The 70,894-nt window shown below is 52.4% G+C and overlaps 2 protein-coding genes across 2 annotated transcripts; one reads left to right on the top strand and one right to left on the bottom strand.

Annotated features, from left to right (window-relative positions):
- Positions 1 to 33,782: 33,782 nt before the first annotated feature.
- LOC136996009 (olfactory receptor 5AP2-like) lies at positions 33,783 to 34,739 on the top strand. Its single transcript, XM_067317004.1, has one exon. It carries the CDS (start codon positions 33,783 to 33,785, stop codon positions 34,737 to 34,739), a length of 957 nt encoding a protein of 318 aa, XP_067173105.1.
- Positions 34,740 to 69,938: 35,199 nt separating this feature from the next.
- LOC136996073 (olfactory receptor 14A16-like) lies at positions 69,939 to 70,853 on the bottom strand. The gene has a single exon (XM_067317068.1). The coding sequence runs from the start codon at positions 70,851 to 70,853 to the stop codon at positions 69,939 to 69,941; it is 915 nt and encodes a 304-aa protein (XP_067173169.1).
- Positions 70,854 to 70,894: the final 41 nt, after the last annotated feature.

Below are 70,894 nucleotides of genomic sequence, written 5' to 3'. Positions count from 1 at the left end.
ACCTTCCCAGGGACTGAGATGAAGAGGACCAGCCTGTCATTCCCCAGATCCTACCTCTTGCCCTTCTGGAAAATGGGTGCAATGTCTGCCTTTTCCCAGTCATCAGGAACCTCCCTGATTTCCCTGACCTTTAAAAGATGATCAACAGCGGCGTTGCAATGACTCCAGCCACCTCTCCCTGCACCTTGGGGTGCTTCCCTTTTGGTCCCATGGACTTGTGTGTGCTCACTGGGCAAAAGTCCTCCCCAGCTGCATCTTCCTCTGCCATGGGTGAGGCTTTGCTAACACAGATGCTGCTGAAAGACTTGTGGGCCAGGGAGGCCTGGCAGTAGACAAGACCAGTAAAAGATAAGGTGAAAGAGGCAATGAGCCACTCAGCCTTTCGCCTGTCTTTGTCACTACGTCCCCTGCCCCACTGAGCAGGGAGACCACACTTTCCTTCTCTGCCTGCCTTGTGCTGCCCATGTGCTTACAGAAGCCCTTATGGTTACCCTCCCCATCTCTTCCAGCCCTCTGTGCACTTCCTTCTGCCTTTTCAAGTCCTAAAACACAAAGTTCCTGCTCATCTGTGGCAGCCTCAGGCCAGGCCTGATGGACTTTCCTGCAGATTTTCCTGTCTTCCTGTGCTTTGTGGACGTTGTCCCTGATGATCCAAGAGGGCTTCATGGCTCCTCTGCCCTCCAGGGCAGTCACCTGTGGGATCCTGACAAGCAGATCCTGAACAAGATGAAATCCTCTCTGCTGCAGCCCAGGGTGCTGATTCTCTTATTCCTCCTACCTCTCCACCATCTCACGGTCACTGCAGTGACAGCCAACCTCCACATTCACATCCCCATCCAGGCTGAGCTTCAGGCAAGAAAGAAAGGGCAGGATGCCACCATCTACTGAGAGGCGCAAACTACATAGAGATAGAACTCACCCTGCAGAAAAGCCTGCATTTCTGCCCTCACCACTGAGGGGATCCAGGCAATGGCCTTCTATGTGGTTAAAGGTGGATGCAAAGAACTTCAGGGGTAATGTAGATATGCCTGAGGCAGTGCCTCCCAGGCTGCTCTTACAGTCAACAAGGAAGAAGGAGGAGGTGTTCACCTGCCTTCTTTTAGATGGTCACATAAAGCCCAAATGACTCCTGTCCCAGAAACATTTGTTCTGTGCTTTCAATGGGGCCTGAGGTCATAGGCTTTCAGGATAATTCAGGTTGAAGGGAGCACGGGTGGCCTGTAGACCAAACTGCTGCTCAAAGCAGGGTCAGAAATCAAAAAATGCCCCAGCCAAAGGGTTTCTGCGGTGATAGAGCAGGAGAAGACAGCAGAGGGTTGACAGGGTGGTATAAGTCCCATGGACAAAAGGCTTTCTTTTTTCGCTTTCTCCAGAGAATTATATCCTCAGCTCCCCAGAGAGAACAATCTGGGACACAAACTTTGCCACTAACATGGAGGTGGAGAAGCTCCCAAGTCCCTTACAGACAGAGGCTGGTCCAAAGACCACCACACCAATGGCACCAGACCCACAGGCATGACTGCCTTCTTGCTGGGCACCCTCCAGCCCCATGCAGGAGGTGTGCAGGGAACAGAGTGGGGTCTGCAGCCTGCAGCCCTGGCCACCCAGCAGCTGTGGTGGGACCCTGCTCCTCTAGATGAGACTGGGCTCTCCTGCATTTCCCCAGGGTGAAGCCTGCATCCCCTGTGGCTGGGAATACAGCCTGGCAGGGAAGGCCAACATGGGAAACATGATATCTGTTCTGGGGTGTGAAGAGAGAGGGGAGGGCAGAGGGGGATCTGCTCATGCCCTGGGCAGTGATTCCCTCCCTGCAGCCAGTACAGCCCTGCTGATGCCCTGTAACACATGAGCCCGGGAGACGGGACTCCAACCTCCTCTGGCTCCAAAGATTTCTCAGCCCTTCAGACCCAGGATGCAAAGCACCGGTCTGGGGACACCTCAGCAGTCGAAGGGGCTGAATGCCTGGTGTGTTCCTGAGAAATTTTCTGCAGTATCCTGGCACTGGTTTGACTCCTGTTGCCCATGGAGCAGAGACTCCTTTGGAGGATGAACTCACTCACTGTGTAACTCTGGAGGACAGGGTTGACAGGTTTGACCAGGCAGTACAGATGCCAGCAAGGCCTCAACCCCACAACAGTGTCCCCTGCCCAGGACTCCACTTTCCAGCCCCTTCCTCCTAGAGGATTTGGGTTGGGAGGGACCACCAGAGATCTCCACAACCATGATCTGCTCTGAGCTGGGCTAACTTTACAGTTAGATCAGGTTGGTAAGTGCTTTCTCCAGGAGAGTTTTTAAAAATCTCCTGGCCCCTGTCCCAGTGCTGCTCAACTATCATGATTACTGTTTCTTTTTCCTTAAACTCATTTGAAATTTCCCTCACTGCATCTTCTCCTTGTTGTCTCTTGGCCTTTCCTTCCCTTGGCCCCCAGCCACACCATCCCATCTACGTTGACCGATGACAATCACAGACTCATCTCCAAGCTCAGCCTTGCTGGGATCTCCTGGGACCATTCAGGTGGGCCATGGTGGCCAGCTCTAAGTAGACATACATGCTGCAGGTCCCTACATGGTCTCAGAGGAGAGCGTATGGAGACACAGCATGACCCAGGGCAGAGCCTGTGGGCCAATGCCAGGGCAGAGTCAGCATTAGCAGGTGTGAGAAGAGAAGACCTCCAGCAGCTCCTTTCCACACCCAGGCAGGGAGTGACGCACCCAGCAGTGCTCCTGAGAGATGATGGTAACACAGGAGAGGTGGCACCATGAGCTGTGATGCTGGGCACCAACCAACTGTCCTGGGTGTGCAGTTCTGGCAAGCAGTGCCAATGGCTGCAGCCCCTAAGAGACCCCCGACCCTGCTAGGAACAGTGAGGCCCCTCCATGACTGTCGAGAGCTTCCTAGAGTGTCATGACTCCCATCTGTGCCCCATCTCTGCACCGGCCCAGCCCTGCTGCCCTGCATGTGGCCCCACGGCCCCACTGCCCCACTGTACAGACACTGCACAGGACAGGGTTTGTTCTGCGGTGGGGAAACATCCCCCCAGCATGGTCCCCATGACAGACCTCAGTGCCCTGTCCCGCAAGGCCCTCCTGCCCAGCAGCCTACCACCAGTCCCCAGACCCTGCCCAGGCCTGCTCCTGTCCCCCTGAGGTTAGCAGAAGGCCATGCTCTGGGGTCTGCTGGTGCCTGGGCCCAGGAGAGAGGCCAGGCCAGATGGCCATCCCCATACAGGTGCTGAGCCCAACAGGCAGACGGAGCTGGTCACATCCAACGATCACCCCTCACCAGCACCATGGGCAATGGCCAATGCTGGAAATGGCTGGTACGAGGGTCTGGGTCAGGGAGGAGTTTCCTGGGGCTGTTTCTCCTCTCTGCTCATGCAACAAGCTGGGCTGCATCTTTGTTCTGACAGACCCTGTATGAGGTCCCCCATGGGAAGAGGATGGTCCGCAGGCCCAGTAGATGGCCCCAGGACCTCCTCTGCATGCTCCCTGCCAGCCCTGCAGAGGACCCCGGAGAGGGCTCATCCTCCCTGGACTCACAGCTGGATGCACAGTCCTCTACCTGGGCATGGAGCCTTGTCTGGGGATGACTTTTGGGATATGGACCAGCACACAGGGTGTCTGAAGACACACAGATTGTCTGAAGGACATGTGCTGGGGACAGGGCCTGAGGGACAGCAGCAAACTCATATGGCTTCTGGGTGCTGCTTCCTTCAGTGCAAGCTCCCACAAGGGGTCCCAGCCTTCTTTTTGGTGCCACCCGTCAGGAGGGATGATGGCACTATGAGCTGGGAGGGTGGGGAGCATTAATCCTTCTTCAGGCACTTCCCAGGTCATGTGGAGGGCCAGCAGAGCAAGGACTTCTGGCTCTGCACTGGGAGCTCACTTCAGTGTGCCCACACTCTGAACATTGTCTTGGATTAAAAGTTGGCAATTTCAAGCCCAGTTCCCCTTCCTTCTCATCTCTCCCAATCCCTCCTCTGATCTCGTTGGCCATTTCCACACCCCTTCCCCTGTTCTGCTGCAGGGCCCTGAGCTAACGGTGCTGCTCTGCAGAGCAAACAGGCTGTGGGGCCACAGGGTTACAGGGTGACTCTGCACTGGCCATGCTGGTCAGGGTGGGAGGCAGATCCAACCAGATGAGGTTGACGGCTTCTAATCCCTCCAGGGACTGTGGATGTGGCAGGTGCTTGGAGGGACTATGGAGAATTTTCAAGGGTACTAGTTGTGTCCAGGGGCATCTCCAGATCCACACATGGTATTTTATTGACGATGACAAAAATCAGTCTCCAGTCTCCCTTTCCCATGCCAGATGTGTCCCCACTGCCTCTCCTGCGATTGCAGAGCCCTCTTTTGCCTACAGATCCCTAGGTCAAATGCTTTAAGTTTTAAGTGCCTCCACCTTGGAGGATTTCTCACTTTGTGATGTTCCACTCACCGTCCACACCAGCCATACGCTCTCCCAGGAGATGCCCTGTGCTCTCCTGGCACCTCCAAATTCCCCTCCAGAAGGATGGACACCTGACACTGGGCCTTAACATGTTGGACAGCTGTGGGTATGTAAATCCATGACCATTCATCCCCTCCACTGTCACTGGACACCAATGGGTGAGTCCTAAATCCGGCCCTTGGTCTCTAAAAGATCATAACATGATAATGAGCTTTTTGCTCCTGAACCCATGGAGAACCCTGGGCAACAGGCCATCCTGGATTGCAAATCCTTGGGGATATTCTTGACAGCAGCTTTGGAAGAAAAGCCCAGCCTTCAGGCACTGCACCAGGAAGAACCGACTTTATTACAGAGATACTGTGAGGGAGTCAGCTCTGACCCAGTGTTGGACACAATTTTATATGGGCACAAGGTGAGACAGAGAAGACCCAGTTAAAGTGCAATGAATCGAACCATTTGTGCAGCAACATGATAAGAAATACTACTATTAATAGTAATAATAGTCATAATAAAAATAAAGTGAACAAAGAAAGCTCAGTCCTGGTAGGGGACACAGTGAAAGTCATTTGTGGAGAGAAATGGCAATGCTACCACTGCTGAAAAACCTCCATGAAATCACTTTCCTCAGGGCATCTTTGAGCTCCTTGTTCCTCATGCTGTAGATGAGAGGGTTCAGTATTGGAGGCACCACTGCATACAGAACAGCCACCACCAGATCCAGGGCTGGTGAGGAGAGGGAGGGGGGCTTCAGGTAGGCAATGAAGACAGTGCTGATAAACAGGGAGACCACGGCCAGGTGAGGGAGGCACATGGAAAAGGCTTTGTGCCGGCCCTGCTCAGAGGGGATCCTCAGCACAGCCGTGAAGATCTCCACGTAGGACAGCACAATGAAAACAAAACACCCAAAGAATAAACAGGCACCAACCACGGTAAGCCCAACTTCCCTGAGGTAGGAGTCTGAGCAGGAGAGCTTGAGGATGTGGGGAACTTCACAGAAGAACTGGTCCACCACATTGCCTTGGCAGAGAGGTATTGAAATTGTGTTAGCAGTGTGCAGGAGAGCATTGAGGAAACCACTGCCCCAGGCAGCTGCTGCCATTTTGACACAAGCTCTGCTGCCCATGATCATCCCGTAGTGTAGGGGTTTGCAAATGGCAACGTAGCGGTCATAGGCCATGACTGTGAGAAGAGAATACTCTCCTCCTATCAAGAAGACAAATAGAAAGACTTGTGCAGCACATCCCGAGTAGGAAATGGCCCTGGTGTCCCTCAGAGAATTGGCCATGGATTTGGGGACTGTGGTGGAGATGAAGCTGAGGCCGAGGAGGGAGAGGTTGAGGAGAAAGAAATACATGGGGGTGTGGAGGCGGTGGTCGCAGGCTACGGCTGTGATGATGAGTCTGTTGCCCAGGAGGGCAGCCAGGTAGATGCCCAGGAAGAGCGCGAAGTGCAAGAGCTGCAGCTCCCATGTGTCTGCAAATGCCAGGAGGAGGAACTCATTGAAGGAGCTGCTGTTGGACATTTTCCTCTCTCTGGATATGGGGGACTGTCCAAGCAGGAAAAGACAGTGACAAGTCAGCAGGAAATTCTCTCTTCAAAGTTCTCCCCGCCCCAAAACACACATACTGCTTTACTCATGTCTGGACTTCCAATTTGTGCTGGCTGAGTGTGCCATGAGGAGCATGGGCCTCTGCCCACAGACTCCAGAGGGGTCAGTCCTGCTATAATGCACAAGGGTGGTTTAACATCTTCACCTCCAGTTCTGAGGCATTTTGACCACAAAAGCAACATCTTCACTTTTGGGGGCTTGTTTGTTTGTTTGTCTGCTCTGCAGGGTAGGAATATGCAACCTTTCCAGTGCTCTCCGTGCGAAGACTAGTGAGTCCTGAGAGGCAAAAGCTCTCCCTGTGCCCTAGGACAGAGCTGGCACACTGGTCTGCACATCAGTCCCACTCCCAGCTGCCTTGGGCATGCACCTTTCTCAGCTAGGGGACAGCCTTGACTGCAAGTTACCCTTAAAGGAAACTGGCCCATGAGGACAGTTGTGTCCACTTGCAAAGCGCAGATCTCCAAGCTCACCTCCCTTTCTCAACTCAGATGTTTCAAGAGTGATGGAGAGGGTGGCACATAGCACATGGCTCCGATGATCAGAATAAGGACTCCGATGTGGCTCTGACACTGAGGCAGCTCTCAACACTCATTTTGTAGCCAGAAACACACAGTGCTTATTTCAGCTGCCCCCATAGAGCCACCTGCAGCAGCACTTCCATTTCCTTAGCACCTCTGTGCCTTCTGCATGGCACATTCAGCTGTCATGAATGTCCAGTAGAAGAGCTGTGCCCTCCTCGAGGGCAGCACACAGCTCAGCAGCACACCCCAGGGAGGGTGAAGTGTCTGAAAGGTGGGGGCTCCTGAAGGACACTCAGCTCATTCCCCAGACCCACACACTGTGCTGCTTTGAGCCCCAAAGGCAAGAAGGGGTCCTCATCCTCTCACTCCATTGCAGACAACTCTGCGGCAGGAACCACAGGGTCTGGGTCAGACTCTGTAGCAGCAAATTTCATCCCCAGAAAGCCCAAGAGCAAGAGCAAAAGCAGCCTGGACACGGGGAGAAACAAGGAGCAACACCTTGGTGCTTGTCCAGGATGGCAAAGACAGAAGGAGAGAGGGACACTGAGGAAGGTCTTCCCCTAAACCAGCTGTGCACACCACCTCCCAGATGGAGACATCGCAGGGTGGTCGCTCTCAGCCCCTTTGTCATGTTTTAGGAAATGGGCAGGTGGCAGGAGAGCTGCTCCTCTCCTCTTCTGCGGCTCTGGCTGCCAAAAACACAATTCCTGCCTGATATCCCATGGCCTTGAGGGCAGAGGACTCTGCTGGGTGGCAGAGGAAAGATGAAGGGGGCTTGCTCAGGGGAAAGCACCTGCACTGCAGGGGCTGGCAGACAACCGCCTGCACCCCGACTTCACATGAGGTGTCTGGTAGCAGTTTCCTCTCACTCTCTGACCATCTCTCTGCTGCTTGGAGATGTCCTTGCTGGGAGCTCTTCCTTTGTCCCCACACAGGTCCCATCCCACCCACTGTGATCTCAGCTCTGCCCTACAGAAACCTCCAAGCAGCAGGAAACTGCCCAGCAGCATCTCTCTGTTTGCAGGTGTTAAAGAGCAGACCAGAAAATCCCCGATGAGACTGGCAAGGAGATGTTGGTGCTGTCTGTAGGCTGAGGAGTGGTGAAGGCACTTGCAAACCTATTCATCCTTCAGTGTGATGGTGAAGATCTTAGCCCCTTGTTTAAACCTGACTGGGGCATTTCCATTCCCACCATGCAGAGACAAGTCCTCTTGAGAACTCCACTCTCAAAATGTCCTGGTGAGCTGGAGCTGTGAGCAGCCCTGACCCACGCAGCACCCGCACTATGGGAGAATGAACCTGTCCTGCCGGGGGGTCACCCCTCTCACCCAGAGCTTCTCCCCTCAGCGCTATGGGGGCTCCCTGGGCAGGCTGAGTGCTGACCCTCACAGACAGCAGAGTCACTGCCCTGGGCACACAGCACCCTGGGGCACAGGGACACTGCTCTGAATCACAGCCCTGCACAGACCTGGGTGCATTCCATGGCTTCACAGCCCTGCAGCCATCCCTGGGAGAACGGAGCAGGATGTTCTGTCCCTGTAACACTGTGGCAGGGAAACCCTGCTCTGAAGCATCTCCTCCTCTATGCACTGGAGGAGCTGAGAGACCGATCCTTAAAAAACCTATCAGCCATGGAATGGATGGGGTTCAGAACACTCCTCCAGGAACCTCAGTAGCATTGCCCTGCAGCCAGAGACTTACCATGTCAAGGGCTGTGAAGATTTCTCCCACAGTGAACTCTCCTCTGGCCTCCCACTCCACACTGCCTTTCATGTCTCTCTGCCTTCTCTCATCTCATGGCAGCAGCAGCACGCAGTGCCTGGAGCCCTGCTGCACTAGGCAGAGGAGCTGCTGCTGGACACAGCTGTCTCTCAGCAGCACTGCTCGGTTGCCATGAGCTTCCTCTATCCCAGGAGCCTGACCCCACTCAGGAGCAGGGGCCCAGCTGAAGATGTGAATTTCTCTGTCCCTTGTGCTGCCTCCTCCTGGGAAAAGTTCACTGAAAGAGACTAAAATAATCACCTATTTTCCTTTTCTAAAGCATGCAGAGAAATGGATTCCAGCATTGCAGTTTATTTCATCAGAGGATGGCTTTCTATGAAAGGTGGAAATGTCCCACTCTGGAAGCCCCTTTTCCCATCTCTTAACCAGGCAGGACACCTAGACAGGGACAAGAAGGGAGCTCATTTACCCATGGTTCAGGTATTGATTCAGATGAGTCAGTCTGGGCATCTAATGCTGGTTTAGAAGCCCCTGGGATGCAGTGGCATTCAGATCCCTCCCATGAACCCCACAAACACACCGGAAGTGGGATTCCCCTTGCCAAAACTGAAGTGAGCACAACAGAGGTGTCCGCGTGGGAGCTCCTGGTCTAAGCTGCCATTGTAATCACTGGAGATGGAGGGTGGGAGTCAGTTGCTCACACACAAACACCTGGGGACAGATGAAGAGACAGAGGTGGTCCAAGGCATGTGCCAGTGTCTGCTTGCTCTGATGGAGCAAAAGGGAGACGCGCATCCTTATGGAGCGTCAGCTAGGGGCCAGGTGGAGAATTTCCTCGGCCATCTGAAGTGACACTAGATGCCTACCACAACTAGAGTCCCACTCACTAGGAAGCTGAGACAGATGAAGATCCCAGTATTAGAAACAGCTAATGTAATTCAGTGCAGACACTTGATTTAATGACATAAAATAGACTGGCAGGGCCATTTCAGATGCCTGGGGTGTCCAGCACAACCACATGTCTCTAGTAGATACAGCATGGGACCTACAGGAAAGCCATGCCCCTGTGGAGTGTTTGGTGGGCAAGTGTCCCCTGGCATCTCAGGTTTCCTGCCTGTGCACAAAAAAATGAATCCCACCACCGCCTTTAGGCAAAGTCTGTACTGTCTGTATCCAAGTGTGTTTAATAAATGGGAGAGGCACATCACACCAACGTCTCCACTCTAGTCTCTGCACTGTGAAACCCTTCTAGCTCTCTTCCTCCTGAACCTCTTCTCACCCCCCAATATGCTATGAACAGAGACTAGGCTAACGATGTCCTCAGGGTGGCTGGATCACAGGCTGCGCAGGCCCAGGGACTTCTTCACTGGCACCTTGTCCTGCCTGGAGATTGGTTCAAGAAGTCTGCCACAGGCACAACAGTGCTGCAGAGTCAGCTTGGGCAGCCAAACCTTCTCCTGCCATTACTGCATGGCCCAGCTCTGTTTCTGCCTGGCCTTGGGTTCTGCAGGGTTTGCTCTCTTAGTAGGAACCTCCTTTCACCATTACATTGACACCTACTGTCCATGCCAGCATGTCGCCATGTGCAATCAGGGCCTTTTCATACGTAAGGTCCTTGGTAACAGGCAGCTCTGAAGGGCAGAGGAGCTCAGGAAAGCCAGCAGGCCTTTAAGGACAGCACCCATCAAGCACAAGAATGCTCCATAACAAACAGTTTGTAAAACCAGTAGACATCTCTGGAGCCCAGCTTGGCTAAACAGGGAACTCCCTCGTGAGCTCCAGGGCAATCAGGCAGCATACGGAAAGGGGAAGAAGGGAGAGGCTGCAAAGGAGGAATTTAGAAATATTGTCCAGCAAAGTCGGGATGGTGTTAAGGAAGCCAAAGCTGCCCTGGGACAGAGACACTTACAGGGGATGTGAAGGACAGGAAGAAGAGCTGCTACTGCTTCAGTGACAGTAAAAGAATACAACAGTAAATGTGGTGGCACTGCTGACTGTGGCAGGGATTCTACCAAAAGTGGATGTAGCTAGGTCTGGGGAAGTCAAGTCCTTCCTGGCTTCCGTCTTCACCCACAAGGTCTCCTCAGCTGTCGTGCCTGGACTCCTGAGGAGAAAAGCAACCCGCAGTGTCTAAGTCTCTAGAACTCAACCCATAGAAGTCTATGGGCCTGGATGTCTGGCATCCATGGACATGCAGAGAGCTGAGTGCAATGACAACAAGGCTGCTCTGTGTCATCTTTGAATTGTTGTGGAGATCAGGGGAGGTCCCAATGAGCACAAGAAGGAATATGTTGTGCCCAACTTCAAAAAAGGCCACAAGGAAAACCTGGAGAGCTGCAGGCCATTCAGCCTCATATTGGTGAGGAGAGTGTCATTGAGTGAATCCTCTCAGATCACATTTCTGGGCACATGAAGAAGGTGCCTGAGAACAGTCAGCATGGAGTTACTGCAGGTAAATCATTCCTGACCCACCTGACTGCTTTCTGTGATAAAAGACCTGCACTTGTGGAGGAGCAGAAAGTGCTGGATGTCATTTACTCAGATTTTAGCAAGGTGTTGGACACTGTCTTTGTGAATATTCTTGAATACAATTAGGCATTACAATAAGATAGGTAAATGACTGGTTGGATGATCGAGCTCAGAGGGTTTTTTTGAATGGGTCATGCTTTACCAGAAAGCCACGTGAAGGAACTTCGTGTGAATAGAGTGTCGATCTCCATGTGAGCAGGAGGTTGGATTAGGAAACTCTCAAGGTGCCTTCTGAGCCACTGCAATTCTTGCAGGCAGCAATTCCTTTTCTGCACATGGCTTAGCACCTGACATGGTATTCCCAGAGCCAGGCCCTCCTAGTGGTGGGAGGTTGCCTCTTGGGCCTGAAAGGCTTTTATTTCAAGGGTTAATTATGAGTGACTGCTTGTCCAGAGTGGGCCCTCCTCACAGCCTACAACCCCTGTACATTACAACATGATACCAAATGAGTATGACACAAACAAAAAGTCATGGCATGAGGGTGATGGCACTCTAATGTGCCTGAGGTCTTTAGAGGGTGCAAAAAAATCCAGAAGGATTGGAAGAGCTTTAAACCTCCTAGGCACACATAGGTAACGTTAACTTTGTCACTATGGGAGGCTGAGGGAGCTGAGTTTGTTCAGCCTGGAGAAGGGAAGGCTTTGGGCAGACCTAATAACAGCCTCCCCACACCTACCAGGATGTCACCAAGAAGATGGAGCCTGCCTCTTCACCATTGTGCATGATGCGAGGGTGAAGGCCAATGGGTGTTAGCTGAAACAAGAGATGTCAGGCTGGGGATAAGAAAGAACTTTTCACCCATCCAGACAGCCAAGCACTGGGGCAGGTTGCCCAGAGAGGCTGTGCCATCTCCATCCTCAGAGGTTTTCAAGTCCTCATTGAGTAAAGCCCTGAGAAATCTGGACCTCATAGCTGACCCTGCTGTGGGAAGGAGGTCGGGCTAGGGATATCCTGAGGTCCTTCCCAGCCGGAATGATTCTGCATTTCCTTCCACACTGTGTCTTCTCTTTTTGACCTATTTTGAAAATATTCAGCTTCCATGAGACCATGGAAGTATGTCAGACACAAGTACGACCACAACAACTGCATGTTTCTTGTCCTGCTCCATTCAGAGTCATTCAGATTCAGGACTGCTTGGCAGGGACACCCAAATAGCCTTGATTTTTCTTTTACTTCACCTTTCATGGCATTTTTCCCTCTTTTCCACCTCCCAAGTTCTTCTCTTTTACCATCCTGATCCCCTCCCATGCAGTCAGCCTTTCCCCATTGACCCTTGTTTTGCTGCCACTGTACGTTCATTTGGCTTCTCTGAGATGTTTCCATGGTGATTCCTACCTTTGCCAGCAGTCCCTTTAAACTACTACCTCCTCTTATTATGCGCAGTGTCCTGCAGTTCCTCCTGCTGTTATCTTGTCAGAGGCACCGCAAGACAGGATGAGCCATCTGCACACACTCATTTACAGCTGATGCAAAGGAGCGTCAGTCTAGAGGGGCCTTGAGAAACTTGGGGATTTGGCCAACAGAAACCTTAAACTGTTGTACAGGGAGAAGTGGCAGGTCGTGCATTGGGGGACAGAACAGCCCATGCATCAGGAGAGGCTGGCACCTGACCATCAGAGGAGTGACCCTGAGGAGAAGGGCCTGGATGTTACGAGGGATGCCATATGAGCCAGTGGTGCATGCTCACTGCAAATGAGACCAGCTTCATATGAGGTTGCTTCAGGAAGAGTGTGGACACCCAGAGAAGTGGAATTATTATCCTCCTCGACTCAGCACTGGTGTGGTCATGTCTGGATTAGTGTGTCCCAGTGTGGGCTGCCCAGTACTGGAGGAATGGGGAGCAACTGGAGAGGGTCCAGAGGAGTCTTCCAAGATGGGGTTGGGAGCCTGAAGCACATGGCCTGTATGGAGAGGCTGAGGGACATGGGTTTCTTCAGCCTGGTGAAATGGCGGCGAAGGGCAGTAGTGGAAAATAGCATGAGAAGGGGAAACCAGGCTAAAACGGGAACTCACAACTCAGCTCCAGGGAAATAAGGCAGCATTCAAGAAGCAGAAGGAGAGAGATGCTGCAAAGGAAGAATTCAAAAATTGTGTCCACTGAAGTAGGGATGATGTTAGGGAAGCCAAAGCTCTCAGCGGGTAGACACTTGCAGGGGACATCAAAGGCATGAAGAAGAGCTGCTACAGCTTCAGTAGCAGTAAAGAATAAAAAGGAAAATGTTGGCTCTTTGCTGAACGGGGCAGTAACAGCAGAGGTAGGTAGATCTGAGGAGCTCAGTGCCTTTTTGGCTTCAGTCTTCACCAACAAGATCGCCCGGGCTGCTGTGCCTAGAGTCAGGACTCCAGAGAAGAAAAGCCACCAATGGTGCATGAGGGCTGAGTGAGGGAAGACTTGCCGGAATTCAACTCATACAAGTACATTGGAACAGCTGCATCCAAGGACACTGAGAGAACTTAACCAATCTGATAGCCTTCTCTGATGGAATGCCTGGCTGGGTAGATGAGAGGAGAGCAGTGCATGTTGTCTACCTTGAGTTCAGCAAGGCTTTTGGCACTGTCTCCCATAACGTCCTCATAGGGAAGCTCAGGAAGTGTGGGCTAGATGAGTGGACAGTGAGGTGGATTGAGAACTGGCTGAATGGCAGAGTTCAGAGGGTTGTGCTCTGTGGTGCAGAGTCTAGTTGGAGGCCTGCAGCTAGGGGTGTCCCCCAGGGGTCAGGACTGGGTCCAGTCTTGTTCAACTTCTTCATCAATGACCTGGATGAAGGCACAGAGTGCACCCTCAGCAAATTGGCTGATGATACAAAACGGGAGGAGTGGCCAATACACCAGAGGGCTGTGCTGCCATTCAGAGAGACCTGGACAGGCTGGAGAGGTGGGCAGAGAGGAACCTCCTGAAGTTCAAGAAAGGCAAGTGCAGGGTCCTGCACCTGGGGAGGAATAAGCCCCTGCACCAGTACAGGTTGGGGGCTGACCTGCTGGAAAGCAGCTCTGCCGAGAAGGACCTGGGAGTGCTGGTGGACACCAAGTTAAGCATGAGGCAGCAATGTGCCCTTGTGGCCAGGAAGGCCAATGGTATCCTGGGCTGCATCAGGAAGAGTGTTGCCAGCAAGTCGAGGGAGGTGATTCTCCCCCTCTCCTCAGCCCTGGTGAGGCCACATCTGGAGTACTGCGTCCAGTTCTGGGCTCCCCAGTCCAAGAGGGATGTGGCACTACTGGAGCAAGTCCAGCGAAGGGCTACAAAGATGAATAGAGGACTGGAGCATCTCTCATGTGAGGAAAGGCTGAGAGAGCTGGGCCTGTTTAGCCTGGAGAAGAGAAGGCTGAGGGGGGATCTTATCAATGTATGACAAATATGTAAAGGGAGAGTGTCGAGAGGATGGGGACAGACTCTTTTCAGTGGTGCCCAGCGAGAGGACGCGAGGCAACGGGCACAAACTGAAACACAGACGCTTCCATGTGAACATGAGGAAAAACTTCTTGACTGTGAGGGTGACAAAGCACTGGAACAGGTTGCCCAGAGAGGTTGTGGAATCTCCTTCTCTGGAGATATTCAAAACCTGCCTGGACACGATCCTGTGCAATGTGCTCTAGGTGACCCTGCTTGAGCAGGGGGGTTGGACTAGATGATCTCCAGAGGTCCCTTCCAACCTCAACCATTCTGTGATTCTGTGATTTTGTGGGAGCTGCCCTCTCCCAACCCAGCCTGGCAGTGCCAGCCCCACCTCAGCCCTCTCCTGAATGGCTCCAGCACAGCCCTCGAGGGAGCTGGAGCTGCCTCGGGCCTGGGGCAGTCTGGCGACGGGAGGGTTTGACATGGGCACCGTGGCAGCAGTGCTGGGAGCAAGGGGAGGAGCTGGGAAATTGGAGGGAAGACCCCTACCCTTGGCTGCACAGCCGGGGCACTGGACAGGTGATGCCTTTGTGGCCAGCCAGGCTCCAGGTTCGGGGTGGATGCCTGCTCGAGGGTAGGAGCACTGGGATTTTCATGGGCTTCAGTGCAGCCATGACTGTGGTGAAGGCAAGTGGGCAGACCCAGGCACACGCAACTTCGAAGGCTGTGGGTGGAAAAGGCAGTGTGGGGCTGGTGAAGGCCCTTCTTCTCCTCCCCATGGGGAAGAGAGTCCCCATGCAATGATGGCCACCGCTTTGTCTGATGGGAGGGGAGCACAGGGCAGGGTAGAAGAGGCAGACGGAGCATCTCGGGGTGCATGAGGGAGTTTTCCAAAGGCCAGGGCTGAGCCAGGGACCTTTGGATCTTCCCCCGATGCTCTCCCAACCAGACTCATTCTGCCCTGCCCTAGGTGCTCTCATCCCCCTGCCAGCCATGCCAGAGCAGAGGCTGAGGAGCAAGAATTCATGGAATCACAGAGGAGTTTTGGTGGGAAGGGACCTCTGGAGATCGCCAGTCCAACCTCCCACACAAAGCAGGGCTGGATGGAGCCCTCCAGTCTTATCTGGCCATTGCTGAACTGTGCCTGACCCCAGTTACCATCCCCAAATCTGTTCTGCTCTTCTTATCCAGGCAGTGTAAGATGGCACATCTCGTCAGTGGGTTCCTGTCCTGCCTGCCTTGCCAGCACCTTCAGCTCCCGGCTCTGCTTCCTGCACAGAGCAGCCCCGCTCTTGCTGCTCCCAAAAACATCCTCTTTGTAGCAGGAACCCAGTCACAAATGGTTCATAAACTGTCAAGCTGTGACACAGAAAGACCTGTTGTCATAACTGGGCATCATCAAATCAGATCCCAAGTGACTGCTTTCGCTTCTTCATGCAGCTAAGACTCCGCATGCAGTGTTCCCTGGGCAGAGGGTCCAAATCCGAAGCTCTCCTGACACCTTTGAATTGCCTGTCAGGCAAGAGTTGCTGCTATGGATATAGGGTCACCTTCTGCATTTACAGCCTTCTCTGGGCTCTCCTTGGATGCCAGCTTCCCTTGCCAAGGCTTTCTTGGCTGTAGTCAGAAGCAGGTCCAAGGTAGAGACGGGGAGTCACGACAGCAGGATGGGGACAGGGACAGGGCACAACCATGTCCACAGCATAACTCAGGCACGGCCCAAGGCCCCCAGCAGGGGAGAGAGGCCCCACAATGAAGCCGGTCACTCTCTGTCTCCCCTGCTCTTGTGTACAGCACATCCTCCTCCCTGTCTGCCTGCAGCCCCTCCATGCCCACCCTGCTGCCCAGCACAGCACGAGAGCCCTGGCCCTGCAGCCCCTCCTGCAGCTCCTGCTGCCCCGGGGACAGAGCCTCCTGCCCCCAGCTGGTGCACAGGTTGTCCTTCTCATTTCCTATCTCTGAACACTGCCTTGCTTCTCTCCTGGGTCAGCCCTGCTCCCCAGGGAGCCTCTGCCCAGGTTAGTGTGTCCGTGCTGGCCTAGCTGTTCCTGCACCCCTGCCCTGTGCTCCCCGCAGGGCCCCAGACTGGCAGTGCTGCTCTGCAGAGCGAGCAGCTGTGAGGCCATGGGGTGACTCCTGACTCGGCTCTGGCCATGCTGGCTGCGGCAGGAAGCAGACCCAGCTGGACAGGGATCAACACCACTGACACTGCTGGCACATGTCTGTGCTTGTGGGCAGTGCTCAGAGTGACCCCAGGGCGTTTGCAATGGCAGGAGATGTGTTTGGATGTGCACTAGCTCCAGCCTGTGCTGTTTCACTGAGGGTGAGGGAATCACTATCCGGTCCCTCTTCCCTGGGACTCCTGGGTCCCCACTGCCTCTCCTGGCATTGCAGAGTCCTTGTTTCCCCATGTGTACCTGCATTTAGTGCTCTACCTTCTGGTCACCCAACCGTGGACCATCCCTCACTTTGTGAGGCTCCACTCTCTGCCCACACCAGGCACAAGCTGTCCCTGGAGATCCCCTGAGCTTTCCTGGGGGCTCAGATTCCCCTCCAGAAGGATGGGCATCTCTCATCAGCACTGTCACCTGTGGGACAGCCCCAGGCAGGTAATTCAGATACCATTCCCCATCTCCACTGGTCACCAACAGATGAACCCTGGATCCAGCTTTCAGTCCCTAACAGATCACCCAGGGAATCTGAGCTCATCCCCCACATCCCATGGAGTTCACAAGCAGAAGAGCAGGCCCTTTTGTGATGCAATCCCTTTAACGTATTTTTGACTCCATCTTCTGAAGAAAGGCCAGACTTCAGGCACGTCACAAGAGAGATCCTCTTTTATTATGGAAATGTTATTCTGGAGGCCAGGTCTGGCATAAGGGTGCCCAGTGCCTGGTCCTGCCTGTACTTCCAGGACACATGCACATGGAAGCACAACTCTACCACCACCAGGTTATGAGAACTCCTGGGCCATATCCACAGAATGGAGCCCAGAAGGCCAGCATAGAAATGAGGAGAACAACTCTAAAAAGAGAAAGGCCTACTGCTGTGTGGGGACATGTCTCCAGGAAAGCTGCAGCCCCCACGGGAAGGCTGCAGTGAGGAAATGCCTGCTGTGGCAGTGAGGGGATGAGACTGTCAAGCACAGGGTCTGTCCCCACAAGCTGCTGCCTGACTCCCCTCCCCTCCACCCCCACCTCCACTTGTAGTGTTGGAGCACTGGAGAGGGAAAGGACCAGCCCACGGGGACACCTGGCTGCCACTCTCACAGGAGAGGGGTTTGAGATCATATCTGACTGTGGCCAGGAGAGGTGAGCTCTCCTAATGGACACGGGACCCATGGTCTCACCCTGCCTGTACTCGTCGGAGCCTGACTCTGTGCCCCTGAGCTCCCTTGGTGTCAGCACCAAAAGAGACACTGCAAAGGGAAACTCTCCTCATTGCACTGAAGGCATCCAAGGAGCTCAGACTAGCGGGCTCGGAGGTTCACCCATCTCTGCTGGTGAAGGCAGAAGCCTGGCTTCCTGCTTCAACATGGTCTCTGGGTCAAATTCAAATGAGAGATTCTGGAGTAGACATAACATGAACCTGATTTTTTTTTTTTTTAAGGAAAAAGAGGAAAATAAGAAAGAAAGAAATGTAAAACACACACCCTGATGCCAGATATCCTGAGGAGTGGATGCACCATGGACAGTTATTGGTGCTGACATTGTAATCATTGAACGAGTTTCCTCAGGGCACCTTTGAGCTCCTTGTTCCTCATGCTGTAGATGAGGGGGTTCACTGTTGGAGGAACCAAGGCATACAGAACAGCCACCACCAGATCCACAGCTGGGGAGGAGAGGGAGGGGGGCTTCAGGTAGGCAAAGAGGACAGTGCAGATAAACAGGGAGACCACGGCCAGGTGAGGGAGGCACATGGAAAAGGCTTTGTGCCGGCCCTGCTCAGAGGGCATCCTCAGCACAGCAGTGAAGATCTCCACGTAGGACAGCACAATGAAAACGAAACACCCAAATAATAAAAAAGCACTAACCACACTAAGCCCAACTTCTGTGAGGTAGGATTCTGAGCAGGAGAGCTTGAGGATGTGGGGAATCTCACAGAAGAACTGGTCCACAACATTGCCTTGGCAGAGAGGTATTGAAAATGTGTTAGCAGTGTGCAGGAGAGCATTGAGGAAACCACTGCCCCAGGCAGCTGCTGCCATTTTGACACAAGCTCTGCTGCCCATGATCATCCCGTAGTGTAGGGGTTTGCAAATGGCAACGTAGCGGTCATAGGCCATGACTGTGAGAAGAGAATACTCTCCTCCAAACAAGAAGAAAACCAGGAAGACTTGAGCAGCACATCCCAAGTAGGAAATGGCTCTGGTGTCCCACAGAGAATTGGCCATGGATTTGGGGACAGTGGTGGAAATGGTGCCAATGTCGAGGAGGGAGAGGTCGAGGAGGAAGAAGTACACGGGGGTGTGGAGGCGGTGGTCGCAGGCTACAGCTGTGATGATGAGGCTGTTGCCCAGGAGGGCAGCCAGGTAGATGTCGAGGAAGAGCGAGAAGTGCAAGAGCTGCAGCTCCCGTGTGTCTGCAAATGCCAGGAGGAGGAACTCGTTGAGGGAGCTGCTGTTGGACATTTTGCTATCTCCAGGCATGGGGGACTGTCCAAAGAAGAAAAGGCATTGAGAGGTTAGCAGAGACTTTTCAAGCAAAGAACTCCCCCCCCCCCGCCCAAATATTGCAGTTCTCATGGAATCCCCCACTTTGCCTCTCTCTTTATGGAGAGGATCTGTGCGCAGCTCCCTTGCTTGAGCTCCACTTCGCACTGACGGAGTGTTTTATGAGGAGCAGGGACTTCTGCCCACGAGCTCCACAGGAGTCAGTCCGGCTGTATAGTGGTGGGATACGTAGGAATGGGGGTGACTAGCTCGGACAGTCACAGTTCCTCTCAGGTGAAATCCACTGGACATGTGGAAAGGCTTTTCAGCATCTGCACCACCATATCTAAAGAATGAGGGTTGAGGAACAGAGTTTGGGGGATTTTTTAACAGTGTTTATTTTCTTTGAGATGCCCCTGTCACCCCTGCGGAGTGACCCTCAAAGGCAGCAATTCTCAGCATTTCTCCTCTGAATCCTGAGAAAAATGGATTCCCTGTCACTTGGTGCAGAGTGAGGACAGCTTGTCTGTCTATTAGCCTTGTTCCCAGCTGTCCTTTGCTCGCACCTCTTGGAGCTGGGGGATGATCACTCCCATATGTTGCCCTAAAAAGAAACCAGCCCCTGCTGAGAGCAGACGAGTCCAGTTTCAAAACTGCAGATCTCCAACCATCTCTCCCTTTCTCAGGGCACCAGAGGGAGGTCTCCGCACTCCCCTTCTAGCAAAGGACACACAGGGCTCTTTTCAGATGCCCATATACAGTTTCCCAACACCATCTCCATACTCTCAGCATCTCTGCAACTTCTTCATTTGTCTCTCAGACATCACAGAGGTGCTATGAGACAGCAGTGCCTTTCTGGAGGGCAGCTCGCATCCTGGCAGGACACCACTGGGAAACAGTCCAAGGACATTAAGGACTGAATATGGGCTCTCCTTAAGGGAGAGTCAGCTCAATTCCCAACCCCACAGACTGCATTTCCTGCAGCCACAGAGGCTAGAAGGGGGCTGCAGACACCTCACTCCCAAGCGGACCCCTCTCATGCACAACTCGCAGGGCAGGTGTCTGAACTGCAGCTGAAAACCCACCAACCCCAGGGAGCCTGAGAGAAGAACAGGAGCAGCATGGATGGAAGGGGAAACAGGGAGCAACCCCATGATCCTGCTGCCAAGGGAGGCAAGGAGAGAGAGGCAGATGGGCACTCAGGAAAGCCCTCACCTTACCCACCTGGGCAGGCTGCCTCACAGACGGTGACAACGCAGGACAGTCACTCTCAGCTCCATGGCTGTCAGGGCAGAGGCTCTGCTGGGTCAGAGAAGAGACATGGGGGGCTTGTTCGGAAGAAGCTGTCTGCATTGGAGGGACTGAGCAAGACTTGCTCAAATCCATTCTCCCAGGACGATTCTGTTTGCAGTTCCCCTCTCATTCCCTGCCCATCTCTGCTGCCTGGAGCTGCCCCTGCTGGCAGCTCTTACTCTGTCCCAGCATCTTTTCCTTGCCGCTGCTCACAGACCCCATCCCACCCTCTGTGGGCTCCATTCTGCCCTACAGAAACCACCCAGGACAGGGCACTGGGCACAGGTATCTCCGTTCTCACAGGTGCTAAAGAGCTGGTCAGAAAAACTCTTACAAAGCAGTCAAGGTGCGGCTGGTGCTGTCTGTAGGCTGAGGTGGGGTTGAAGGGGTTTCATGAAGATTCTCACAGACCAGAGGTCACTGAATTCATGACTGAATCTGTCAGTCATAGGATGGGATGGGTTTAGAAGATCCCTCCAGGAACCTCAGTAGCATTGCCCTGCAGACAGAGACTTACCGTGTCAGGAGCTGTGAAGATTCCTCCCACAATGAGCTCTCCTCTGGCCTCCCACTCCACACTGCCTTTCACTTCTCCCTGCCTTCTCTCATCTCATGGCAGCAGCAGCAGGCAGAGCCCCGAGACCTGCTGCTCTTTGCAGAGGAGCTGCCTCTGGACTCAGCTGTCTCTGGGCAGTGCTGCCAGGTTGCCATCAGCTCCTTCCTTTGCAGGAGCCTGGCCCTGCCCAGGAGCAGGGGCCCAGCTGAAGTCCTGACTTCCTCTGTCCCTTGTGCTCCCTCCTCCTGGGAAATGTTCCCTGAAGTAGACTAAAATCATCACCATTGGTCTCTTTCTCAACAGCAAAGGGAAACTGATGCCAGCATTACAATTTGTCTCATCACAGGATGGTTATCTGCAAGAGGTGGAAATGTCTCACTCCTAACTAGGCAGGACAGACTCGAGAACAAGAAGGGAGGTCATTTACCCATGGTTCAGGTTTGATTCAGATGAGTCAATTTGGGCATCACATGCCTATTTAGAAGCCCCTGGGATGGGTGGGATTCAGCTCTCTCCCACAAACAAGCAGGAGGTGGGATTCTCCTTGCCCAGGCTAAAGTATACACAAAACAGATGTCTGCATGTGAGATCCCTGTCTAAGCTCATGTTATAATCACCTGAGATGGAGGGTGGGAGGCAGTTTCTCCCACACAAACACCTGGTGACAGTGGAAGAGACAGAGGTGGTCCAAGGCATGTGCCAGTGTCTGCTCGCTCTGATGGAGTGACTGAGAGACCCACATCCTTCTGGAGCATGCGGTGGGGGCCAGGTGGGGAATTTCCTTGGCCATCTCAAATGACCCCAGATGCCTAATACTGATAGAGCCCCACTCACTATGAACATGTGACACAAGCAGATCCCTACAGTGCAAAATCCTAATGTAATCCAGTGCAGACACTACATGTAGTGACATTAAAAAAAGGCTGGCAGGGCCATGTCAGATGTCTGCGGTGTCCAGCACAAATGCGTGCTTCTAGCACATACAGTATGGCCCCTACAGGAAGCCCTGCCTGTTTGGAGTGGTGCTGGGCAAGTGCCCCCGAGCATCTTGCATTTCCTACCTGTGCCCAAACAAATGAATCCTACCTCTGCCTTCGGGCACAGTCTGTAATGCCCACATCCAAGCGTGCTGCATAGATGGGAGGCACATCACACCAAGGTCTCCACTCATGTCCCTGCACTCTTGAAACATTCTAGTTCTCTTCTCCCTCACCCTCTTTCCGCCCCCAGATGACATAAGCAGGGACTGTGCTAATGAGGTCCACAGGGTCACTGGATCACAGGCTGTCCAGGACAGGGACTTCTTCACTGGCACCTTATCGTGCATGGACATTGGTTCACCTCTGTCACAGGCCCCAAGGTGCTGCAGAGTCAGCTCAGGCAGCAAACCTCTTTCCTGCCATTTCTGCACAGCCCAGCTCTGTTTCTGCCTGGCCTTGGGCCCTACAGGCTTTGCTCTCTCAGTGGGAACCTCCTTTCACCATGACATTGCCACCTGCTTTGTTGCACCATGACCAGTCTGACTGAAACATTGCTAGAGTACTGAGATGTGGTGGGATCACTTGCACGATAGGGGAGCCTGATGGTAGGGTACAAACTGTTCAGGAGAGACCAACGGAGAAGATGAGGAAAGGGGATGCCCCTTGTGTGAAGGGACAGCTGAGACGTGTGGAGCTCCTAACACGTTAAGGCAAGGGTTTGGGTGCGAGCTTGTGGGTGACAAGGGTGACATCGCAATGGGAGTTACAGACCACCCAATCAGGTAGGGGAGGTGGACGCAGTCTCCTTTAAGCAGTGTGAGAAAGTCTGTGGATCAGAGACCCTGGTTCTTATTGGGGGGACTTTAATCCCCCTGACATGAACTGGAAGGCCAAACAGCAGAGTGCAAGCAGGCCAGGAGGTTTCTGGAGGGCATCAGGGACAGCTTCTTTGCTCAAATGCACTCAGTAGAACTAGTAGACACATTGGGAGATCGGCTTGGCTACACTGGGAACTCAGGACTGAGCTCCAGGGCAATAAGGAGCAGAAGGAAGGAGAGGCTGCAAGATGGTATTTAGAAATATTGTCCAGTGAGAAGGGATGGTGTTAGGGAAGCCAGAGCTCCCCTAGAATTGCCCATTGCAGGGAACATCAAGAGCAGGAAGAAGAGCTGCTACAGCTTCAGTTTCAGGAAAAGAGTAAAAAGGAAAATGTTGGCTCACTGCTGGATCCGGCAAGGAATCTATTAACAGCAGATGCAGATAGGTGTGAGGAGCTCAAGGCCTTCTTGGCTTCAGTCTTCACCAAGAAGGTCTCCTAGGCTGTTGTGCCTAGTCAGGAGTCCAGAGGGGGAAAAAAAAGCAACCAATGCTGGGTGATGACTGAGGGAGGGATGACTTGCAAGAACTCAACCCATACAAGTCTAAGGGACTGGATGGGCTGCACCTGAGGACATTGAGAGGGCTGGCTGCTCTCACAGCAAGGCTAGTCTCTGTCATCTTTGAAAGGTTGTGGAGATCAGGGGAGGCCCCAATGACCAGGAGAAGGAGTATGTTGTGCCCATCATCAGAAAAGGCCACAAGGACAACCCAGGGAGCTGCAGGCTGTTCAGCCTCTCTTTGTTGAGGAGTGTTTCATGGAGTGAATCGTCTTGCATCACATTTCTGGGCACCTGAAGGAGAAGAAGGTGCCTGGGAACCATCAGCGTGGATTTAGTGCAGAGAAATGATTCCTGACCAACCTGATTGCCTTCTGCGATAAAAGATCTGTACTTGGTGAGGAGAGGAGAGTAGTGGGTGTCATTTACGATGATTTTAGCAAGGAGTTTGACACTGTCTCCAAGAATATTCTTGTATACAAATAGGGCATTATGATAGGCTGGGCAGGCAACCGGATGGGTAAAAAGCTGGTTGGATGATCAAGCTCAGAGTGTTTTTGTGACTGAGTTGCGCTTTACCTTGAGGCCAGTGACAGGTGGAGTACACAGGGGTCTATACTGGGACCTGTCCTAACACGTTCATCAGTGACCTGGAGAACACAACTCTCATCATATTTGCAGATGGCACCTCACCAAGAGAACTATCATAAGCTCGAGGGCTGCCATCCAGATGGACCTCAGCAGGTGGGAGGAATGGGTTGCCATGAACTTTATTAAATTCAAAAATCAAACGCCAGGTCCTGCCCCTGGGGCAGACCAACACCCTGCAGTGATAGAGGCTGGGCAGTGCCCAGCTGGGCAGCAGCTCTGCAGAAAAGGATGTGGGATAAGCACATCCGGTTAAGATTTGTGTTTCTGTATTCAGGAAAACATCATCACCAGAAGTGTAAGCTGTTAATGCCAACTCCCAGAAGTCTAGAAAGTGGACGATGTACTCCTACTGAAGTCTGCTGATGGAAATCGGTGTAGTTGTCTTCCCAAAGTCACCAAAACACAAGATGGAATTTAGCTTCCTAATTTGTAGAGATTGGGCCCTTATGAAGAAAGAACTGATATTGTAGTTAAGGCACTGAAATGCTAAATCCATTTCTATTACGAACACTGTGACACCTATCTTTTGCAATGGCAGACTGTCAGAAGGCATGCTATTGGTAAACAGATCTTGATTGCCGTGCACTTTGCAAACATTTCATACATTTGTTTCAGGATATAAATAACTATCTTGAAAGCACCAGAATTATTCTCCCAGGCAAAATTAAACATCTGTCTAATAAGCCTGTGTGTGTGGGAATGGGGGGAAGGCTGGGTCTGAGTGAATCTCTTGACTCAGAAAATACTCTGCACAAATGTTTTCAGTGCTGTTTGCTGCCACAGAAAATTCTAGAAGATTCAGGTAGGGTGCCCTCGTGATGATGGTATCCATTTGCCTGGGAAAGCACAGCATTCAGGTGCCTCAAGGATACATAACTGAACAGGAAACCGAAAAAGGAAAGCTACTGATAGGAATAGATCTTTGGGGACATTTGCATGGCATCCAGCTGGTGTTGCAAGCTACAAAACTGCTGCCTATGCTGGACTGTTCTGTAACAGCGTAGTAAATGTAGCTTTCAGTGAGAGTCCAAGAGCCTCCCACTGTACATGGACATGTGGAATATAAATGATAGTTGGTGCTGTCCTTTGGGCTTCCCGGATGCTGCTGTCCAAGTCAGTCTGGAGCACCAGCAGCATGACACAGGCAGGAAAGCTGAGGGCAGGCACTGTCAAAGCAGCCTGGTTATGAGTCATAATTTCAAAGTTCATTTTATAAGAGGTGACAACCTTCCGCCTGTCTGAAGAGCTCCACAGCTCACAGCCTGCTGTCTCATTTCCAGAGGCTCCTTCCAACCAGGTTCCTTGTTCAGGAAGATCAAAGGCCATTGCCTGCAGGTGGTACCTCAAGCACACAAGCACACAAGCCTCTACCCCATGACCAAAGCAGCAAGCATCCTTTCCCAGGATGCATTTCTCTGGGTGTCTGATGAGATAAGCAACGCTCAGGCAGTTCTGGTCCCCAGGAGGAAAGTGCTAGTAGTAGATGTGGGCACTGACTAGACATTGCTGGTAGATGACCACAGAGGCAGCCATCACATAACCCAAATGGAGATAATCCTCTTATGTGGCAGATGAGCATCCAACCATGTAACATGTCTGTCCATGCTTTAATGGCTCTCAAGTACTTCCACTAAAGGTCCAGATGCTGTAATAGAGGGATGTCAAAGAACAGAATCCATTTCCTGCCTAAAAGCAAAAAGGAACAGAACAGCACCAAGTCTATTCATGCTTTATTTTTCTCCTCCTTAAGAAAAAGGCACAGATGTACAAATAGAAGTGCTGAAATGCTTTTAGTGCCTCCAATGGGGCATTGCAGGCTGCAGTGTTGTTTATATTTGGTAACTGTACCCAACTAAAGGAAATGTTCATATGAATCAACAAGTGCACAATAACTGTTCCTCTTAAGTACAATGAAAGAAAGGAAACACATTTCTTCCCCCCACCTCCTCCTACAAAAAAAAAAGGCAGCATTACAAAAAAGGAAGGTAGGAGAAGGGCATGAGCTGCAGTCTGATGCAGAACCACCTCCTGGGAGCTACAGAGTCTTACGAGGAGGCAAATACCACTGTATCAGTGAGACCAGCAGGAGCTCTTGCCATGGAGAGAGGATTAGGAGCAGCATCTTCCAGCTCCCTGAGCTGACAGCAACATCCTGACTGTGTAATTCAGAATGGAAGCTATGGCCATGCACAACATCATGATATGATGTCCTTCAGTCTAAAAGAAATGTGGATTTTCAGGCAGAAAGAACAGGAAGCACATTAAAACCAGGCCACCTCCTTACCAGGAGTTCCAAGCATCCTTTCCCAGGATGCATTTCTCTGTGTGTCTGATCAGATGAGCAACACTCAGGCAGTTCTGCTCCCCCTCCACACACACACTTGAGTCAATGAATCCTAGGCGATTAAAGAAGCGAAAAGGTGCCGGTGTGCATCTTTCTTCAGGGGAGGTGATGCTAGCAAACAGAGCGGACAGGCCCAGGATAGGAGTTGCCGACTTCTCCAGAGCACCTACTCCTGCAGGCTCCAGGAGAGACCTTTGCCTGTAGCCTGGCTCTCCTGCTGTTTAGAGCCCTGGCCTGTACCATGCTGGGTGGCAATCAGCGTTTCTAGAACAATAATCAGAAAACAAGGTGTTCAGAAATAAAGGCACCAAGGAAGACAAAGATATTAATGATTTTATCTTTTCTTTCCCCCCTACCCCCTCTCGCCCCCCTGGCTGCTGGTCCCCACCATGCTGGCTGGGCAAGTGATGGTTCTCACATCACATCACATGGGCGTTGGCCAGCCAAATGCAGGCAGGGCAAGGGGTCAGGCAGCCGATATGGGGGAGAATTACAACTTTCTCCCTCAGCACCCACCTGTCCAGATCCCTTCATTACCCCAACCCTCATTTTCATAATGTCTAGAGTTCAAAAACATGGAGATCTCTACATTTGTCATGTTCAGCTGAAACTGGTCAACAGTTAGCAAAGAAGGTGGGAGGGGAGGAAGGAGCAGAACAGCATTTTTAGGCAAAAACTTAACATGGGCATCGAAACACAGGAGCTGCATATAAATAACTGCAAATTGGATAGGCAAAGTTCCAGCATTATCACAAGTATGTATACGATATTTCTTTTTGTTATTTCACTCATTCCAATGGTTTCATCTTTCCTTGTGTGCTGCCTTCTAACCCAGACTGCAGATAAACTCTCCAGTGATCTCGCTGTCGTGTTATGAAACACAGTTGTGGGCAGCATTCCTTTTTGCCACCACAGCACTGCAGCACCTTTGCTGGCTCAAGCCAAAGGTCCTGGAGACATAACTGAGTTCAGTAGGTCAGAAGATTTCCTGGCCAGCACAGTAAGAGCAATGGAGAAAAATAACTGGGACAACGTAACCTCACTTTTCAGCTGTGGGTTTGAATGACTTCCACACTGAAATATCAAAAGATTAACATAAGCTTAGTGGCCTACAGAGAAACAAATGCAGACATTGGTTCAAGTTTTCTCTTATGCTGCTTTAACAAACTCTTTCTCACTTTTGTTCCCACTACATAATTCACTACTGTTTTAACAATCCTGGAAGCCTGAAAGGCAAAGAGGGCTACACAAATCCATGCAGATCTTTTACCTAAAAGGATAGACAACACATTTCCTTGGTCTTGAGTCACTTAAGGAATAGCATGAACTGAATCAGTGCCCACTGATTTTTTGTGGATCTTTTTGGCGGAGGAAGAGGAGGCTGAGTCCTTCAATTTGGTCAGCAATAACAACGTACTTTATTGGTTCTCTAGTATCGAGTTTCATCTTCACGCTTACTTCTTCCGTGTATTGATATAAACCTCCCTCCTTGACAAACTTTTCTTTACTCTCTCCTCTCCCACCCCTCACTCTTACAACAGCCAAGGCTGTTTACAAGGACCTGTGGTGGAGCACAACTACCTCCCCCCCCATCTCGGGCCCAAAGTGTAGTGGAGCACAACTACCCCCTCCCTGCCCTTATGTCAGGCCCCAGCTAACTGCAAATAACTGACAGTGCCCAGGGCTGACCAGGAGGAGCTAGGCCATGCTGGTTGCAACTGGTGAGGCCAGAAATGGGCATGAGATCAGCAAAAAGGGGGTATATTTTCCCCAACACGGCATGAGGGCAGCAAAAAAAGGTACGTCTCCACACCAGATATTGTATGACCATGAGTCAAACTCCGTGCCCATAAAGAGCGCTGCAGCCTAGAGCCCGTTGAGCTCTCCTGCACGGCAGCGGGCTGCACGGCGGTGAATCTCCCCTTGAGTTGGGACGCCTCTCGAGGTTACTCTCCGGGAGTTAAGAGAACCTCTGTCAGGAAACCGTTGGAGTGGTAAGAAACCGAGACTCGGGCACTAACAAGTGTGCAGTAACATTCGTTTGCTATGACTACACTGTATCTCCATCTTCAATAAATCTCTTTGCAATAAACCCAGAGATGAAGATGATAATAATAATAATAATAATAATAATAATAATAATACCCCCCCCACGACACACTCACCTGGAGGAGGTCTGCAGAGGAGACCAAAGTAGAGTGGGACCAGTCAATGTGCCCAAGCATGGGGCAGCCATCCAGAGGGACCTTGAAGGTCTGGAGGAATAGGCAGCATGCAATCATATGACATTCAGCAAAGATCAATGCCAAATCTTGCCCCCTGGAAGTAAAAAGCAACAATACAGGCTGTGGGCAGATTTCAGGCAGCAGCAAGCGCCGGCTGCTCCCAAAGGGACAAGGAGCTGGGAGTCAAACATGATGACAAGGCCAAAAAAGGCAAGGGCCTCACCAGCCATGGTCAAGCCCCACCAAAGCCCAGTGAGGCGAGCAGGGCAGACCTGGAGATGGTAGCCAGGTTCAGCCAAGACTCCAGATCACCAGGAAAGTTCTTGGTGTCAAGACAGGTCCCAGGTCAAGCTGGGATCACGTCTTGGCAAATCAGGATCAGGTCCAATGACAGTAACTAGGGTCATACAAAGCCCCCTAATTGCAAGGCAGGTCCGTAGCGATGAGGTAGGTCTAAGGTAGAGCTAGAAAGTTAGGCTATGATTCGGAGTCCGGATCAACAGAGTCCATGGGCAGGAACAGGCATACCTGCAACACAGCTGCAGGCAAGCCCACCTGCAACGTAGCTCCAGATGGGACTGAAGGCCCAGGCCTGAGCTTAGATGGGGTTTCCTGGACACGTGTGTGGAGGCTCGTGGTGAGGCTGGTCAGGGCCATGAAGGCCTGTAATTGGCCACTGGGCCCTGACAACAGCCTGGCCAGGAGCAGCTCTGTGGAAAAGGTCCTGGGGGTCCTGGTGCACAGCCAAGTGAACGCCAGCCAGCAGTGTGCCCTGGCAGTGAGGAAGGCAACAGCTTCCTGGGCTGTGGGCGCAGGAACATGGCCAGGAGATTGAGGGAAGTGATCACCTGCCATCACTCAGTGCTCGCTAGACCACATCTAGAGTGCCACATCCAGTGTTGGGTCCCAAATAAATGCAAGACAGTGACCAGCTGGAGCCAATTCAGTAGAAGGCCTTCCGGATGCTCAGGCAGCTGTCGCACAAACTTCTGTTTCCATGGGACCAGCTGCTCCTGCCCCTCCAGCCAGGGCAGAAGGTGAGGAGACTGCATCTCATGACAGGCAAGTCCAACAGGGCCAAGAGGAATCATGTCCAGTGGCAGTCATTGCTGCAACAACAGGAGCAAAGGAGGCTCCTGGGAACCTCCAAGGTAAGAGGTGGACAGGAACCAGGAGGAAATATCAGTAGCTCTGCTCCCTTCAGCCCCTGACACGTGAGGCCCCTGTGCTTCTGGGAGATGTTGGGGGGCCCTCTCCCCTCAAGGTACAGAGCCTGGCATGTGAGGGGGACTCACCCTATCCCCAGGGCAAGTCTCCATGGCTGGGAGGAAATGCCAGGTGCTCAACCTCTTCTTCCCCAGTGACCATCGCAGGAGGCTGAAGGGACCAGCTCAGGTAAGCAGGATTCTCTAAACCTTAGAGAATCAGGGAACAGAGAGTCGTCTGCAGGGAGGTGAGGGGAATCCCATTTGTGGGATCTCTCCTGACTTTCGTCATGACTTTGGAAGAGGCCTGATGATTTCTCTGCCTCAGTTTCCTTTTCAAAGGAGCATGTCCCAGAGTTTGAGTGACCAGAGTTATGGGGAAAGCTGTATGCCAGGAAGCGTTTACAAAGTTTCCAGCAGCTCAGAAGTTTCAGTCTCCTTTGAGAGCCAATTCTGCACTGCTCACTCTCTGCAGTCCCTAGGGAGAGACCAGCTGCAGCAGAAGCCTTCAGAGACTCGTTAGTGCTTTAAACCTCAGGACACTCTGGAGAACAGGGGGCATTCAGCTGCTGCTGGGGACGCACCACAGGTGCTGCTGGAAGAAGACAGCAAGGGCAGAGCAATGCCTGAGTCCTGGGTGGTGGTTTGCAGAAAGCTGAGGGAAGAGAAGGACATGGTGGGGAAGAGGCAGAGCGTGACACCCCAACCTTGATCATCGTTACCAGGCATGATCAGCACAGAGGTCATCACCTCATCCTGAGGACTACAGGTTTGTGCTGTGTCTTCTGAGTCAGGTCTGTTTCTTTTTAGCTGCTGAGATTTTGCATGGTGGCATCTATGAGTGAAAAAGGTGATGAGCATATCCCTTCCTGGGAGTCTTCTCCTCCAGCTCCCTCTTCTCTCCACACATTTCTTCTGATGCCCTTGTTAGCTGAGCAGAGTCCTGGGGAGCTTGCCAGTCAGTGTGGAGTTATTTGTGCTTTTGCTGCCCCTGAGCCAGCCCAGAGCCTCATGAGCACAGCTGGCAGTGCTGAGGTCCTACTGCTGGGCTGTGCCACGAGGCAGCCCCAAAGCCTTCAGAAACCATTGCTGGGGAGGGAACTACACAAAGTGAATGATCTTCCCTGTCCTCTTCCCTCCTACCCTGCTCAAAAATCTCTCTTCCTCATATTGGCTGATTAGCTCAGGTGTCCATCTTCTCTCAGGTCTTTCTCACTTTCCTCTCTGAAGCTTGTGTGCAGGCTCTCTGGGAGTCCTCTCAGGCAGTCCTGCTGCGCAGTGCCGTGGATGTCAACTCCTGACCCATGCACTGTCAAAGGAAGCACACGGCCTCTCCCTTCCAAAAGAAGCGTTTCAAACAGCTGAGATCAGCCATTTGGTGCAGGGCCCATTCTCCTGCTTTGAGGAGAAAGGGCATCTGGCATGATGTGCTCACGTAAAGGGATTTTCTTGCCTGGTCGGGATTGTGGTTGCTATTTGGAATAACTTCAGGTGTAAGAGAGACACTGTCACAGTCTGAGTGAATGCTTTCTCTACTATACCTCCACTCCAAGAAGGAAATGAGCACCTCTGTGGGGCAGCTCACCTCTGTGGTTCTCCTAGGAGGCCCTTTGCTTTAAGATGTACTGTTTAACACTCTGGAAAAGCCATATACTACTCTTTCACTAGTCATGGAGGCCCTAAAGGGAACACAGATGCTGTCAGAGAAGTGCCAGAGTCCATGTTTTCTCTGACAGAAGCTTCCTGCACAATTCTTTTATACAAGAAAGAAAGAAAAAAACAAATGTTCTTTCTTGTAGGTTGTCTTGCTGGCAAAAGAAAAAAGGAGGGATCCGAGGTGCAACATGGAGAAAGGGGAATGGGACAATTGCACATCGCCTACGGAATTTCTCCTGCTGGGAATGGGGAATGTCCCCTCACTCCAGACACCACTCTTCCTTCTCTTGCTTATGATCTACTTGGTAACAATGGTTGGGAACTTCCTCATCATTGTGGGGGTGGTGGCAGACCGGCACCTGCACACCCCCATGTACTTCTTCCTCAGCAATCTCTCCTCCTTGGAGACCTGCTACAGCTCCACCATCCTGCCCCGGCTGCTGGCCAGCTTCCTGACTGGGGACAGCACCATCTCTGCTCAGGGTTGTATGTCTCAGTTCTATTTCTTTGCTTCTTTTGCCACTAGCGAGTATTACCTGCTGGCCATGATGTCCTATGATCAGTACTTGGCCATATGCCAGCCCCTGCTCTATGCCAACCTCATGACCTGGAAAGTCTCTCTACAGCTGGCAGCGGCATCTTGGCTAGTGGGCCTGGTGTTTTCTCTCATAATCACTGGCTTCTTATTGCATTTAAGGCTGTATAACACCAAGGAAATTGACCACTTCTGTGATCTTACCCCTTTGCTGGAGCTCTCCTGCAGTGACACTAGGGTCATCACACTAGTAGCTTCCTCAGTATATATCTATCCTCAGTATAGTCTTCCCCTTCCTCTTCACACTGGCCTCCTACATGTGCATCGTAGCTGCCATCCTGAGGATCACATCCAGTGTGGGCAGGCAGAAGGCCTTCTCCACCTGCTCCTCCCACCTCACTGTCATCTCTGTTTTCTATCGCATCCTCATCATTGTCTATACGCTATCCAGAACTCCCCAGCTGAGGCAGCTCAACAAAGTCTTCTCCTTTTTCTACACCGTCCTCACGCCCCTGGTCAATCCCCTCATCTACAGCCTGCGGAACAGGGAGGTCAGGGAAGCCCTGAGGAAAGCACTCAGGAAAGCTCTGGCCTGCACCCAGAGCTCATAGCAGTTGTACAGTCCTGTGTACAAAACACTGCTGGTTCTGCAAAGCAGTAAAGTCAGCGTGCGTAATAATGTGCTGCATAGCAGGTATCCCCTGACAAGAATATGTCACTGAGAATACCGGTGGGAAGCAGAAGGGAAGAGAGTATAGATTTCCTTCAGCAATTAAATGTATGGTTTAGAAGAGAATGTATGGTTTTAGAAGAGACCCAGGTCTTTGTTCTCAGGAGCATCAGTGCACAGGCTACCTCTTCATGCTGAGGACTGCAGGTTGGTGCTGCGTTTGCTGAGGCAAGTCTGGGTCTTGTTATTCAAGCTGCTGGGTCTTTTAACAGAAAAAAACAGGTAACTGAGACCAGAGTCTCAGTCCCGTCCTTTCCTGCATGTCTTCCCACCCCAGGTCGCTCCTTTCCCCAGGCACCCCCGAGTCCCTGGCAACTGGGGACAGATTGCCTGTGCCTGTCTCTTTTCTTCTTCTCCACTACCTCTGTCCTTCTCCCTTTCCCACAGTCCCATAGATTTTGTCTCAGACTCTCGGCTTTCTCACATTCCACTCTCCCCATCACCTACCTGTCACTACCACCTCCAGAAGCAATAGTCCATAGTTCATATAAGGTAGTAACTCCTGACCCATATTTGTCAATAGAAGTAACCAGCCTGTTGGGGAGTTGGGGCAAGGAGGAGGAAATCCCTTCCTCCTAAAGTGAGTGTTTCAGAGAGATGAGACCACTCTCCCTGTGCAGTGCCCACCCTTCTCTTTGGAGGGAGCAGGGTCTCTGCCATGGCATGTTTCACCCAATAAAAGCTTTCAAAGGGCTTTTTCAGTGACTGTGGTGTGTGTTTTCTCTGACACGTTTTCTCTTTCCTGAGAGCAGAGGATCTCTGTTCTTCATAACTAAACTGGGTCTTCCTGGGAATATGGTTGAGCATATGGAAGAAGGCTGTCTCAGTGTGAGCAAATGCACATTATAGTCTCATTGCATAGTGAGAAAGAGGCACCTCCACGGGGCAGTTCATTTCTGTGGTCAGAAGGGGCTCTTCTGGGATAAGTGGAGAGGCTGTCTGGAAGGAACCATTTTTCTATTCACCCACAGATCCAAAGTGAAGAGAAGAGTGCCATTCACAGATCCTTTCAAAAGTATAGACAGAAACATATGTTCTTTCTTTTTTGTAGTTGGGGAAATAGCAGACCAACAGTACTACATGGAGAAAGGGGAATGGGACAATCATATATCAGTGATGGAGCTTATCCTGCCGGGAATGGGGAATGTCCCCACACTCCAGACACCACTCTTCTTTCTCTCGCTCATCATCGATTTGGTGACCGTGGTCGGGAACATCCTCATCATAGTGGAAGGACTCCTTACTCTCACAGTGCACAGGAACCATGAAGGGAATGTGAAGGGAGCAAAAGAACATGGGTTTAATTTTTTTGCTGTCAGCAGTGTTCTCCCCAACTCTTCTTAAAAATAACTGCAGAATACATATCCTTTCTCACAGATCCCCTTCCTGGAAAGCGCAGAAGACAAAAATGCCATATGGAAAAAACAGAAAGGAACAATGGGACATCATCATGGGAGTTCCTCCTGCTGGGAGTGGGGAATGTCCCCTCACTCCAGACACCACTCTTCCTCCTCTCACTCATCATCTACTTGTTGACTGTAGTTGGGAACATCCTCATCGTTGCGCTGGTGGTGGCAGATCGGCATCTGCACACCCCCATGTACTTCTTCCTCAGCAATCTCTCCTCCTTGGAGACCTGCTACAGCTCCACCATCCTGCCCCGGCTGCTGGCCAGCTTCCTGACTGGGGACAGCACCATCTCTGCTCAGGGCTGTATTGTACAATTCTATTTTTTTGCCTCTTTTGTAGTTACCGAGTGTTACCTGCTGGCAGTCATGTCCTACGATCGGTACTTGGCCATATGCCAGCCCCTGCTCTATGCCAGCCTCATGACCTGGAAGGTCTCTCTACAGCTGGCAGCAGTGTCTTGGCTAGTGGGATTCCTCACCTCTACAGTAGTCATTCCTTTCTTATCCCATTTAAGGTTCTGTGGCCCCAGTGCAATTGACCACTTCTTCTGTGATTTTATCCCATTGCTAGAGGTTGCCTGCAGTGACACCAATGTGGTCAGACTGCTAGCTTCCACACTATCTCTCTTTAATCTAGTCTTCCCTTTCCTGTTCACCCTGGCCTCCTACGTGTGCATCATAGCAGCCATCCTGAGGATCCCGTCCAGCATGAGCAGGCAGAAGGCCTTCTCCACTTGCTCCTCTCATCTCACTGTTGTCATTATTTTCTATGGCACCCTCATCATTGTCTACCTGATGCCCAGAACCCCCCAGCTGAGGCAGCTCAACAAAGTCTTCTCCTTCTTCTACACTGTCTTCACGCCCCTGCTCAATCCCCTCATCTACAGCCTGCGGAACAGGGAGGTCAGGGAAGCCCTGAAAAAAACACTCAGGAAAGCTCTGGCCTGCACCCAGAGCTCATAGCAGTTGTACACTCCTGCGTACAAAACACCGCTGGTTCTGCAAAGTAGTAAAGTCAATGTGGAAAATAATATGCTGCGTACTAGATACCCCTTGAGAGGAACAGAGCACTGAGAATATTGGTGGAAAACAGAAGAGAAGGCAGTATAGATTTCCTTTAGCAATTAAATGTACGGTTGAGAAGAGACTGGGAATAATATTCCTTTCTTAGTGCTTCCTTTCCAGACAATAAATCGGTGTTGCTGTAGGTGGGAAATGTTGCAATGTTGTCATTTTCTTTTTCTGTAGTGAGAGGGAATTCATGTGGGGTGAAATCTGAGAGAACAGGGAGGGAGATCGGGACCAGCAGTACTTTCCTGACTGCCAGTTCCTCAGATGGCAGCAATCTCCCTCTGCTGTGAACATTTGCAGGGTAGAGGTCAGTGCCTCAGCTCACAGCCCTCATTACTCTTCTGTCCAATGGAAACACACATCCTGGTAGAGTTGCTCAAACACATGCTGGTGTCCCCTGTCATTTGTGATGGCCTTGAGTCTCCCAGACATCTGAGGATTCCTGGCAGATAGTGAGGGGAAACAGTGAAGGGACCTGCTGGGCCTGGTGCTGCAAGTGGATGCTCTAGGCAAACCTCAGGGCATCTGAAAGGGCCTCACTGTCATGCATGGACATGTGAGGTGCCCATGGAGCTCAGGGGAGAAGGTGGGAGGTGGCTCATTCACCACAGCTGGGGCACCAAGAAACTGTGAGACTGTGTCTCAACATGAAGGCACCAGAGGGTGGCCTGTGTGTTAGATGAGCAGCTGCATCTGCTGAGGGCATCAGCTGGTGCAAACACTTCTTCCTGAATTCTTCGAGAGTGTGAATGTCTCCCTGAGAGAGCCAGGCCAGCGTGGGGGAAGTGTGTATGGGGCCCAGCCCAACACAGAGTATAAAACCTGAACAACTACCAAAGGAATTTTGAAGGGAACAACGGGCCTGAGCTGCCTTCAACCCAGGTATTCCTGCCTGGCGACTGGGGATGCCTGGTGTTGTGACATGAGCGTAGTATAGAGACCGGGAATGGGGATCACACTGGTATTGGGATAGAACTGTATATTGCAACTGCTGTATTTTGCTGTATTTTGCACTTGTACTGTGATTCCAGCACATTGCTGTATCACTCTGCTAAATCAAAAATCCCGGGTAACATCACATATCTTCAAAGTGAACTTTTTTTTATTGAACGTTGCACTCTCTGTGTGTGGAATATCTAGAAGAACCTGATCAGAGAGTGTTGGACTCTGACACAAGAGAGGCCAAGTGAGCCTGGTCCTCCCCTCCCTGCGCTCCATCCATCCCAGCTGGCAAACGGCCTGAACCCCTGATACCAGGATTTTGGAGAGCTGACAAGCATCCTGGGTTCCTTGGAGAAGCCAGGCAAGAAGCAGCTATGGGATTACTGTGCTCTTCAAGGCCAGATCACACTGGCAGTAGAGCCTGGGGAACGGCCCCTGTATTGCCAAGCCGGAGGCCAGAGCCCCAGGAGCCCCAGGACTGTCCTGATGGCTGTGGGAGCTGCAGGTGCTCCCAGCCCCTGGAAGCTGTGCCACCTCGTTGCCTGCTGAGGGATGGGAGACCAAACCTGGGCTTTGAGGGTTGCAACTCTGGTCCCTTGTGTGTTTGAAGAGGGGGCAAATGATTTTCAGATGAGCCACAGGTTTGAAGTGCGAATGCCCCATGCAGAGCAGGCAGCCAGCCTGCAAGGGGGCAGGGGACCTCCTGGCCTCTCCAGGCACCTCCTGTCTGGTTATCAGCATGTTCGAGGAGGCTGGAGGAAGCTTTACCACCGTCTCTGTTCAGCCATGTACCTTCAGCCCCATCCTGGCTGTGCTGCATCGCTGCCAGCATCTCCCTGTGGCCCAGCTGTGGGGAGAAAGAGGGGAAGGATGCAGGCAGTTGTGTTTGCACGTGCGGCCCCTGAAGGGCAGGAAACCCTGGCTCTGTTTCTAAGGAGAGAGCACGGCTGGTCATGGCTGGGCTGAGCTCAGCCTGGAGCTGCTCTCTGCTTCTCAGCACTGAGCTCACTGCAGCTGTGTGGGCCTTGGAGCATCCTCGTGCCCCAGCTCTGCCCCAGGGGTCAGGAATAAATACTCCTCTGCTGCTGGAGGACCTCAGGGCTGGCTGTGCCACCCCAGCTCCCCCTCCCCACATCCTTGTGCTCTCTGTGTGTGTGTCCTGTCTGCTGCCAGCCTCACCCTCCAGCCCCATTGCTCACCTCTCTGCATGCCTGTGCACCTGGAGCCTGTCTGCGGGCTGGGAGCAGGCATTCGCCCCCCCATTCCATGGCCATCTCCATGATCCTCTGCCGGAGACTTGCCTTTCTGGCCCTGAGGGGAGCTGCTCCCTCCTGCCTGAGCCGCTCTCCTCAGAGTGGGCACCTGGGGGCCCTGGCCAGGACAGGGACATGGTCACCACGGGGACACCAACCATCACAATGGCCTTGAGGGCATGATGTCACCTCCATCACAAAGCCCTGGTGGTCACCAAGGAGACTCCCAAGACCATGTCCTGATAATCCCCCATGGGGACCCCCCATCATAGTGCCTTGCTACCCCCATGCAGATCCCCATCTCCGTGTCTTTGCCTCTCTGGGTCCAGTTCCCGAGCTCAGCTCAGAGCTGGTTTCTGGCAAAAAGGAAGAACCTTCCTCTCCCCAGCTCTGGGCTCCCCTGTGCCTTGCTGAGACCACTGCTCTCCTTGGCTCCTTGGCTCCCCCAGCACTCACAGCCCCTGGGAAGGTCCTCACAGATGTGCTGGCCCAGGCTCACCATGGGAGGGTCCGGTCTCGCAGGGCACCTCAGCAGAGGTCCTTGCGCACAGCCTGGGACAGCCCTAAGATGCAAAGGTGTGGCCAGGTGTGAGGAGCCCATGGTGGCAGCTGCTGGGGGCAGAAGAGCATTTGGGGTTGCAGCACAGCTGTTTGTCAATCCCTGGGACGGCCAGCAAGGCCATCCAGAGCCAGGATGTCCACACACAGCTCTCGGTTTGGCCTTCTACAGAGGCCAGGGAGGTGCTGCTGCACATAATGCCACAGCAGATGAGTTGAGACTCATGTCGCTGTTGCTCTGGAGGTGCCTGGGCAGCTGACCAGCCTGGGTAGAAACCCCATGTGGATGCAGGGCACCATCACAGGAAGCTCCCAGCAGTGGGTGGGGGTAGGACACTTTTGGGGGAAGCTCAAAGCAGGGAGGGGGAGCAGAGCACTCTCAGAGATGGTCACAACAGTGGCGGGTATCCAGGGCTGTTCTTCAGAGGGACCTTGACAGGACACTGGACCAGGGGCCCAGAGTTGTGGGGGTATCCATCCTTGGAGACAGACACACCTTGATGGCACCAGGCCCAGGGAAACCTGCTCTGTCAGCTCCACTTGCAGCAGGGGCTGGAACAGAGACCTCCAGAAGCCCCTTCCCACCCCAGCGGCTCTGTGACTCTGGGAACGGTTGAACGGGTTTCTCTGCAGCTCTCTCTAGCTTCACTGGCATTGCCCGCACTAGTCTTTCTCTTGAGATGGACCTGACCCAGTGAAACCCTGGGGGGAAAAGCTGTCCACACCCACCATGCTCACCCCAGACAGAGCTCACGTGTCCGGCTCCCTTTGATGGTCAGTCCCACCACACACTCCTTGCTCACCAGGTGTGGAAGGCCCCTGGCAAGGGAGAAGCTGCTGGTTTTGCTGGTTTTGCTGGGCAAGCATCCTCCTGCCCCTCTTCCTTCCTGGTCAATTCCACTTGCTCATCCTGTGGCACTCCCAGGGCTCTCTGCCCTGCTCCCACTTCCTGCTCCTTCTCAGGGCAGGGGCTGAGAGCTCTGCAGCACGTCCTGCTGGGTCCTTGTGTCCTGGAGGAGTTCCACTTGCATGAGCTCAGGTTTCCACCAGTTGGGGAACTGGTGTCTGCTGAAGACCTGAAAGGAGTGTGGGAGATTGGTGATGGGAGCTTCATTTCCAGCTGGGAAATGCCTCCCAGGAAGCTGGTGTGGTGGCCTTGCTGTCAGAACTGTGTCCCCACGAGTGTGGGGATCAGGTCATGGCTGAGCCGCAGGGGCTGTGATTTTGCCCTGCTCTGTGGTCTGGTCTCCCATGGTGGGGAGAGGCAGAAAGTCTGGCAGATGTGTCTGTCTCTGCTCTTCTACAAGTCTGACCAAGCAGCGTCTCCCTGTGCTTAATGCAGTCAGGGCACTGCTGGGGGAAGCTCACAACATTTGGGGGTCAGGGCATTACTGAGGGAAGATTACAGCTATGGGGTGGTGTCAAGGTGTCCTTGGGCTTGCAAGGTTTCCAGGGGGACACCAAGGGCATGAAGGTGCCAGGGAGTTTAGTGGTGTCACTGAAGTCCATGGGGAGGAGGCAGGCAGGTGTGCGGGTGTGTTAGGACCTGCAGTAAATGACAAAGTCCAGCCAGGAGCAGTGAGGGCCTGGATGGATGAAAGAGGGCGTGGAGGTCAAGGCGACTTGTCTGAGATCATGATTGTGAGGGCGTTTCCGTCGCAGTGGGAAGGCCCGTCCGTGAAGATGGCCAAGGCTTGTCTGCCCCTCACACTATCATCTTGTGCTGCTCATCCACACGGGCACCAAAGCCACTGCCCGGGGAGACCTGCAAAGCATCAAGCACAACTACCAGGCTCTGGGGGCGATGACTGGGGGATCTGGGACCCAGGTGGTTTTCTTTTCAATCTTGCTGGTGAGGGTGAAGGGCTTGAGGAGATCAGAACAGATCCTGTGGGTGAACAACTGGTTGCACAGCTGGTGTCAGCAAGAGGGCTTTGGTTTTATGACCATGGGGCCCTCTTTGCTTGGAAGACATTGGGTCAGGATGACCAAGCAGGGCTAGAGCATCTTTGCTGACAGCCTGGCAAACCTGGTAAAGGGAACGTTACACTGGGAATAAGAGGAGGGAGAGGATGACCAGGAGTCAAGCGAGGAGGTGGTGGACCAGGTTGGCAAGGAAAAGGTACAGGGTGGCATAAACAGTCAGGACCCTGTCATCCACAAACCAGCGCTGAAGGGGGCCCACCCCAAGCGGATCCTCATAAACAAGGACATGCCTACAGGAAAGCATTACAGGGGAAGCTCTCATAGCCTTCCTGAGAAAGGAGCATGGCTGGTGCCTCTCTGAAGTGCCCGGACACTAATGCATGCAGCATGGGGAGCCAACACGAGGCCTGAGAGGTCTGTGTGCTGCTGCAGAGTTATGATCTCATTGGGCTCCCAGAGATGTGGTGGGATCGCTCAGAGGACTGGAGTGCTGCGAGGGATGGACACAGGCTCTTTAGGAAGGACAGGCGGGCAAGGCGAGGAGGGGGAGTTGCCCTTCACGTGGGAGAGCAGCTTGAATGAAGGGAGCTCTGCTTGGGATGGACGATGAGCCAGTTGAGAGCTATGGGTCAGGACTAGTGGGCAGAGCAACATGGGTGGTGACTTTGCGCTGGGGGTCAACTACAGCCACCTGATCAGGAAAGAACAGCAGACGAGGCCTTCTTCAGACAACTGGAAGAAGCCTCACATTTGTAAGCCCTGGTCCTCATGAGTGGGGACCTTAACCACCCCAAGACTGGCTGAAGGGACAACACAACAGGGACAAGCCATCCAGGAGGATTCTGGAGTGCATTGACCACAACATCCTGACACAGGTGATCGAGGAGCTGATAAGGAAAGCAGATCTGCTGGCCATAAAACTCACAGGTGTGAGCTTTGTCTCCTTGAGAGACAAGCCAGAGGAGCCACCTCCAGCCCCAGGTGATCTGAGAGCAGGACTGCAGGTGGCCAGATGTCATGAAATCCAGCAGAAATGACCATCTCCAGCCTTGGGTGTGACAGAAAAGCAGGTTTGCTTGTTCTAGGAGGAAACTGCTTGGAAGCAGTTCTTCTAGTCATCACCCCTGCTAGAGCGAAGTAAAGCGCATTGGTGCCCATTGGCCTCCAAAGCAGTTGTGCATGTGCTGCCCCACCTGATGTGCTCACCTGGTTGCCCAGTTGTGATGTCATGCTCTCTGATGTCACAATTGCTGGTGACCACTGGAGGAGACGGTCATGCCCAGGCAGAGTCAGCTGTCTGCCTTCCCCTACCTTTCAAGTCAGGCTTGCCCTTTGGGGCTTCCTCACCTGCCAGGTGTATTTGGAGAAAACCCTACCTGACCTGAGACTGAAGGAGACTGCTTCATCTAGCCTCTGGTTTGGAAAGAAATCTGAAGAAACCAAAGTCCCCGTCAGCTGGAGACGTCAGCCCCTGTGAAAGTAGCTGTAAGTAGCACAGATGGCTGGAAAGGGGAAGTCTCAACATAAGATTTACCCATAGTTCTTTGAGATTGGAGGGCATTTTCATATTTTCAGCATGCTTGGAGGGTGAAATTCTGTTCCCAGTCCTCCTGGAACACATTCCCTGGAGCTGCAGTCTGGGGCAGCAGTGGTTTTCCTGTTGGAAACATCCCAATTTTTGCAGAAGAAATATCTCGCCTAGAAACCTAGAGTGGCTTCAGCTCTCACCCAGCAACATCTCTAAGCTGGCAGAGGAGGTGGCCTTGGATGGTATTTATAAATGATGGCCTCACTGCAGTCCTCCTCAGGTGCAGATAATCTCCCCAACCCCAGAACCCACTGCTTTGGGTCCTCACCATCTCTTGCAGCCTCCCCCACCTGCTACCTTCCCCTGGAAGATGCACATCAAATTCCTGAGCCTGGCACAGGCACACACGGCTGTGGGAGAGGAAAAATGCTGCCATTCAGCTACTCGGTGTGAATGGCAGTGTGGGAGCACACGGCTGTGTGCTTGTGGGGCAAATGCAGGTCTCCTGGGAAAGGCACCAGGACATGGCGGGTGCAGGAGACAAGAGCCCAGGTTGTTCCCTGTGTTGTATGGAGACACTGAGGAAGCTGCCCCATGGCCATTGTCCCAGACCAGCCCCTCACATCACCCCTTTCCAGCACTGGCTGCTCACCCCAGCTGTGGGGTGCTCCATGGCCGGCTCCATCCTCCTCCAGGTCTCCGTATCCGGACACAGGACAAAAGGCCAGCCTTGCACAGCCTCTCTTCTGCACCACACCCCGGCAGATCCCAGAGCATGGTGTCTGCTAAAACTCACGTGGGGCTCAGCCTGGGCTGGGCACGGGCTGGGTGCTCAGATCCCCCAGACTCTGCGGGATCATTTAATAGTAACTTAAAAATAACCCTGCCTGTTTCATGTCTGAGGTCTCTGGTGCCACCCCCTCCTCAATCCACTCCTGAACGGCTCCAGCACTGCCCTGGAGGAAGCTGGAGCTGCCTCAGGCCCCAGGGCAGTCTGGCAGCAGGAGGGTTTACATGGGCACGGCAGCAGCAGTGCCGGGAGCAGGGTGAGGAGCAGGGAAATGAGGGCAAAGACCCCTGCCCTCAGCTGCACAGCTGGGGCACTGGATGGGTGATGCCTGGTGTGGCCAGCCAGGCTCCAGGTTGGGGGTGGATGTCAGCTGGAGGGTAGGAGCACTGGGATTTTCATGGGTTTCAGTGCAGCTGTGACTGTGGGGAAGGCAAGAGGGCAGACCCAGGCACATGCAACTGCAAAGGCTGTGGGTGGAAAAGGCAGTGTGGGGCCAGTGAAGGCCCTCCCTCTCCTCCCCATGGGGAAGAGAGTCCCCAGGTGATGTTGGACTGTGCAACCCCAGGGCATTGGCAATGGCAGGAGATGTGTGTGGTTGTGCACTAGCTCCAGCCTGTGGTGTTTCACTGAGGGTGCAGGAATCACTCTCCAGTGCCCCTTCCCTGCACCTCCTGGCTCCCCACTGCCTTTCCTGAGACTGCAGAGCCCTCCTTTCCCCATGCGTGCCTGCATTTCGTGCTCCACCTTCTGGTCACTCCACTGTGGACCATCCCTCACTTTGTGTGGCTCCACTCATTACCCACCCCAGGCACACACCGTCCCCGGAGGTACCCTGAGCTCTCCTGGGGGCTCAGATTCCCCTCCAGAAGGATGGGCATCTCTCATCAGCACTGTCACCTGTGGGACAGCCTCAGGCAGGAAATTCAGAGACCATTCACCATCTGCAGCAGTCACTGACTGATGAGCTCCGAATCCAGCCCTCAGTCCCTAACAGATCACATGTAGACTCTGAGCTTGTCCCCCGCATCCCATGGAGGTCACAAGCAAAAGAACAGGCCCTTTTGTGGTGCAATCCCTTGGGCATAGTTTTGACTCCTCTCTGAAGAAAGGCCAGACTTCAGGCATGTCACAGGGAGACCTCTTTTTATTATGGAAATGTTATTCTGGAGGCCAGATCTGGCATAAGGTGCCCATTGCCTGATCCTGCCTGAGCTCACAGGAATGCAAAAGGAAGCACCATGTTACAAGCACTGAGGCCATATACACGCATGAGAGCACAGCAGGACAGTGTGGAAGTGAGGAGAGCAGCCCTGAAAAGAGAAAGTCCTGCTGCTGTTGGTGGACAAGTCTCCAGGAAAGTTGCAGCCCCCAAGTGAAGGCTGCAGTGAGGAAATGCCTGCTGTGGTAGCGCAGGTATGGTCCTGAGGAGCAGAGGGTCTGTCCCCACAGGTTGTGTCCAGACTCTCCTCCCCTCCACTCCTGCTCCACTGTGTGCATTGGAGCTCTGTAGAGGGAAGGGATCAGCCAAAGTGACAGCAGCCTGCTACCCTCTCCGAAGAGGGGTGTGAGATAATACCTTGACTGTGGCCAGGGGTGCTGAGGTCTCCTAGTGGCCATGGGACCCATGGTCTGGCGACGCCTGTACTCATCTGAGCCTGACTCTGTGCCCCTGAGCTCCCTTGGTGTCAGCACCAAAAGAGACACTGCAAAGGGAAACTCTCCTCATTGCACTGAAGGCATCCGAGGAGATCAGACTAGCGGGCTTGGAGGTTCTCCCATCTCTGCTGATGAAGGCGGAAGCCTGGCTTCCTGCTTCAACACAGTCTCTCGATCAGATTCAAATGAGAGATTCCTGAGGACAAGTGGCACAAAGCAAAATATTTAATTCTTTTAGGAAAATGTAACAGAGAAAAGTAAGTGAGAAAGAAAGACATGAGCAACACCTAGCTATGTTGCCAAATACCCTGGGAATGAGGAGCAGATGCACATGGGAGAGTTATTGGTGCTGACATTGTACCTACTGAACCAGTTTCCTCAGTGTGTCTTTGAGCTCCTTGTTCCTCATGCTGTAGATGAGGGGGTTCAGTGTTGGAGGCACCACTGAGTACAGAACAGTCACCACCAGATTCAGAGCTGGGGAGGAGAGGGAGGGGGGCTTCAGGGTGGCAAATATTACAGTGCTGACAAGCAGGGAGACCACAGCCAGGTGAGGGAGGCACATGGAAAAGGCTTTGTGCCGGCCCTGCTCAGAGGGAATCCTCAGCACAACTGTGAAGATCTGCACATAGGACAGCACAATGAAAATGAAACACCCAAAGGCTAAACAAGCACTAATCACAACTGCCCAAACCACCCTGAGGTAGGAGAATGAGCAGGAGAGCTTGAGGATCTGGGAAATTTCACAGAAAAACTGGTCCACTGTGTTGCCTTGGCAGAGTGGCATTGAAAATCTTTTAGCAGTGTGCAAAAGAGCAATGAAAAAACCACTGCCCCAGGCAGCTGCTGCCATTTTGACACAAGCTCTGCTGCCCATGATGGTCCCGTAGTGCAGGGGCTTGCAGATGGTGACAATGCGGTCATAGGCCATGACAGTGAGAAGAGAATACTCAGCCAAAAAGAAAAAGACAAGGAGAAAAAGCTGGACAACGCATCCCGAGTAGGAAATGGCTCTGGTATCCCACAGAGAATTGGCCATGGATTTGGGAACAATGACGGAGATGGTGCCAATATCGAGGAGGGAGAGATTGAGGAGGAAGAAGTACATGGGGGTGTGGAGGTGGTGGTCACAGGCTACGGCTGTGATGATGAGGCCATTGCCCAGGAGGGCAGCCAGGTAGATGCCCAGGAAGAGCGAGAAGTGCAAGAGCTGCAGCTCCCACGTGTCCGCAAATGCCAGGAGGAGGAACTCGGTGAGGGAGCTGCTGTTGGACATTTGCTCCTTTGGGGCACAGGGGAACTGTCCGAGGAAGAAGAGACATTGACAAGTTAGGACAGACTTCTCTGAGCAAAAATTTTTCATAACCTCCCCAAACACACACCCGTTACTTCTCCCCATCTCAACAGCAGTGTCATTGAGCTCCAACACTTCTCTTCCAGGTATCCCCTGCCTTGGCATTCCTGTTGAAAAGTCTCCTCCAGACATGTTCCCCAGCCCTGACCCACACAGCAGCCTCTCAATAGGAGAAAGTACCTGCCCTGCTGGGGATCTCTCCTCCCACACAGAGCTTCTCCCCTCAGCATCGTGGGGATCTCCACAGGCAGGCTGAGGGCTGACCTTCACAGGTGGCATAGTCACTGTTCCAGATACACAGCTCCCTGGGGCAGAGCAACCCTGCTCTGAAGTGCAGTCCATGCAGACATGCATACACACCCTGGTTTCACACCCCTGCAGCCATCCCTGGAAGAAAGGAGAGGGATGCCCTGTCCCTGTGATGGTGTGGCTAGGAATCCCTGCTCTGAAGCTTCTTCCCATCCTCCGCACTGGAGAAGTCGGGAGAGCAATCTTTAAAAAAAGAGTCTTGGGATGGACTGGGTTCAGAAGACCCCTCCAGGAACCACAGTAGTATTGCCCTGTAGCCAGAGACTTACTGTGCAAAAGGCTGTGAAGATTTCTCCCACAAGGAGCTCTCCTCTGTCTCACTCCACACTGCCTTTCACTTCTCTCTGCCTTCTCTCATCTCATGTCAGCAGCAGCAGGCAGTGCCCAGAGCCCTGCTGCTCTTTGCAGAGGAGCTGCTCCTGCACACAGCTGTCTCTGGGCAGTGCTGCCAGGTTGCCATGAGCTCCCTCTGTCCCTGAAGCCCGGCCCCGCTCAGGAGCAGGGGCCCAGCTGAAGGCATGAATTTTTCTGTCCCGTGTGCTACATCCTCCTGGGAAATGTTCCCTGAAGTAGACTGAAATAATCACCTATTGTCCTTTGCTAAAGACTGCAGAGAGACTGATTCCAACATTGCAGTTTATTTCATCAGAGGATGGCTATCTATGAAAGGTGGAAATGTCCCACTCTGGAAGCCCCGATTCTCATCTCTTAACAAGGCAGGATACCTAGAGGGGAAAAGAGGGGAGCTCATGGACACATGGTTCAGGTGTTGATTCACATCAGTCAATCTGGGCATCTCATGCCCGTTTAGAAGCCCCTGGGCTGGAGTGGGATTCAGATCCCTCCCGTGAACTCCACAAACTCACAGCAGGTGGGATTCCCCCTGCCAAAACTGAAGTGAGCACAACATAGAGGTCTGCCTGTGAGCTCCTTGTCTAAGCTGCCATTGTAATCACTGGAGATGGAGGGTGGGAGTCAGTTGCTCACACAAAAACACCTGGGGACAGTTGAAGAGATCGAAGTGCTCCCAGGCATGTGCCAGTGTCTGCTTGCTCTGATGTAGGAAGCATGAGACCCACATCCTCCTAGAGCATCAGGTGGGGGCCACGTGGGAAATTTCCTTGGCCATCAGAAATGACACTAGATGCCTGCTACAAGTAGGGCCCCACTCACTAGGAAGCTGAGATAGATGTAGATACCAATGCTACAAAGAGCTGTTGTAGTTCAGTGCAGACACTTGATCTAATGACACAGAAATAGGCTGGCAGGGCCATTTCAGATGCCTGGGGTGTCCAGCACAACCACATGTCTCTAGCAGATACAGCACGGCACCTACAGGAAAAAAATGCCCCTTTGGAGTGATTGCCGGGCAAGTACTGCAGGGCGTCTTGGGTTTTCTACATGTGTCCAAACAAATGAATCCCAATAATGCCTTTAGGCAAAGACCATCCCGTCTACTTCTTCAGTGGCACCTTGTCCTGCCTGGAGATTGGTTCAAGAAGTCTGCCACAGGTGAAACGGTGCTGCAAATTCAGCTCGGGCAGCCAAACCCTCTCCTGCCATTCCTGCTCAGCCCAGCTCTGTTTCTCCCTGGCCTTGGGCACTGCAGGGTTTGCTTTCTTAGTAGGAGCCTCCTTTCACCACTACATTGCCACCTGCTATCCATGCCGGCATGTCACCACGTGCAATCAAATCCTTTGCATATGTTGGGTCCTTGGTAACATATTTCCCTGTGACAAATCTTCAGTTGATGCCACAGCTGAGGTGCTGAAGCGAAAATGTATGCAAATATATGCAGCCTGGGGTGCAGACAGGAGCAAATGGAGATGCACAAGCTGTCACAGGAGTGCCACGTGGTTGGAATAACTGAGATGTGCTGGGACCACTCGCGTGACTGGGGTCCTTCACTGGCAGGGTGCAAGTTCTTCAGGAGAGACCACCAGGCAAGATGAGGAGGGGCATGCCCTATGTGTGAAGGGGTAGCTTGCATGTATGGAGCTCTTCCATGGCATGGACCAAGGGAGGCAGCTCTGAAGGGCAGAGGAGCTCAGGAAAGCCAGCAGATCATTAAGGACAGCACCTGTCAAGCACAAGAATCCTCCATAACAAACAGTTTGTAAAATCAGTAGACATCTCTGGACACCAGCTTGGCTAAACAGGGAACTCCCATGTGAGCTCCAGGGCAATCAGGCAGCATACGGAAAGGGGAAGAAGGGCGAGGCTGCAAAGGAGGAATTTAGAAATATTGTCCAGCAAAGTCGGGATGGTGTTAAGGAAGCCAAAACTCCCCTGGCATAGAGACACTTGCAGGGGATGTGAAGGACAGGAAGAAGAGCTGCTACTGCTTCAGTGACAGTAAAAGAATAAAGAAGGAAATGTGGTCTCACTGCTGAATGGGGCAGGGATTCTAGCAAAAGCGGATGTAGGTAGGTCTGGGGAAGTCAAGTCCTTCCTGGCTTCAGTCTTCACCCACAAGGTCTCCTCAGCTGTTGTGCCTAGAGTCAGGACTCCTGAAGAGAAAACCAACCCACAGCACCTTGAGTCTCTAGAACTCAACCCATAGAAGTCTATGGGATTGGATGGCTGGCATCCAAGGACATGCAGAGAGCTGGCTGCTGTGACAGCAAGGCTGCTCTCTGTCACCTTTGAAAGGTTGTGGAGATCAGGGGAGGTCCCAATGAGCAGAAGAAGGAATATGCTCTGCCCAACTTCGAAAAAGGCCCCAAGGACAAAGCAGGGAGCTGCAGGCCATTCAACCTCACTTTGGTGAGGAGAGTGTCATGGAGCGAGTCCTCTCCGATCACCATTCTGGGCACATGAAGACGGTGCCTGGAAACAGTCAGCATGGATTTACTGAAGGTAAATCATTCCTGACCCGCCTGATTGCCTTCTGTGATAAAAGACCTGCATTTGTGGAAGAGAAGAGAGTGAATGTCCAGTAGACATCCAGATGGGCAAAAAGATGGTTGGATGATGGAGGTCAGAGGGGTTTTCACAAACGGGTCATGCTTGACCAGGAAGACAGGTAAAGGCGGGGTATGCAGGGGTCTACCCCACATCCTGTCCTCTTTGAAAAGCTCTTCAGCAGGGCAGAACAACACGTGCATCAGGACAGGCAGAGACCTGACCGGCAGAGGAGTGACCCTGAGGAGAAGGCCCTGGATGTTACGAGGGGTGCCATATGAGCCAGTGGTGCATGCTCACCACAAATGAGGCCAGCTGCATACAGGACTGCGTTAGGAAGAGCATGGCCACCCAGGCAAGGGCAGTTCTTATTCCCCTCCACTCAGCACTGCTGTGGCCACATGTCTGCAACAGTGTGTCCCAGTGTGGTACGCCCAGTGCTGGAGGAATGGGGAGCAACTGGAGATGGTCCAGAGGAAGTCTGCCAAGATGGGGTTGGGGGCCTGAAGCACATGGCCTGTACGGAGAGGCTGAGGGACCTGGGCTGCTTTAGCCTGCTGAAGTGGAGGCTAAGGCCAATACAGTAGATGCTTGTGACTGCCTGTGACAGGGTGGTTTCAGAGATGACGGAGCTTTTCTTGGTAGTGGGAAGCAGCATGAGAAGGGGAAAGAGGCACAAAGTGCATCTTGAGAGGTTCACACTGCACTTCACGTAACAAGAATGTTGCTCATAGGGTAGTGCTGTGGTGCAACAAGACACCCAGAGGGACTCTGTGATCAGCCCCTTGCCTTTTGTTTCAAGGAACAGCAACAGGACAGAGGGATGTCAGTAAAGGTGGGGAGATCCTGCAGTGAGAGCAAGGTGGGGAAGCAGGTTGGGTGTCTACAGGCTGCAGGGAAACAGGTGCAGCTTTGGGACAGCGTAGGACAGTCTGTGGTGGAGATGACTGAGGGCAATGGCAAGGCTGAAAGCCTTCAACAGAACTGAGGTCTTTGTCCTCTTGGCTATGGCTGGTGTCTCTGCCACCAAGGCCTACGAGAAGATGACATTTCCTTAGAGCCATGTGGCCTTGCTGCCTCCTCAGCTCCACGGAGCCCAGGAGGTGCTGTATTGTTGTCCTGCACTTGGCATTGCGCTCCCTCCCCACCCTCACACTGCCCCCAAGAAGAGCCCTGAGCAAAGTGTGAGGGAAAGGATCACCCTACCCAGGGGCTGGCTGTGGGTCTTGGCCATTCTGCTTGATAACACACAGCAAGGTTGACTTGGCATCACAGCCACCTGCACATTGCCTTTGCCTACCTGCAATCAGGGCCTCCAACTTTCTGCTCTAATCAGCCCCTGGGGAGACTTTGTTGATAATGACCCTCAGTGGGACCCATTACCGCTCCCAGAAACTTGGGGATTTGCTTCTGACGTAAACTTCTTGAGAGGTTTCTTCAGTCTCCTCTCAGCATTGGAGGTTCATGGGCTCAGCACCAAAGACACCCGAGGGGTCATTAAGATGCAAAAACCCCTAAGGAGCCATGCCTCTCCCCATAATTTTCTTCAGTTTGTCCATCCTTGTGTGGCTAATTGGAGAGGTTTCAGGAGTGTTTTGAAAGAAGGCAGATTTCAATCAGCACCTGAAAAAGAAAGATGTCTGCTTCTTAAGCTTTCTTGATTCTTCGGTTTTCAAAATAAGTCATACCCACATTCTCCAATTCATACTGGCCGACAGTATCTCCTAATGAGGTCTGGACGTGTAGGAAAAGCACCATCCTCGAGGTCAGACATCCATGGGAATATTGCTCCCCACCTCCCCAGCCCTGACACTTCTCTCATCAGCCACTGGGGACTTAGATCAACTCTTGTTCAAATCGAACCTTTTGCCACTCAAGGCTGCAGCCGAATGTTACAGCTCATGTGCACCAATTCCCACCTGCTTTCCTTAGACAACTAGCTGCAAACAGGCACAGAAGGATTTGTCTTAATTGCCATCAAACACAAATAAACTTGATCCAGTGTCATAAGAAGTAAAATATACTCCTCAACTGTATGTCAAGTCCAAGGTGCCTCCAGTGAGGTCCACGGTCTACAAGGAATAACCTTCCTTGAACTGTTCTTCACAAATAGATAGGAAAGGCTGAATAGACACACAATGACGGAGTTGATTGAAGACACAATTAGACTCCTGAAAGAGGAGGCAAGTTTCAGACTCCCTGAAGCTTAAAGCAGCAACTGGAGAGTTGGGAGGTATCTGAACAATAAAGAGTAAGGGGAGGAGGAAGACTGGGAAACTATGGAAAGTGCATATGCCCATAGAGTCTGACAAACAGTTGACTTTAGAAATGATCAATTTAATCAGGGCATATGGAAATAGGTGAAAGATTAGTGAGGTTAAAACCACAGCATAACAGACAGAGCAGTAGTAATACAAGTTAAGGGGCAGTTAAACATTTCTTCTCCTGAGATTCAGGCACTTCCTCCAAATTTCCATTATGTCATCATGGGAAAACACTGACATTTTTTTAAAATTATTCAGTCATGTCAGCTGATGTAAATGTTTTCATTTATTTATTTTTTTAATGTTGAGAACAGTTCTTCACCTTTCCAGGCAGAGCTCAGGTGCCTAACCATAAACATTCAGTGGCACTCTGAGAGGCCCCGGTGTCTCTGAGGCACCTGCCTGGGCCTGGCAGCTCTCACAGGGGACCTGCAGGAGACCAGAGCGCCTCGAAGCCACAGATGGAGGCTGGGCAGAGGGGACCAGGGCACCTGCAATGGCACCAGCTGTCCATGACCTGTGACTGCATCCCAACCCAGTTCTGAAAATCACTTTCCTTTTCACACAGAACGATAATGCATAATCTCCCCAGACTAGTGTACTGAAACAGAACAAATCAAGAAAGACAATAAGAGCACAAAAAAATGAAAAGGTGGAAAGTTTAACAAAGCATTTTTTTCCTTAGATCGTTGTCTTAATTTCTTTCTTGTTTCATTTTTAATGTCCTTTTCTAAACATTTCTGTTATAATCAGGCCTACACCACTAAGCAGGATATTTTTGTGTCTCACGCAGAGCCCAGGGCTCAGAAGACCACCCCCTGCCCACGGCTGTCCGTGTTACCCCTCACTCTTTGCACAGAGCTTGTCTCACTCTGAGGTGTCGGTCTCTCTCGACTGGTGAGGAAAGCAGGGTGACCAGCTTCAAGGAAATCTCAACATACCTGTGTTTAAGCAATGTTTTAAAGGAGTCTCTAAACCATCTTCAGTGCAATAATTGACAAAAAAATCATCATTTCCAAAACTTCACACAGCTTTTACCATTGCCAAATATTTTTTCTTCCTTATTCATTGGCAGCACCATGTTCATGCACTACAGGAATTAGTCTGTCTATGCGAGCATATACATATATACATATATAGATACATTATTCATCAGAATACATTTGCTGGCAATCCTCTGCATGGAGAAACTTTGTTCTGAGGAACTACTTTATTGAAATGGACATGTTTCAGATCTCTTCTTCTGCTTCTCTGTCCTTTCTTCTTCCTCTGCCTCTTCACTGAATCACAGCACTTGAGACTGTGTCAAAGGCCTTGCTAAAGGGAAGGCTCACAAAAATCCCCTGCTTTCCCCTTGTGCACAAAGCCATTCATCTTATGGCAGAAGGCAATCAGGTTGGTCAGGCATGGTTTCCATTTCCCCTTGGTCAACCCATGCTGCCTCTTCCAGGCCTTGTCCTTCACAGGCTTGGAGATGGTTTCCAGGAGGATTTGCTCCATCACCTTCCCAGGGACTGAGATGAAGAGGACCAGTCTGTCATTCCCCAGATCCTCCCTCTTGCCCTTCTGGAAAATGGGTGCAATGTCTGCCTTTTCCCAGTCATCAGGAACCTCCCTAATCATCCTGACCTTTAAAAGATGACCAACAGCAGCGTTGCAGTGACTCCAGCCATCTCTCCCTGCACCCTGGGGTGCTTCCCGTTTGGTTCCATGGACTTGTGTGTGCCCACTGGGCAAAGTTCCTCTCCAGCTGCATCGTCCTCTGCCATGGGTGAGGCTTTGCTAACACAGAAGCTGCCAAAGGAGTCGTAGGCCAGGGAGGCCTGGCAGTAGACAATACCAGTAAAAGACAAGGTAAAAGAGGCAATGAGCTCCTCAGCCTTTTCCCTGTCTTTGTCACTAGGTCTCCTGCTCCACTCAGCATGGAGACCACATTTTCCTTGGCTGCCTGCCTTCCTTGTGCTACCCATGTACTTACAAAAGCCTTTCTGGATGCCCTCCCCATCTCTTCCTAGCTCCACCTCCAGCTGAGCTTTGGCTTGCCTAACTCCATTCCTTCCACCACAGGCAATGGCTGTGTCTTCTACCTGGGTGGTCCATCACCCTTCCAACCCTCTGTGCACTTCCTTCTGCCTTTTCAGGTCTTAAATCACAAAGTCCCTGCTCATCTCTGCCAGCCTCAGGCCAGGCCCTGAGGGACTTTCCTGAAGACTTTCCTGTGTTCCTGTGCTTTGAGGACTTTGTCCCTGAAGATCCAAGAGGGCTCCATGGCTCCTCTGACCTCCAGGACAGTCACCCGTGGGATCCTGACAAGCAGATCCTGAACAAGATGAAATCCTCTCTGCTGCAGCCCAGGGCAGTGATTCTGTTATTCCTCCTACCTCTCCACATTCTCACAGTCACTGCAGGGACAGACAACCTCCACATTCACATCCCCATCCAGCCTGAGCTTCAGGCAGGAAAGAAAGGGCAGGATGCCACCATCTACTGAGAGGGGCAAACTACAGAGGTAGAGAACTCACCCTGCAGAAAAGCCTGCATTTCTCCCCTCACCACTGAGAGGATCCAGGCAATGGACTTGTATGTGGTTAAAGGTGGATGCAAAGAATTTTCGGGCTAATGTAGATATGCCCGAGGCAGTGCCTCCCAGGCTGCCCTTACAGTCAACGAGGAGAAGGAGGACGTGTTCACCACCTTCTTCTGAATGGTCACATAAAGCACAAATGAATCCTGTCCCAGAGACATTTGCTCTGTGCTTGAAATGGGGCCTGAGGTCATAGACTTTGGGGAAGTTCAGGTTGAAGGGACCACAGGAGGCCTGTAGAGCAACCTGTTGCTCAGAGTAGGGTCAGAAACCAAAAAATGCCCCTGCCAAAGGATTTCTGGGGTGACAGAGCAGGAGAAGACAGCAGAGGGTTCACAGGGTGGTATAAGTCCCATGGACAAAAGGCTTTCCTTTTTCCCCTTCTCCAGAGAATTAAATCCTCAGCTCTCCAGAGAGAAGAACCTGGGACACTAACTTTGCCACTAACATGGAGGTGGAGAAGCTCCTGAGTCTCTTACACACAGAGGCTGGTCCAAAGGCCACCACCCCAATGGCACCAGACCCCCAGGCATCCCTGCCTTGTTGCTGGGCACCCTGCAGCCCCAGGCAGGAGGTCTGTGGGGAAGAGAGTGGGGTCTGCAGCCTGCAGCCCTGGCCACCCAGCAGGTGTGCTGGGACCCTGCTCCTCTAGATGAGACTGGGCTCTCCTGCATTTCCCCAGTGGGAAGCCTGTGTCCCCTCTGGCTGGGAATAGAGCCCAGCAGGGAGGGCCAACACAGGGAACACGATCTCTGTTTTGGGGTGTGAAGAGAGAGGGGAGGGCAGAGGGGGATCTGCTCATGCCCTGGCCAGTGATTCCCTCCCTGCAGCCAGTACAGCCCTGCTGATGCCCTGTAACCCATGAACCCAGAAAGTGGGACACCCATCTGCTCTGGCTCTAAAGATTTCTCAGCCCTTCAGACCCAGGATGCAAAGCACCGGTCTGGGGACACCTCAGCAGTCGAAGGGGCTGAATGGCTGGTGTGTTCCTGAGAACTTTTCTGCAGTCTCCCTGCACTGCTTTGACTCCTGTTGCCCATGGAGCAGAGACTCCTTTGGAGGATGAACTCACTCACTGTGTAACTCTGGAGGACAGGGTTGACGGGGTTGACCAGTCAGTACAAATGCCAGCAAGGCCTCAACCCCACAACAGTGTCCCCTGCCCAGGACTCCACTTTCCAGCCCCTTCCTCCTAGAGGATTTGGGTTGGGAGGGACCACCAGAGATCTCCAGGATGATGATCTGCTCTGAGCTGGGCTAACTTAACAGTCAGATCAGGTTGGTAAGTGCCTTCTCCTGGAGAGTTTTTAAAAATCTCCTGGCCCCTGCCCCAGTGCTGCTCAACTATCATGGTTACTATTTTTTTTTTCTTAAACTCATTTGAACTTTCCCTTCCTGCATCTTCTCCTTGTTGTCTCTTGTCCTTTCCTCCCCTTGGCCCCCAGCCACACCATCCCATCTACGTTGACCGATGACAATCACAGCCTCATCTCCAAGCTCAGCCTTGCTGGGATCTCCTGGGACCACTCAGGTGGGCCATGGTGGCCAGCTCTAAGCAGACATACATGCTGCAGGTCCCCACATGGTCTCAGAGGAGAGTGTATGGAGACATAACATGACCCAGGGCAGAGCCTGTGGGCCAATGCCAGGGCAGAGTCAGCATTAGCAGGTGTGAGAAGAGAAGACCTCCAGCAGCTCCTTTCCACACCCAGGCAGGGAGTGAGGCACCCAGCAGTGCTCCTGAGAGATGATGGTAACACAGGAGAGCTGGCACCATGGGCTGTGATGCTGGGCACCAACCAACTGTCCTGGGTGTGCAGTTCTGGCAAGCAGTGCCAATGGCTGCAGCCCCTAAGAGACCCCCCGACCCTGCTAGGAACAGTGAGGCCCCTCCATGACTGTTGGGAGCTTCCCAGAGTGTCATGACTCCCATCTGTGTCCCATCTCTGCACTGGCCCAGCCCTGCTGCCCTGCATGTGGCCCCACGGTCCCACTGCCCCACTGTACAGACACTGCACAGGACAGGGTTCGTTCTGTAGTGGGGAAACATCCCCCCAGCATGGTCCCCATGACAGAACTCAGTGCCCTGTCCCGCAAGGACCTCCTGCACAGCAGCCTCCCACCAGTCCCCAGACCCTGCCCAGGCCTGCTCCTGTCCCTCTGAGGTTAGCAGAAGGCCATGCTCTGGGGTCTGCTGGTGCCTGGGCCCAGGGAAAGAGGCCAGGCAGGGCTGGATTTCCCCCCCATAGAGGTGCTGAGCCCAGCAGGCAGACGGAGCTGGTCATATTCCAAGATCACCCCTCACCAGGACCATGGGGATGGCCAATGCTGGAAATGGCTGGTGTGAGGGGCTGGGGCTGGGAGGAGTTTCCTGGAGCAGTTTCTCCTCTCTGTTCATGCAACAACAAGCTGGGCTGGATCTGTGTTCTGACAGACCCTATATGAAGGGCCCGATGGGAGGAGGATGGTCTAGAGTCCCAGTAGACGGCCCCAGGACCTCCTCTGCATGCTCCCTGCCAGCCCTGCAGAGGACCCAGCAGAGGGCTCGTCCACCCAGGGCTCACAGCTGGATGCCCAGTCCTGCAGCTGGGCATGGAGCCTGGTCTGGGGGAGACATTTGGGGTATGGACCAGCACACAGGGTGTCTGAAGACACACAGATTGTCTGAAGGACATGTGCTGGGGACAGGGCCTGAGGGACAGCAGCAAACTCATATGGCTCCTGGGTCATGCTTCCTTCAACACAAGCACCCACAAGGGCTCCCAGCCTTCTTTTTGGTGCCACCCATCAGGAGGGGTGATGGCACAAGGAGCTGGGAGGGTGGGGGCATTAATCATTCTTCAGGCACTTCCCAGGCCATGTGGAGGGCCAGCAGAGCAAGGACTTCTGGCTCTGCACTGGGAGCTCACTTCAGTGTGCCCACACTCTGAACATTGCCTTGGATTAAAGGTTGGCAATTTCAAGCCCAGTTCCATTTCCTTCTCATCTCTCCCAATCCCTCCTCTGATCTCATTGGCCATTCCCACACCCCCTCCCCTCTTCTGCCGCAGGGCCCCGAGCTGATGGTGCTGCTCTGCAGAGTGAGCGTGCTGTGGGGCCACAGGGCCACGGGGTCACTCTGCACTGGCCATGCTGGTCAGGGTGGGAAGCAGACCCAACCAAATGGGGATCACGGCCTCTAATCCCTCCAGGGACTGCAGATGTGGCAGGTGCTTGGAGGGACTAGGGAGCATTTCCAAGGATACTAGTTGAGTCCATTTTCGCCTCTACATCTTGCCCCTGGTATCACACTGATGACATGAATCGCTCTCCAGTCTCCCTTCCCCATGACAGATGGGTCCCCACTGCCTCTGCTGGGATGGCAGAGTCCTCCTTTGCCCATGGATACCTGGGTTTAGCACTTTACCTTTAGGTGACTCCACCTTGGAGGACCTCTCCCTTTGTGAGGCTCCACTCCCTGCCCACCTCAGGCACACACTGTCCCAGGAGATTCCCGGAGCTCTCCTGGCACCTTCGGCTTCCCCTCCAGGAGAACAGGCATCTGACACTGTGCTTTAACATGTGGAATGGCCCTGGGTGTGTACATCATCATTGACAATTCATCATCTCCACTGTTACTGGACAGCAATGGGCAAGTCCTAAATCCAGCCCTTGGTCTCTAAGAGATCATAACATGATTATGAGCTTTTTGCTTCTAAACCCGTGGACAACGCTGCCCAGCAGGCCCTTTTGACACGCAATTCCTTAGGCCTATTCTTGACACCAGCTTTGGAAGAAAAGCCCAGCCTTCAGCCACTGCACTGCGTAGAAGCTACTTTATTACAGAGATACTGTGAGGGAGGGAGCTCTGACCGAGTTATTATTAATTAGACACAATTTTATATAGGCACCAGGTGAGACAGAGCAGCCCTAGTAAAGGTGGAATGAGCCCAAGCATTTGTGCAACAACATGACAACAACAACAACAACAACAACAACAACTAATAATAATAATAATAATGAGTAATAATAAAAATACAGTGAACAAACAATGCACAGTCCTGGTATGGGATACAGTGGGAGTCATTTGTGGAGAGCAATGGCAATGCTACCACTGCCAAAAAATGTCCATGAAATCACTTTCCTCAGGGTATCTTTGAGCTCCTTGTTCCTCATGCTGTAGATGAGGGGGTTCACTGTTGGAGGCACCACTGTGTACAGAACAGCCACCACCAGATCCAGAGCTGGGGAGGAGAGGGAGGGGGGCTTCAGGTAGGCAAAAAAAGCAGTGCTGATGTACAGGGAGACCACAGCCAGGTGAGGCAGGCACATGGAAAAGGCTTTGTGCCAGCCCTGCTCAGAGGGGATCCTCAGCACAGCAGTGAAGATCTGCACATAGGACAGCACAATGAAAATGAAACACCCAAAGAATAAACAGGCACTAGCCACAGTAAGCCCAACTTCCCTGAGGTAGGAGTCTGCGCAGGAGAGCTTGAGGATCTGGGGAAGTTCACAGAAGAACTGGTCCATGATATTGCCTTTGCAGAGTGGTATTGAAAATGTGTTAGCAGTGTGCATCACAGCATTGAGGAAACCACTGACCCAGGCAGCTGCTGCCATTCTGACACAAGCTCTGGTGCCCATGATGGTCCCGTAGTGCAGGGGTCTACAGATAGCAACATAGCGGTCATAGGCCATGACTGTGAGAAGATAATACTCAGCTGAAATGAAAATGGCAATACTTAAGACCTGGGCAGCACATCCTGAGTAAGAAATGACCCTGGTGTTCCAGAGGGAATTGACCATGGATTTGCAGACTGTGGAGGAAATGGAGCCAAGGTCGAGGAGGGAGAGGTTGAGGAGGAAGAAGTACACAGGGGTGTGGAGGCGGTCACAGGCTACAGCTGTGATGATGAGTCCGTTGCCTAGGAGGGCAGCCAGGTAGTTGCCCAGGAAGAGCGCGAAATGCAAGAGCTGCAGCTCCTCCGTGTCTGCAAATGCCAGGAGGAGGAACTCATTGAGTGAGCTGCTGTTGGACATTTTACTCCTTCCAGGCACCTGGGACTGCTAAAGGAGAAAAAGACAATGACAAGTCAGCAGAGACTTCTCTATTCAAAGGTCTTTCCCTTTCTCACAGACACCCCCAACACACGCACTGACACACACACCCACATACACAGAAATGTTGCTTTTCTCCTCAGCAGGACCTTCATTCAGCTCCCTGTCTGGAGCTCCAGTTTGTGCTGGCTGTGTGTGCCATGAGGTGGAGGGACCTCTGCCCACAGACTCCAGAGGGGTCAGTCCTGCTGTAATGTAGAAAGTTTGTTTAACATCTTCACATCTAATTCTGAGGCATTTTGACAAGGAAGGCAACAGCTTCACTTTTGGGGGGCTTGTTTGTTTGTTTGTCTGCTCTGCAGGGTAGGAATATGTAACCTTTCCAGTGCTCTCTGCATGAGGACTAGTGAGTCCTGAGAGGCAAAAGCCCTCCCTGTGCCCTAGGACAGAGCCGGCACACTGGTCTCCACATCAGTCCCGTTCCCAGATGCCTTGGGCATGTACCTCTCTCCGTTAGAGGATATTCTCAACTGCAAGTTACCCTTAAAGGAAACTGGCCCCTGCTGACTGTGGTGGCCACTTGCAAAGCGCAGATCTCCAAACTCACCTCTCTCTCTCAGTTCAGATGTCCCAAGAGTGATGGAGAGGGTGTGACATAGCGCATGGCTCCAATGAACAGAATAAGGACTCCGATGTGGCTCTGACACTGAGGCAGCTCTCAACACTCATTTTGTAGCCAAAAACACACAGTGCTTATTTCAGCTGCCCACATAGAGCCACCCCCAGCAGCATTTCCATTTCCTTAGCACCTCTGTGGCTTCTGCATGGCACATTCAGCTATCACACATGTCCTACAGAAGAGCGGTGCCCTTCTGGAGGGCAGTGCACAGCCTGGCAGTATACCCCATGGAGCGTCAAGTGTCTTAAAGGTGGGGTCTCCTGAAGGACAGTCAGCTCATTCCCCATGCCTCCGCTGAGTGACAGAGGAAGGATGACGGGGGCTTGCTCAAGGGAAAGCATCTGCACTGCAGGAGCTGGCAGAGAACCGTCTGCACCCCGACCTCACATGAGGTGTCTGGTAGCAGTTTCCTCTCACTCTCTGACCATCTCTCTGCTGCTTGGAGATGTCCTTGCTGGGAGCTGTTCCTCTGTCCCCACACAGGTCCCATCCCACCCACTGTCATCTCAGCTCTGCCCTACAGAAACCTCCAAGCAGCAGGAAACTGCCCAGCAGCATCTCTCTGTTTGCAGGTGTTAAAGAGCAGACCAGAAAAATCTCTGATGAGACCGGCAAGGTGATGTTTGTGCTGTCTGTAGGCTGAGGAGCGGTGAAGGTACTTGCAAACCTATTCATCCTTCAGTGTGATGGTTAAGATCTTAGCCCCTGCTTTAAACCTGACTGCTGCATTTCCATTCCCACCAGGCAGAGACAAGTCCTCTTGAGATCTCCACTTTCAAAATGTCCTTCTGGTGAGCTGGAGCTGTGAGCAGCCCTGACCCACGCAGCACCCTCTCAGCAGGAGAATGAACCTGTCCTGCCAGGAGTCACCCCTCTTACCCAGAGCTTCTCCCTGCAGGCCATAGGGAGCTCCCTGGGCAGGCTGAGTGCTGACTCTCTCAGGCAGCAGAGTCACAGCACCCAGGCACACAGCACCCAGGGGCACAGGGACACTGCTCTGAATCACAGCACTATGCAGACCTGGGTGCACTCCCTGGCTTCACATCCCTGCAGCCATCCCTGGGAGAATGGAGCAGGATGTTCTGTCCCTGTAACACTGTGGCAGGGAATCCCTGCTCTGAAGCATCTCCTCCTCTATGCACTGGAGGAGCTGGGAGAGTGATCCTTAAAAAACCTGTCAATCAGCCATGGGATGGATGGGGTTCAGAACACTCCTCCAGGAACCTCAGCAGCATTGCCCCGCAGTCAGAGACTTACCGTGTCAAGGGCTGTGAAGATTCCTCCCACAGTGAGCTCTCCTCTGGCCTCACACTCTACACTGCCTTTCACTTCTCTCTGCCTTCTCTCATCTCATGTCAGCAGCAGCACGCAATGCCTGGAGCCCTGCTGCACTTTGCAGAGGAGCTGCTGCTGGACACAGCTGTCTCTCAGCAGCGCTTCTCGGTTGCCATGAGCTTCCTCTATCCCAGGAGCCTGGCCCCACTCAGGAGCAGGGGCCCAGCTGAAGATGTGAATTTCTCTGTCCCTTGTGCTCCCTCCTCCTGGGAAAAGTTCCCTGAAGTAGACTAAAATAATCACCTATTGTCCTTTTCTAAAGCGTGCAGAGAAATGGATTCCAGCATTGCAGTTTATTTCATCAGAGGATGGCTATCTATGAAAGGTGGAAATGTCCCACTCTGGAAGCCCCTTTTCCCATCTCTTAACCAGGCAGGACATCTAGATGGGAACAAGAAGGGAGCTCATTTACCCATGGTTCAGGTGTTGATTCAGATGAGTCAGTCTGGGCATCTCATGCCGATTTAGAAGCCCCTGGGCTGTAGTGGGATACAGATCCCTCCCATGAACCCCACAAACACACCAGAAGTGGGATTCCCCTTGCCAAAACTGAAGTGAGCACAAGAGAGGTGTCTGCGTGGGAACTCCTTGTCTAAGCTCCAATTGTAATCACTGGAGATGGAGGGTGGAAGTCGGGTGGGAGTCAGCTGGTCACATGCAAACACCTGATGACAGTTGAAGAGACGGAGGTGGTCCAAGGCATGTGCCAGTGTCTGCTTGCTCTGCTGGAACGACTATGAGACCCACATCCTTCTGGAGCATGAGCTGGGGCCCAGGTGGGGAATTTCCTTGGCGATCTGAAATGACACGAGATGCCCACTACAACTAGAACCCCACTCACTAGGAAGCTGAGACAGATGAAGATCGCAATGTTAAAAACTACTATTGTAATTCAGTGCAGACATTTGATTTAATGACATAAAATAGACTGGCAGGGCCATTTTAGATGCCTGGGGTGTCCAGCACAACCACCTGTCTCTAGTAGATACAGCATGGGACTTACAGGTAAGCCATTCCCCTTTGGAGTGCTTGCTGGGCAAGTCTCCCCAGGCATGTCAGGTCTCCTGCCTGTGCCCAAACAAATGAATCCCACCACTGCCTTTAGGGAAAGTTGGTACTGTCTGCATCCAAGTGTGCTTCATAAATGGGAGAGGCACATCACACCAACGTCTCCACTCTACTCTCTCCACCGTGAAACCCTTCTATCTCCCCTCTTCCTGTACCTCTTCTCACCCCTCCAATATGATATGAACAGCGACTAGGCTAACAATGTCCACAGCGTGGCTGGATCACAGGCTGCCCAGGCCCAGGGACTTTTTCAGTGGCACCTTGTCCTGCCTGGAGATCGGTTCAAGAAGTCTGTCACAGGCACAACAGTGCTGCAGAGTCAACTCGGGTCGCCAACCCCTCTCCTGCCATTCCTGCAAGTCCCAGCTCTGTTTCTCCCTGGCCTTGGGCACTGCAGGCTTTGCTCTCTTAGTGGGAACCTCCTTTCACCATTACATTGCCACCTGCTATCCATGCCAGTATGTCACCACTTGCAATCCAAGCCTTTGCATACGCTGGGTCCTTGATAACACGTTTCCCTGTGGCAAATCTTTGGTTGATGCCACAGCTGAGGTGCTGAAGCCAAAATATATGCAAACATATGCAGCCTGGGGTGCAGGCAGGAGCAAATGGAGATGCACAAGCTGCCTGTCACAGGAGTGCCACATGGTTGGAATAAATGAGGTGTGCTGGGACCACTCGCGTGACTGGGGTCCTTCAATGGCAGGGTGCAAGTTCTTCAGGAGAGACCACCAGGCAAGATGAGGAGGGGCATGCCCTATGTGTGAAGGGGTACCTTGCATGTATGGAGCTCTTCCATGGCATGGACCAAGGCAGGCAGCTCTGAAGGGCAGAGGAGCTCAGGAAAGCCCGCAGGTCATTAAGGACACCACCTGTCAAGCACAAGAATGCTCCATAATGAACAGCTTGTAAAATCAGTAGACATCTCTGGACACCAGCTTGGCTAAACAGGGAACTCCCATGTGAGCTCCAGGGCAATCAGGCAGCATACGGAAAGGGGAAGAGGGCAGAGGCTGCAAAGGAGGAATTTAGAAAAGTGTCCATCAAAGTTGGGATGGTGTTAAAGAAGCCAAAGCTCCCCTGGGATAGAGACACTTGCAGGGGATGTGAAGGACAGGAAGAAGAGCTGCTACTGCTTCAGTAACAGTAAAAGAATAAAGAAGGAAACGTGGGCTCACAGCTGAATGGGGCAGGGATTCTAGCAATAGTGGATGTAGCTAGACCTGGGGAAGTCAAGTCCTTCCTGGCTTCCGTCTTCACCCACAAGGTCTCCTGACCTGTTGTGCCTACAGTCAGGACTCCTGAGGAGGAAACCAACCTGCAGTGCCTAAGTCTCTAGAACTCAACCCATACAAGTCTATGGGACTGGATGGCTGGCGTTCATGGACATGCAAAGAGCTTGCTGCTCTGACAGCAAGGCTGCTCTGTGTCATCTTTGAAAGGTTGTGGAGATCAGGGGAGGTCCCAATGACCAGAAGAAGAAATATGTTGTGCTCATTTTCAAAAAGGGCCACAAGGACAACCTGGGGAGCTGCAGGCCATTCAGCCTCATGTTGCTGAGGAGTGTGTCATGGAGCCAGTCCTCTCAGATCACCTTTCTGGGCACATCCTGAAGCATGTGCCTGGGAACAGTCAGCATGGATTTACTGAAGGTAAATCATTCCTGACCCACCTGATTGTCTTCTGTGATGAAAGACCTGTACTTGTGGAGGAGAGGAGAGTAGTGGATGTCCAGTAGACATCCAGATGGGAAAAAGATAGCTGGATGATGGAGCTCAGAGGGGTTTCATGAATGGGTCATGCTTGACCAGGAAGCCAGGGAAAGGTGGGGTATGCAGTGGTATACCCCGCATCCTGTCCTCTTTGAAAGGCTCATCAGCGGGGCAGAACAACACGTGCATCAAGACAGGCAGAGACCTGGCCAGCAGAGGAGTGACCCCGAGGAGAAGGCCCTGGATGTTTCAAGGAATGCCATATGAGCCTGTGGTGCATGCTCGACACAAAGGAGGCCAGCTGCATACAGGATTGCATTAGGAAGAGCATGGCCACCCAGGCAAGGGCAGTTCTTATCCCCCTCCACTCAGCACTGCTGTGGCCACATGTCTGCAACAGTGTGTCCCAGTGTGGTACGCCCAGTGCTGGAGGAATGGGGAGCAACTGGAGAGGGTGCAGAGGAGGTCTGCCAAGATGGTGTTGGGGGCCTGAAGCACATGGCCTGTATGGAGAGGCTGAGGGACCTGGGCTTCGTTAGCCTGGGGAAGTGGAGGCTAAGGCCAATACAGTAGATGCCTGTGACAGGGTGGTTTCAGAGATGACGGAGCTTTTCTTGGTAGTGGGAAGCAGCATGAGAAGGGGAAACAACCACAAAGTGCATCTTGAGAGGTTTGGACTGAACTTCAGGTAACAAGAATATCACTCATAGGGTAGTGCTGTGGTGCAACAGGACACCCCGAGGAACTCCGTGGTCAGCCCCTGTCTTTGTGTTTCAAAGAGCAGCCAGCAAGGACAGAGGGATGGCAGTGAAGGTGGGGAGATTTTGCAGTGAGGGCAAGGTGGGGAAGCAGGTTGGGTGTCTACGAGCTGCAGGGAAACAGGTGCAGGTTTGTGACAGCACAGGACAGTCTGTGGTGGAGATGACCGGGGGCAATGCCAAGGTTGAAAGCCTCCAACAGAACTGAGATCTTTGTCCCCTCTGCTATGGCTAGTGTCTCTGCCACCGAGGACTACGAGAAGATGACGTTTCCTTACAGCACTGTGGCCTTGCCGCCTCCTCACCTCCACGGAGCCCAGGAGGTGCTGTATTGTTGTCCTGCACGTGGCATTGTGCTACCACCCACCCTGACACTGCCCCCAAGAAGAGACCTGAGTAAAGTGTGAGGGAAAGGATCACCCTACCCAGGGGCTGGCTGTGGAGCTTGGCCATTCTGCTTGATAACACACAGCAAGGTTGACTTGGCATCACAGCCACCCTCACATTGCCTTTGCCTACCTGCAATCAGCGCCTTCAACTTTCAGCTCTAATCAGTCCCTGGGGAGACTTTGTTGATAAAGGCCCTCAGTGGGACCCATTAACGCTCCAGGAAACTTGGGGATTTCCTTCTGACGTAAACTTCTTGAGAGGTTTCTTCAGTCTCTTCTCAGCATATGAGGTTCATGGGCTCAGCACCAAAAACACACAAGGGGTCATTAAAATGCAAAATCCCCTAAGGAGCCATGCCTCTCCCCATAATTTTCTTCAGCTCTTCAATTCTTGTGCTGTGGCTAATTGGAGAGGTTTCAGCAGTGTATTTACAAGAGGAAGATTTCAATGAGCACCTGAAAAAAAAAAAAAAAGGATTTCTGCTTTTAAAGTTTTCCTTATTTTTCAGCTTACAACCTAGAGTGATATCCACCTTCTCCAACTGATATTGATCCAGAGTGTCTCCTAACGAAGTCTGGACATGTAGGGAAATCACCATCCTGGAGGTCAGACATCCATGCAAAATATTCCTCCCCACCTCCCCAGCCCTGCCACTTCTCTCACCAGCCACTGGGGACTTAGATCACTCTTGTTCAAATTTAACCTTTTGCCACTCAAGGCTGCAGCTGAATGTTACAGCTCATGGGCACCAATTCCCACCTGCTTTCCTTAGACAACTAGCTGCAAACAGGCACAGAAGAAATTTGTCTTAATTGCGATTAAAGAAAAAAAACTTAATCCAGTGTCATAAGAAGTAAAAGACACTCCTCAACTGTATGTCAAGTCCAAGTCGCCTCCAGTGAGGTCCACAGTCTACAAGGAATAACCTTCCTTGAAATGTTCTTCACAAATAGATAGGAAAGACTGAATAGACACACAGTGAAGGAGTTGATTGAAGAGACAGTTAGACTGCTGAAAGCCACGGCAAGCTTCAGACTCCCTGAAGCTTAAAGCAACTAGAGAGTTGAGAATTATCTAAATAATAAAGAGCAAGGGGAGGAGGAGGACTGGGAAACTATGGAAAGTGAATATGCCCAGGTAGCCTGACAAACAGTTGACTTTAGAAATGATCAGTTTAATCAGGGATGTGGAAATATGTGAGAGATTAATGAGGTTACATCCACAGCATAACAGACAGAGCAGTGGTAACGCAAGTTAAGGGGCAGATCAACATTTCTTCTCCTGAGATTCAGGCACTTCCTCAAAATTTCCATTATGTCATCATGGGAAAACACTGACATTTTTTTTAAATTATTCAGTCCTTTCAGCTGATGTAAATGTTCTCATTTATTTATTTTTTTAATGTTGAAAGCAGTTCTTCACCTTTCCAGGCAGAGCTCAGGGGTCTAAGCATAAACATTCAGTGGCACTCTGAGAGGCCTCAGTGTCTCTCAGGCACCTGCCTGGACCTGGCAACTTGCACAGGGGACCTGCAGGAGACCAGAGCACCTTGGAGCTGCAGATGGAGGCTGAGCAGAGGCGACCAGGGCACCTGCAATGGCACCAGCCTTCCACAACCCTGTGACTGCATCCCACCCCAGTTCTGAAAATCTCTTTCCTTTTCAGGCAGAAAAATAATGCATAATCTCGCCAGAACACTAGTATACTAAAACAGAACAAATCAAGAAAGACAATAAGAGCACAAAAAAATGAAAAGCTGGAAAGTATAACAAAACATTCCTTTGCTTTAAATCTTTGTCTTAATTTGTTTCTTGTTTCATTTTCAATGCCATTTTTCTAAACTTTTCTGTTATAATCAGGCCTGCACCACTAAACAGGATATTGTTGTGTCTCACACAGAGCCTGGTGTCAGAAGACCACCCCCTGCCCAGGGCTGTCCATGCCACCCCTCACTCTTTGCACAGAGCACGTCGCACTCTGAGGTGTCGGGCTCTCTCGACTGGTGAGGAAAGCAGCATGACCAGCATCAAGGAAATGCTCTATTTTTGGATGGCCTAATTTCCACAAATCTCAACATACCCATGTTAAAGCAATGTTTTAAAGGAGTCTCTAAAACATCTTCAGTGCAATAATTGACAAAAAAAACGCTCATTTCCAAAACTTCACACAGTTTTTACCATTGCCAAATAATTTTTTCCACCTTGTTCATTGGCAGCACCATGTTCATGCACTACAGGAATTAGTCTGTCTATGGGAGCGTAAACGTATACACAGAGATACATTCTTCATCAAAATACATTTGCTGGCAATGCTCTGAATGGAGAAACTTTGTTCTGAGGAACTACTTTCTTTAAATGGACACGTTTCAGATCTCTTCTTCTGTTTCTCTCTCCTTTCTTCTTCCTCTGCCTCTTCTCTTTTTACAGAGCACTCCAGGAAACGGTGCACTGAATCACAGCACTTAGGGTGGGGGAGACCTCTGGACATCATCTAGTGCCAACCCCCCTGGTCAATGCAGAGGGAACTAGATGAGGTTGCCCAGGGGCTCCCCCCAATTATGCACTGGCTACAAAGGTGCTGAGAGTGCGCTCCATCCACTGTGCAGGCCATTCATCAAGATGTTAAACAGTCCTGCCCCACATGGTGATCACTGAGGGATGCTGCTAGTAACTGGCTGCCACTTGGAACTTGTACCACTGATCACAGCATTTCAGCCTGATGGTCCAGCCAATCTTCCGCCTTCCCTATGGTCCACTGATCCAGGGCAGGTCTCCACAATTTGGCTATAAGGAGACTCTGGGGGACTGTGTGAAAGGCCTTGCTAAAGTGAAGGTTCACAAAATCCCCTGCTTTCCCCTTGCGCACAAAGACATTCATCTGATGGCAGAAGGCAATCAGGTTGGTCAGGCATGCTTTCCATTTCCCCTTGGTCAACCCATGCTGCCTCTTCCAATCCTTGTCCTTCATATGTTTGGAGATGGTTTCCAGGAGGATTTGCTCCATCACCTTCCCAGGCACTGAGATGAAGAGGAGCAGCCTGTCATTCCCCAGATCCTACCTCTTACCCTTCTGGAAAATGCATGCAATGTCTGCCTTTTCCTAGTCATCAGGAACCTCCCTGACTATCCTGACCTTTAACAGATGATCAACAGCAGCATTGCACTGATGCAAGCCACCTCTCCCTGCCCCCTGGGGTGCTTCCTGTCTGGTCCCACGGACTTGTGTGTGCCCACTGGGCAAAAGTCCTCCCCAGCTGCATCTTCCTCTGCCATGGGTGAGGCTTTGCTAACACGGATGCTGCCAAAGGACTCATGGGCCAGGGAGGCCTGGCAGTAGACAAGACCAGTAAAAGACAAGGTGAAAGAGGCAATGAGCTCCTCAGCCTTTCCCTTGTCTTTGTCACTACATCCCCTGCCCCACTGAGCAGGGAGACCACATTTTCCTTGTCTGGCTGCCTTGTGCTGCCCATGTGCTTACAGAAGCCCTTCTGGTTGCCCTCCTCATCTCTTGCTAGCTCCACCTCCAGCTCCAGTTGAGCTTTGGCTTACCACCGCAGTGGCTCCAGACCCCCAGGCATGCCTGCCTTCTTGATGCCTTGTTGGGGCCTCCAGAGCCAGGCAGGAGGTATGCAGGGAACAGAGTTGGGTCTGCAGCCTGCAGGCCTGGCCACCCAGCAGGTGTGCTGGGACCCTGCTCCTCTAGATGAGACTGGGCTCTCCTACATTTCCCCAGGGTGAAGCCTGTGTCCCCTCTGGCTGGGAATACAGTCCGGCGGGGAGGTCCAACATGGGAAACACGATCTCTGTTCTGGGGTGTGAAGAGAGAGGAGAGGGCAGAGGGGCATCTGCTCATGCCCTGGGCACTGATTCCCTCCCTGCAGCCAGTACAGCCCTGCTGATGCCCTGTAACCTGTGAGTCCAGAAGATGGGACTCCAGTCTGCTCTGGCTCCAAAGATTTCTCAGCCCTTCAGACCCAGGAGGCAAAGCACCGGTCTGGGGACACCTCAGCAGTCGAAGGGCCTGAATGCCTGGCGTGTTCCTGAGAACTTTTCTGCAGTCTCCCTGCACTGCTTTGACTCCTGTTGCCCATGGGGCAGAGAGTCCTTTGGAGGATGAACTCACTCACTGTGTGACTCTGAGGTCAGGCTTGACCAGGGAGTGCAAATGCCAGCAAGGCCTCAACCCCCAACAGTGTCCCCTGCCCAGGACTCCACTTTCCACCCCTTCCTCCTGGAGGATTTGGGTTGGAAGGGACCACTGGTGATCTGCAGGACCATGATCTGTTCTGGGCAGGGCTAACTTTACAGTCAGATCAGGTTGGTAAGTGCTTTCTTGAGGAGTGTTTTTAAAGATCTCCTGGCTCCTGCCCCAGTGCTGCTCAACTATCATGGTTGTTTCTTTATTTTTTCCTTAAACTCACTTGAAATTCCCCTTACTGTATCTTCTCCTTGTTGTCTCTTGTCCTTTCCTCCCCTTGACCCGCAGCCACACCATCCCATCTACGTTGACCGATGACAATCACAGCCTCATCTCCAAGCACAGCCTTGCTGGGATCTCCTGGGACCGCTCAGGCAGGCCGTGGTGGCCAGCCCCAATCAGAGCTCTGCGCTGTGGGTCCCTACATGGTCCCAGAGGAGAATGTATGGAGACGTAACATGACCCAGGGCAGAGCCTGTGGGCCAACGCCAGGGCAGAGCTGTGTTCAGCAGGGGTGAGGAGAGAAGACCTCCAGCAGCTCCAGCAATCACCTGGGCAGGGAGTGACACAGCCAGCAGTGCTCCTGAGAGAGGACTGTGACACAGGAGAGGGGCACTGTGAGCTGTGGTGCAGGGCACCGACCATCTCTCCTGGGTCTGGGAGTCCTGGCAGGCGATGCTGATGGCTGCAGCCACCGAGAGACCCTCAACCCCACTAGCAGCAGTGAGTCCCCTCCACAACCGTTGGGAGCTTCTGGAGTGTCATGGCTCACATCTGCGCCCCATCCCTGTGCTGACCCAGCCCTGCTGCCCTGCACTTGGCCTCACGGCCGAACTGTGCAGGCACCACACAGGGCAGGAGGCATTCAGGAGTGGGGAAACACTCCCCTAGAATGGTCACCATGACAGTCCTTGGTGCACCATCCCCCACATGCCCTCCTGCTCTGCAGCCTCCCACCAGTGCCCAGCCCCTGCGCAGCCCTGATCCTGTGCCCCTGGGTTTAGCAGAAGGCCATGCTCTGGGGTCTGCTGAGGTCTGAGCCTGCAGAGAGGCCAGGCAGGGCTGGCCATTCCCCCCTACACAAGTGCTGAGCCCAGCAGGCAGAGAGAGTGGGTCACATTCCAAGATCACCCCTCACCAGCACCATGGGGAATGGCCAGTGCTGGAAATGGCTGATACGAGGGGCTGGGTCTGGGAGGAGTTTCCTGGGGTAGCTTCTCCTCTCTGTTCATGCAACAACAAGCTGGGCTGAATTTTTGTTCTGACAGACCCTGTATGAGGCCCCCCCATGGGAGGAGGATGGTCTACAGGCCCAGTAGATGGTCCCAGGACCTCCTCTGCATGCTCGCTGCCAGCCCTGCAGAGGACCCAGGAGAGGACTCATCCTCCCAGGGCTCACAGCTGGATGATCAGTCCTCCAGCTGGGCCTGGACCCTTGTCTGGGGGTGACTTTGGGGGTAAGGACCAGCATTTGAGGTTGGGGAGATTGTCTCTCAAGGACATGTGCTGGGGACAGGGTGTGAGGGACAGCAGCTTTGGAGGAAGAGACCAGGCTTCAGGCACTGCACCAGGAAAAACCTACTTTATTACAGAGATGCTGTGATGGAATCAGCTCTGACCCAGTGTTGGACACAATTTCATATGGGCACCTGGTGAGAACGAGCAGTCTCAGGAAAAGTGGAATGTATCCAGGCAATTCTGTAGCAACATGATAACAAAAGACAATAACAACAGTAATAATAGTAATAATGAAAATAAAGTGAAGAAACAAAGCTCAGTCCTGCTACGGGACACAACAGGAGTCATTTGTGGAGAGAAATGACAATGTTGCCACTGCTGAAAAATGTCTATGACATCACTTCCCTCAGGGCATCTTTCAGCTCCTTGTTCCTCATGCTGTAGATGAGGGGGTTCACTGCTGGAGGCACCACTGAGTACAGAACAGTCACCACCAGATCCAGAGCTGGGGAGGAGAGGGAGGGGGGCTTCAGGTAGGCAAAAAATGCGGTGCTGATGAACAGGAAAACCACAGCCAGGTGAGGCAGGCACATGGAAAAGGCTTTGTGTCGTCCCTGCTCAGAGGGGATCCTCAGCACAGCACTGAAGATCTGCACGTAGGACAGCACAATGAAAACAAAACATCCAAAGTCTAAAGAGGCAGTAAACACAAGAAGCCCAACTTCCCTGAGGTAGGAGTCTGAGCAGGAGAGCTTGAGGATCTGGGGAATTTCACAGAAGAACTGGTCCACAACATTGCCTTTGCAGAGTGGTATTGAAAAGGTGTTCCCAGTGTGCAGCACAGCAGTGAGAAAACCACTGGCCCAGGCAGCTGCTGCCATTTTGACACAAGCTCTGCTGCCCATGATGGTCCCATAATGCAGGGGTCTGCAGATGGCAACATAGCGGTCATAGGCCATGACTGTGAGAAGAGAATATTCTCCTCCAAACAAGAAGATAACCAGGAAGACCTGGGCAGCACATCCTGAGTAGGAAATGGCCCTGGTGTCCCACAGGGAATTGGCCATGGATTTGGGGACTGTGGTGGAGATGGTGCCAAGGTCGAGGAGGGAGAGGTTGAGGAGGAAGAAGTACATGGGGGTGTGGAGGTGGTGGTCACAGGCTATGGCTGTGATGATGAGGCCGTTGCCCAGGAGGGCAGCCAGGTAGATGCCCAGGAAGAGCGAGAAGTGCAAGAGCTGCAGCTCCCGTGTGTTTGCAAATCCGAGGAGGAGAAACTCGTTGAGGGAGCTGCTGTTGGACATTTTGCTCCCTCTGGGCATGGGGGACTGTCCAAAGAAGAAAA

This window comes from Apteryx mantelli, unplaced genomic scaffold (genome assembly GCF_036417845.1).
Source record: "Apteryx mantelli isolate bAptMan1 unplaced genomic scaffold, bAptMan1.hap1 HAP1_SCAFFOLD_20, whole genome shotgun sequence".
Taxonomy (NCBI): Eukaryota; Metazoa; Chordata; class Aves; order Apterygiformes; family Apterygidae; genus Apteryx; species Apteryx mantelli.
Note: the sequence above shows the minus strand (reverse complement) of the source record. Positions and strands in the feature narration are given on the sequence as shown.

Bases quoted from the DNA above. Each gene is read 5' to 3' on its own strand.
- LOC136996009 (XM_067317004.1), top strand. From the start codon at position 33,783: ATGGAAAAAACAGAAAGGAACAATGGGACATCATCATGGGAGTTCCTC.
- LOC136996073 (XM_067317068.1), bottom strand. From the start codon at position 70,853: ATGTCCAACAGCAGCTCCCTCAACGAGTTTCTCCTCCTCGGATTTGCA.